The sequence below is a fragment of the Chenopodium quinoa genome, unplaced genomic scaffold, assembly GCF_001683475.1.
Source record: "Chenopodium quinoa cultivar QQ74 unplaced genomic scaffold, ASM168347v1, whole genome shotgun sequence".
In the NCBI taxonomy this organism is placed as follows: domain Eukaryota; kingdom Viridiplantae; phylum Streptophyta; class Magnoliopsida; order Caryophyllales; family Amaranthaceae; genus Chenopodium; species Chenopodium quinoa.
The window spans coordinates 3,980,968-4,053,056 of NW_018744239.1; the positions used below are offsets into that span (position 1 = coordinate 3,980,968).

At 36.2% G+C, this 72,089-nt stretch overlaps 1 protein-coding gene across 3 annotated transcripts; it reads right to left on the bottom strand.

The window, feature by feature from the left end:
- Positions 1-21,703: 21,703 nt before the first annotated feature.
- On the bottom strand, positions 21,704-26,146 carry LOC110694216 (putative lipid phosphate phosphatase 3, chloroplastic). 3 transcript variants are annotated; one of them, XM_021871399.1, is made up of 9 exons: positions 24,668-25,820; positions 24,354-24,581; positions 24,144-24,231; positions 23,937-24,046; positions 23,716-23,806; positions 23,337-23,525; positions 23,168-23,227; positions 22,825-22,992; positions 21,704-22,661 (listed from the first exon to the last, which is right to left on the bottom strand). In XM_021871399.1, exons 1-8 carry the CDS (start codon positions 24,677-24,679, stop codon positions 22,868-22,870), a joined length of 903 nt encoding a protein of 300 aa, XP_021727091.1. In that variant the 5' UTR covers positions 24,680-25,820; the 3' UTR covers positions 21,704-22,661; positions 22,825-22,867. The 3 variants fall into 3 exon arrangements, with proteins under 3 accessions (XP_021727091.1, XP_021727092.1, XP_021727090.1); XM_021871400.1 differs by lacking the exons at positions 21,704-22,661; positions 24,668-25,820 and adding an exon at positions 25,951-26,146 and having other exon boundaries at positions 22,683-22,992; XM_021871398.1 differs by lacking the exon at positions 21,704-22,661 and having other exon boundaries at positions 22,683-22,992; positions 24,668-25,819.
- Between the last annotated feature and the right edge of the window lie 45,943 nt (positions 26,147-72,089).

The following is a 72,089-nucleotide window of genomic DNA, read 5'->3' on the forward strand; positions in this document are numbered from 1 at the left end:
CAGGTACGCACATAGTCTGAATTATTTATTAGAGTTTGTCATCAACTCAGTAGAACCTTGACAAGACTACTATTGATGGCCTAATTTTCAACGAAAGAGTATGATGTTTAACAATTCGAAAAAGAAATATTTCATTTGACGGAAATAAATAAATAGATAAATGAAAATTACCTCATCTTTTTGCAAGTGAGATGAAGGGTATGTACTCGCCCAGTCGCCTTCCACAAGTCTATGTCATCGTTGATATCAATTTCATAAAGCAATTTTGCAGTGTAGTCACTCATAGAATTCCTAAGATTTTGAATTAAAATCAATAAGGCACTTAAACTACAGTGACATTGCTCTAAAGGCAAATAGATAAAAAAATTTATCTTTCCCCACTCCATGATACCTAACAACATTGGAGTGTTGGTCTAGTAAGATTCTGGATTTCGGTCTCTGCTGCAAGTTTACAATAATCTCGCAAAAACCTTTTTATAGCTACAGGGCGAAAATTTAATAGAAACCCTTAAACACCACCGTTCCATTATATTGCTTCCCTTTGCAATCAGCTCATCTGAAATCCATATCTTTCCCCACTCCGTGATACCAAATGATTATTCATTTCTTCTGAATTTAATCAATTCAGCCACTGATATATTCCACCAAACATTATAAAAAGGCCAAAAATAGAAAATAACATCTAAAAAAGACCTCGATTTTGATAATAACACCACAAAAAAAAAAGTTTTATTATAACACCACCAAAAATCCCAAAAATTTGGTTTCACCATCCACTAACGGATTTTTGGATGGAAACCGTTAGTGGGACCCACTAGGGACACGTGCTAGTTGTTTATTGGTTTAAAAAAAAAGAAATTTTTTTTAAAAAAGAACATCCCCTAAACCCTAACCCAGCCACCAGCCCCACCACCGACGACCGTGACTCCACCACCTAAGAACCCCACTGCCGGCGGAATCACCGGCCATCACCCCCACCGACATTAGCCCCCCGTAAATCCCCTTCCCTCTCCCCGAAAATCCACCCCCACCCACCACAGCCCCCCCCCCCGGCGCGAAAACCACCTAGCCCCTTCGCCCCCTCACCGAAAACCACCTCTGGAATTACCCCTCACCTTCAAACCGGCCGAAATCGACCTTAGAAGCCCCAGATCTATCGATTTCGCGGTGGAGGCGAATGGAATTGGTTGTTTTTGCCGGTTTGTGGTGGTGGTTTCCACTGATTGGTGGGATCTGCGGGGGGCTGATGTCGGTGGGGGTGATGGCCGGTGATTTTTCCGGTGAAAGAAGGGGTTCTGGCAGTAGTGGGGGTCTCCAGCGGTGGAGTGACGGCCGCCGATGGTAGGGGTGGTGGCTGGGTTAGGGTTTAGGGTTTTTTTTTTTTTTTTTTTTTTTAATTTTACTTTTTATTTTAATTTATCTTTTTTTTAAGCCAATACTTTATTGACACGTGTCCCTAGTGGGTCCCACTAACGGTTTCCATCCAAAAATCCGTTAGTGGGTGGTGAAACCAAATTTTTGGGGTTTTTGGTGGTGTTATAATAAAAACTTTTTTTTTTTTTTTTTGTTTGTGGTGTTATTATCAAAATCGTATCTTTTTTCTGGTGTTATTTTCTAATTTGGCCTTATAAAAAAAATGTAGAATATGCTACAAATGAATAAGCTATCCTAGTAATGAAGATCTCGTCTTCACGCACATCTCCAATTAGAATAAGTTTCTGCCAGTATCAATACCATATATATACGTAATTGGTTAAATTATAAATAATTTGAATATAATTTTTTTTTTCATGTTAATTGAATTGTAATCCCCACCGTGAAAGTATAATTTTATTTTATTATAATTATGCGAATATTTTATAATTGTATAATTTATTTTAATATAATTTAAGCAAAGATTTTACACACATTTTATAAAAGTTCCTGAATGAGAAAACTTATTTGGTTTTACTATCTTTTAAATAGACTAACTAATTGCTTAAAAAAAATTGAACTGCTGCTCGCTGTTACGTTGCCTTGTAAACCATCATCCTCCTAATTCATTATACGAATTATATATAGATGAAATTCCTTATATCAAAAGATAATATTTTATACTTAATTAATTTAAACTTTTAAATCTCATTTGCCAATTTCGGTTATGTAGCATTTGAATTGTTTAATTCTATAAGAAATTACAAATCTCTTATTTAATTGCCTATAACTAAAATTTATTGGTGCGGTAAGAAATTTTAATCCTATGTGGCGCTCTAAAATATTGGGAAAAAGAATCCCCATATATATATATATATATATATATATATATATATATATATATATATATAGGTGAGGGATCCGGTGAGAATAGGTTCTATGTGAGAAAACATACTTGTACGAGAAATAATCTAAAATTTAGAACACGTGAGTAAAAATTTAGAACAAATGAATAAAAATTTACAACATATGATTAAAACTTCAGAACACATGATTTAAATTAGAACACGTGAGTAATAATTTAGAACATCTACGCGAGTAATAATTTAGAACATCTGATTTTGGATTTATAACGTGCGATTAAAAATTTAAAAAGCCTGATTTAAAATTTAGAAATTTTGAATAAAATTTGGAACATTTGATTTAAGATTTAGAACATGTGAATAAAAATTAAGAACACCAGATTTTAAATTTAAAACATATGAGTAACATTTAGAACATGGGAGTAAAAGTTTGGAACATACGACTAATAATTAAGAACATATGATTAAAAATCTTAGAACACAATTTAAAATTTAAAACATATAAGTTAAAATTTAGAACAAATAATTTAAGATTTTGAACATGTGAGTAATAGTTTAAAACATTTGATTTCACTCTTTAGGATTTAGAACACGTGATTTAAAATTTAGAACATTTGATTTATAATTTAGAACATACGAGTAAAAATTTAGAACATGAGAGTGTTCTCACATATGAAAGATTTCTTACACATAGGAGGTGTTTTCCCGAGAGCTTTCCAATAAATATATATATATATATATATATATATGTATATAATAGAGTAGATTATGATTATGAACTATTAAAGATTCAAGATTTATAAACTAAATAAATTTTCAGATTATGTATAGTATGAATTTTGTTAATTAAGTAACAAAAATAAAAGTTTATTATGTCTCTTTATGCTTTAGTAACCTTCTATTACAATGCTACAAGTAGAGGTGTCCACCGTGCGAGTCGTGCGAGCTGGGTTAGGGTTAGGTGGGTCGCGGGTTGGGGTTTCATGACACACGGCACGACACACGTAGGGTAGGGTGGGCCGGGTCGTGGGTTGGGTCGGAGAAGTTGGACACACCAGGGTTAGGTTCGTGGGTTAGACGAGTCGTGGGTGGGTCGAGCTGGGTTTGTGGGTTAGACGGATCGTGGGTGGGTCGAGCTGGGTTTGTGGGTTAGACGGGTCATGGGTGGGTCGAGCTAGGTTCGTGGGTTAGACGGGTCAAGGTGGGTTAGTGAGTTAGGGTGGGTCGAAGGGTGGGTTAGTGGGTTAGGGTCGGGTGGGTTTGTGGGTTAGGTGGGTTAGGGTCGGGTGGGTTAGTGGGTTAGGGTCGGGTGGGTTTGTGGGTTAGGTGGGTTAGGGTCGGGTGGGTTTGTGGGTTAGGGTCAGGTGGGTTCGTGGGTTAGGGTCGGGTGGGTTGTGTGGTGTTTTAATTTTTACAAAATTAACAATTTGATGGCTTGCTCTTAATTAAGATGCCTACGTATCCTTATATTATAAAATAAGGAATCAAAGCCAGCGTAGTTCTTATATTGTACTTCTTTTGAAATTTGGGGGGGGGGGGCTTGGACCTATCTTTAGAAAACTAAAATTTAATTTTGCAATTAAATTGTAATTTTCGAAAAATAAGTTGCCTACGTATCCCGAAAGAATCATAGCCCACGTAGTTCTTAGCGTACCTGATTTAGACTTTTCTAGCCACCCATGTTTGTTGCATCATCATCCCCGGAAGCTGCATCATCCGTTGACGACTCCAATATCATCACAGGATCATCTTCATCGTCTTCGTCTTCCTTTAAACCTTGAGTTCTTCTTTCAGCTTGATCCCAATCTTTCTTACAAACACAAATTTGAATGCTTTCCGGAGTTAAGCGAGATCTTTTTTCATCTAACACTCTTCTACCTGCACTAAAAGCAGACTCGGAAGCAACAGATGAAGCGGGAACTGCAAGTATATCTTTTGCAATTCTCGCCAATATAGGAAAACTTTTTTTATGTTCTTGCCACCATTTTATAATTTGAAAGTTGTTGTTGGTCTCATGTTGATATGACAAATAATCATTAATAGCAAGTGTTGAAGAAGATGATGATGAGAATGATGTAGATGCTTTGTGTTTTTTTTCATAACTTTATCAAGAAAACCAAATCTAGAATCGGAAGTGCTAGTAGTAGTTGGTGTTGCCAAATCAAAACCATAAATAGATGCATAATGATCATAAAGGTCTCCCAAAACAGATTTGCATTTGTTAATATATTCACTAACATCATAATCGATACTTAAACTTGTATAATAAAATTCTAAAAGATTTTCCAAACCTTCAGCTTTGACACCGGGGTCAAGAATAGCAGCAATTCCATAAATGATTGGAAATTCACTAAAATAAGTATGCCACTTACGTTTCATGCTATCAAGAACGGGACGAAGTCCATCAATCTTCATATGCTCTTCGATGGTGTGAACAACTTTAACACACTCAATTATGACTAAATGAACGTTAGGCTCATAAATATAAGAGAAAATATGAGTTGCACTATCAAAAGCATTTAAAACATCACGAACAAAAGAAGCATTAGTCCAATGACTTTCGGTTATTAACTCAGTAGGATCAACACGAGTCTCATTGTAAAGTTGGGTCAAAATATCACGATACTTTATAGCATCACTCAACAACTTGAAAGTAGAATTCCAACGGGTAGGGGTATCAATAGACCATTGTCTTTTCTTAAGACCTCTCTCTTTACACATAGCTATGTACTTTCTTCTAACTGACTGAGTAATCCTAATCCATTTTATAACTGTTCTAATTGGGTTTAGCAATGGTTGCAACTCAGCGAGACCCTCTTGAACAGACAAATTCAAAATATGAGCACAACATCTAACATGCAAGAGACTACCACCCAACAACAAATTCAACTCGGAGTCATTTTTCAAATAGTCAATACACTTTGTGTTTGCAGTTGCATTATCAAGAGACAAAGAAAAAACTTTATTATTCAAGTGAAATTCTTTTAAACAATCCAAAATACGAACTTTGATGTTAAAACCGGTATGCCTTTCTTCCATAGCTTGAAAACATAGTATACGTTTTTGAATAAACCAATCACCATCCACCCAATGAGCAGTAATGCAAAGAAAAGGTTCGCCAAAACTAGAAGTCCATGTATCACTTGTAAAACTAACACGACCATCAAAAGTACGAAATAATTCAATCAAACCACTCCTATACTTATAATAAGAAGTTTGTGTATAACGTCTTAGGGTATTTCGGGGGACACGAGTAAATGCAGGTTGTAATGCAACTTTATTAAAATGCTCAACGTTTGCATTTTCATCGTAACTAAAAGGGTATTCATTAGCAATAACTAAAGTACTCATTTCATCAATCATTCTATCTTTATTATAAATGAAAGGTGTACCTCCGCCGGGTTGGTTCATGTATCCACCCAATTGTGTTTGGACGCCACCCCCCGAAGGACGGGGGCCATTTTCGAACAAGTCGTGTTTATTTTGCAAATGCCGACTCAAGGTTCCGGTTCCATCTCCCGTTTTCCAATTATATGACTTGACATTTGCACCTAGCGCCTTGCAAACTAGGCATGTACACGTGAACCTCTTTGGTTGACCAGGTTGCCATCCCGGGGGTGTGACCTCAACTCGTTCAAAATGTTTCCACACCCAAGAAAAATGTGCTCGACCTCTACTTTCACCGCCACCACCTTTCATAAATCAAATTATTAAAATTAATTTTTAAATGCTATTCATGAAAATAAGCTTTTAAATTTTAAATATTTTAATTATACTTATTTAAACGCATTTTTCATGGTAATTAACTAATTGTAAATCATAGAAAATTGGAAACTAAACTAACTTTATAATCATTAATAATAGTTTTTTTAAATATTCATAACAATAAAAATTTAATTAGAAATTACCTTGAGATGAAGGTTGAGATGTTGGTTGCGATGGAGGTGGCATAGTTGAACTTGATGATTGGTGGGACTCGTGGGAGAAATGTTGTGGTGGAGACGTTTGAATATTTTGCCTATCTCCTAAACCATAATCTCCATATTCATTGACAAATTGGTTTAAATTTTCCGTATTAATTTCATACGAAAAATTTGCACCACCACTCCTTTGGCTACCACTTCGACCACCACTTTGACTCCTTCCCATTCCTCCTCTTGAGCTCATTTTTTTTTTGTATGATTACTAATTATAATATGGAGAAGAACTTTTTTTTTTTAGAATCTTAAGAATACTAATAATAATATTAAGGAGATTTTTTTTAACAAAAATATAACTCTATATAACACTTGAGAATTTGAGAACAATAAGAATTTTTAAGTAAGAGAGAAAGAAAGCTTGAATTTGTGTGGAAATTTGAGTGAAATGGAATTGGTATTTATAGGAAAAATAGAATGGATGATCATACACTTAAAAAACTAGCCGTTAGATACAAAAAACTAGCCGTTAGATACAAAAAACTAGCCGTTTTTTTTTTAAAATGGATGTTAGGCCGTGCGGGCCGTGCGGGTCGTGCGAATTGTGCGGGCTGTGCGGGCCGTGCGGGTTGTGCGGGCCGTGCGGGTTGTGCCGACCGTGCGGGTTGGGTGGGTCATGCGTGCGGGTTGGGTGGGTCATGCGTGCGGGTTAGGTGGGTTGGCTCGTGCGGGTTGGGTGGGTCATTCGTGCGGGTGGGCCGTGCGGGCTGGGTTGTGCCAGGTGGGTCGGGTTAGGTGGGTTCACGGGCTAGGTGTGTCGAATTAAATGAGTCAAAACGGGTTGTGCGATTTGGGTCGAATCAAACGGGTTAAACTGAGCTGGGTTGAAATGGGTTGTGTCGAAAATTTTGGACCCACGACACAACCCGGATTAAATCCGAGCTGTGCCGGGATGTGCCGGATTGAAACCGGGTCGGACCCACGTGACCCACCAGCCGTGCGAGTTAGGGTGGGCTGGGTCCAACCCGGCCCACTGGCCACCTCTAGCTACAAGTATGAAATTCATAATTTTCAAAAGGCTTTGATGAAACTAATTTTCATCTTTTGTTAGTAAGTAAACATGCTGAAATTTTATAAACTAAGGTGTATTTTGGTGAATTATCGATTGAAATCATAGTTCTACTTTTAAATTATATAAGCTTAAGCAATTGGGAGAGGAGCTGTCAATTCGGTTAAACAGGTCGGGTTTAGGTCGGGTAAGTGTACGTCGGGTCAGGTCATTTCGGGTTAATGTCGTAACCTGTACGGGTCGGGTTTGGGTTGGGTCATCCTTGAGTCGGGTAACGTCGGGTCATACATCTTATCGGGTTTGGGTCGGGTTTAGGTCGGGTTAATAACAGGTCGGGTTATATTCGGGTCGGGTGAATAATATGTCGGGTTTAATTCGGGTTTTCACGGGTTAAAACGGGTTAGGGTCATTCTCGGGCTCGAGTCGGGTTTGGTTCAAGTCAATAATTTGCGGGTTATGATCAGGTCAGGTCATTCTCGGGTTTGAGTCGGGTTCGGTTCAAGTTAATAATTTGTGGGTTATAATTAGGTCGGGTCATTTCCAAGTTGGGTCATTCTCGGGTTCAAGTCGGGTTCGGTCCAAGTCAATTATTTGCGGGACAATTAGGTCGGGTCATTTACAAGTCGGGTCATGTTCGGGTTCAAGTCGGGTTTGGTTCAAGTAAAAAATTTGCAGGTTATAATCAGGTCGGATCATTTCTAAGTCAGGTCATGTTCGGGTTCGGGTCTCAAATATTGAGTTAATTTGGGTATCGTGTTGATTTTAGGTCGGGTCATATCAGGATCGGGTACATTTTTTGGGTCGGTTTGTTAACAGTTCATGTAATGACATTCACGTTTAATCATTATCAATTACTTCATTTATTGTAAGAGAAATAATTTCAGATAAGTTTAAATTCGAGGTAATAAGTTTAGATAAGATCTACAGAATGAGTTCATATTAATTCCAATAAGATAGGTTTAGTTTAGATTTTTAGAAGATAAGTTCAAACCCTATTTTAATCTGTTCACATTGATTCCACTCATTTTAGGGATAACAATTTAAGATAAGTTCATGTTCGAGATGACATGTTTAGATAAAATACAATAAGTTCATATAAATTCGGATAAAATAGGTTTAGTTTAGATAAGTTAAAATACAATAATTTTTTTTTTTCTAAACTTATTATTTTATTTGAAATTATCTAAACTTGTTTATTTTTTATAAGTTCATATTCGAGTTCACTTTTTTTTAATGGCTTTTATTTTTTAAACATTTAAATGGCATTATTCAAAACATTTAAATAAGATTAAATAGGCAAATGAATAATAAAATTAGAAAATTAAAAGACCAATAAAAGCCTTTTAACAGCTCTAGTTCGGATCACCACTTTCTCGAGTCCAGACAAGTCAAGTCATGATAGGGTACATGTAAATTATTTGGGTCAGATTATCATCGGGTCATTGTCATTTACTCATGCTCGCATTCAATCATTATCACGCTCAATTCAATCATAATATGAAATTATTATTTTTTTTAACTTTTTTTTATTTGATTTTTTTTAATTATAAAATATAAGATAAAACAAACAAGCCTAAGGTCGAATAGTATTTGTAAACCGTAATTGACTACATTAATGCACATGCACCTACAAAGTAGTAGTATTCGTAAACCATAATTGCTTAATTGAAATATAGAATGAACTTGCACCTAAAAAGTAGTAGTATTCGTAAATCGTAATTACTAAAATTAAATAAAGAATGCACATACATCCAAAAAGTAGTGGTATTCATAAATTTTTATAGGTTTTTTTTAGACATATAATTGTAATACATTTGATAATAGAGAATTTTATTGAAAATATTTGAATAAGCTTACATAGGAAAATAACTCATAGAGTTAGGGAAAAAAAAAAGATATGATGTAATCCTAGATTGCTAGTTAATTTCGGGTCAATAACAAGTCGGGTTGATTTTGGGTCGGGTTAGTGACAGATCGGGTTGACTTTTAGGTCGAGTTAGTAATAGGTCGGGTTAAATTCGGGTCGGGTTAGTAATAGGTTGGGTTAAATTTGAGTCGGGTTAGGAATAGGTCGGGTTGAATTTAGGTCGGGTTAAATTCGGGTTTTGATGGGTTAAAACGGGTTTAGGTCAATTTCGGTTCAGGTCGGGTTCGGTTCAAGTCCATATTTTACGGGTTATATTCGGGTTGGGTCATCTCCAGGTCGGTTCATGTTCGGGTTCGGGTCTCAAATACTCGGGTTAACTCGGGCCTAGGGTTGGTTTCAGGTTGGGTCATATCGGGTTCAGGTCATCATTTTTCCGGGTTTAGATGGTTCGGTTAATAATCGGGTTAGAGTCTGTGTTTCGGGTCGGGACATCTTTTCTAATTGGGAGGCTTTAAAGTGTTGTTATAATGATTTTTGAAGCTTCTAAAGTCTTCTAGTATTGCTGTAAATTTTGTGGCCTGCGTATTGATTGAATTCTGTTATTTGGCTTAGGGGGAGATTCTGTAGAAGGTGAATTTTAGTGGAAAAGTGGCCACTCGCTCCGTTTATTCAAGATACATACAATTTTTGGAAACCCTTGATTTTAGGAGTATGTTTAATGAATTCTAAGAACCTAGTTTCATGTATAGGGAACTACTTGGTTGTGGATTGTTTGGCTATGAATTGAATAATTCATATGCTTGTGTTTGAGAAACATGTTTTGGTACATGGAAAATGTTGTTAGTTCTCTAGTTAATTAATTATTGCATGATTGATTAGAGGATTTGGAATTTGATGATTTAAGTGGAATTAATTTATTAATTATTCCACGAGTTAATTTTATTATTACTCTTTCATGACTTGAAGTGTGATTGAGTAAAGGGATTGATTAAAGTCTTATATGACGAGGTTAGTTGACTTTGTTTAACAAGTGGTTGTCATTCTAAATAAGGAATTATTGATTTGAATAAGTGTTTGATGATCACTCTTAATTAACTAAGATAAAAATGGATTGGTTGTGGACGATTGTATATTGTAAAGTTGTGGTGTTTTGTTTGATGAGTTGGAATTAATTAAATCTGTAGATCACGTAATGTGAAAGATGGATAAGCAATAAAGCTCTGGATTGTGCACGTTTGGAGTATTGACATATAGAGGTTGGGGTTTCATGGGGTATTATCCGTGTGTGGCCTTTTCTAGAGGTCGTGTGATCTACGAGTCTCTATTTATTTGCAATGTTTTATTAAAAAGGGATTAGTTAAGATCTCATCTATGTATGGTGACGGAGTCGCACCTGTTTACCATATGGATTATTGTGTTTTGATGCATTCTGATGAGGATGCATAGGGATTTTATCTATTATGTTTTGATGGGGGAGACAACCTTGTATATTGCTTAATCCAAGAAATTTATTAAATGAACTAAGAGTCGAGTTAAAACATATGAGTCTTGTGTTAATGTTAGAAGTTCGTGTCTACTAGATGATTAAGTAACAATTTTCTTGTGTCTGTGATTAGTAGCATGCTAGGATCTTTATATTTTCTTAATTTGCTTGTTGTTTGTATGTACTCTACTAGATGATTAGTAACAATTTACTTGTGTGTGTTTCTTTGGTCATGACCTTCTCCTTTTAATGACCTTGTGATGATCCAATTTTTACACTTGTAATATTAGAAGTAGACTTTTCACGGGTATTGCATAAGTGTGGACATTTTTTATGTGACGAGATTGAGTGGAGAATCGATTCACTTTCATAGTTGTTTGTTTTACTTGAACAACAAGACTTTACTAAACTTTCTTTTGATTAACTGTTTTAATCAAACAGTATTGAGTTTTGAATAAGGGTCTTAAATGGTTCCAACTTATAAGAATTTATTTGGGATTTGTTTGGTTTGAACTTTATTTGAAATAACTTGGTTTTCCGCTGCAAATTCTAATAAAAGCCTTAACGTTTGAACACGTGGCGGTAACACTTTAATAATTCTTTTACATTTATTTAAAGTATTCTTCCAAGTAAAAGAAATTGGGGTGTTACATGAATTCACTAATAAAATAATGTGATTTGGAAAGCGCTGATGAAGAATGTGGTGGAGTTGGTAGAGGAAGCAACGGTTAGGCACCGATCGGGAATGACGGACTGCAATTCACCGGCGGTGAGGAGAGAGTAAAGAGGGTATAATCCTCAACTAATGTGCACCTGAAGAAGCAAGCCGAGTGAGCAAGAAAGATAACTTCGCACTAGACTATCTAGCGGAGCGAACACTATCACCAACCCCACCAATGCCGCCATGCCGGCAACATGTATTCGGATATCATTGCGAAATACGAGAATCCAAGTCTCCTAATCGTTGCAGAGAAAGGAAAGATTTTATCGCTTAATGAGTTTCAAAACTGAAGAGATGCTCCATGAGAATAAGATGAAGACAAAGAAAATAAAGTTGACAAGACCAAGACGAAGATGTAGACCGCCATTAAAGCTCAGGAGCTTGAGCTTTGAATTTCATTTATATTACAATTCTACTCCGTCATTTTCCCTTTTTTTTATGGAATTATTGTTGGGTTTTACGGTGTGCGAACATCGCGCGGAACTAAAACCCGCCCAAGGACCACATGCATAAATTAAAGCGAGTAAACTAAAACATGCATATAATTAATAAAACAATAGACACATAAGAGAGAGAGAGAGAGGAGGGAAAAGACGTTTATACCCTTGAAGCGTGTTTTCCACCTAGCAAGAACACCAACCCAGGAATGGAGTAAGAGCTTCAAATGCGACTCCTCCAACGAGGTCCACCCACGCGCCCAAACTTGGCTGGGATTAGTGGCTAGACTAATACCCGAACACTACTACAAGAGGTTTACGTACTCTAAGGGTTTTCTCACGTTTTATGTGGAGATGCCCTTTTTGAGTTCAACTCTTGCAATTAATTCCCAAGGCAAGCTTGGGTATTTATAGGAGAGGCATCTTCCATCCCATTGAAATCTTTCAATGTGGGACTTTGCAAAGTTGAGAAAAGCTAGCATTTAATTTAATTCTAAATTAAATTAAAAGCAAGGAACAAATAATCAAACAACAAGTGGCAAGCACATGTGAGGGTTTAGGTGAGGACCACATGGCCTCCTTGTTCCCCAAGCCACCAAACCTCCAATCATACACGGCCGGCTGACCCAATGCCTTGAGCACCAAGGTCGGCTTTTACGGGCTGTCTTGTGCTCTCAGCTGGGCTGGTCTTGCGCGGCCCATCGTAGCACAGTAGGCCTCGCACACTTGCGGGCCGCTGCTGCTGGGTGCTCCTGCTACAATCGCAAGCTCGGGCTGCTACTACTTGCTAGCCGCAGCATACGCAAGCAAGGCATGGCTAGCAAGGCTAGCTGCTGCGCCTTTGCTTGCGATGCTTGCGCGCCACGCACTCGGCCAACAGGCCCCAGCCAGCCCACATATGTGGCTTGCTAGGCTTGCGGCTAGTGCTAGGCTTGCGACAGCATCAAGCTAGCCTAGCCCTCGCACGGCTAGGCCGATGCGAGGCTAGGACTATATGCTTTGACTTATTTATTGTTGTTTAAATTATTTGCACGTCTCGTCGGTTCCCGAAATCGACTTGACGTTTCGACGTTCGGCTTTGACGCTCTAAGCTCGGAATCCGACATTGGAGTACGTATCCTCTTGTTTGACGTATTAAGACCTTTGGCTTAATTCGTCGCCTTAGTTCGGTTGCACGCTTAGGTGTGACCCGTTGGGTTCAGTTACAGGAAAGTTGTGAGATTAATATAAATTAATCTCACTGATCGGAGATGGCCTCTAACCCAACTTTCCGATCACTTGACTTCACAAAATAATTAACTTCGTAATTGATTCTAAACCCTCTATCGGAATAACAAAGTTATTCGAAGGACGCCACTCCTTCCAATTATTTTCCTTACTCTTGGAAAAAAGGTCAAAACTTTCTTCTTTTCATTTTTTTTTCATACTCAAAAAATAATTGGGTGGGTTGCTGATCCTATGACGTGGCAAGCTGAGTTGGCTTTTTTGTTCTCAATCGTATAACTATATAGTCACGTTATCATCATTAAAACTAAAAAAGAGAAAAAAAAAAATTACCCAAACATGTCTTCCACTTTGATTAATTGCATCAACAACTTGTAAAAAACTAAAATAAAAATCAACCGTAAAACCTATCAAAATAAAATTCATATACTTCCATGGCCACGTCACATCATTTGTTTGGTCTACAAAAAGATTGACTCTTTCTAGTCGAGCAAATAGTCATGTCAATAATCTAATTTCAAACAATTAACTGATCATACACAGAGGATTAATAGAAATCTAATTTTACAAGTCTACTTGATAAATTTAAAGTATAAACAATATAAAATTATTTATTAAAAAAAAGCGAAATTATGATCAAAATACCAGAAAAGAAATTTGAGAAATATAGAAGAAGAACCAAACCTTATGATTGTGTATTGCTACTTTGCTAGTGACCGTCGATAATAGAGAACAGAATACGGCAACCTGAAATTTTCAAATGTTGTTATATGAACAATATGATGGATGATCGAGCGCTTACGGGATATTAAATAAGAGAACTAAATGTGAAAATATTATAGTAATTTAATTATTAATCACACCAATTGACACATGATTTGAGAGTGAGGGATAGCTCATATGGTAAGAGCTTTCCCCTCGGTTCCAGGTGATCCTGGGATCGATTCTCATCCCCGCCCTAAGTGGCTCATATGAACCAAAAAAAAATTGACACGTTATTTTATCATGCATTTCAAATTTAATACTATTTAATGTAATATATTAATGCCTTATTTAACGTCCCGGGACACTTTTTAGCAAGATTCTTGATTAAATAGTGAGTAATTTACTAATTTATTATTGAAGTTATTAAAAAAAAAAAATTATTCCTGAACGGCGTAGTTGTTAACTTGCTTGTTACTCAACATGCTCTCTCCTATGTTGCGCAATGCTCATTGGTGATGTTCATTATGCTCTACAAATATACTTCTCGTCTCCTTTGTCCCTATTTTTTTTATCACATTTGACTTTTTGCAGTCTTTAAGACGCGTTGTAAAACATATATAAATCCATTTTCATACGAGTAAAAATTATAAAAACTTGATTGTAATGTATAAAATATACAATGAGACGAAACTAACAAGACTCCACATGACTATATTATCTATTATTGATTAGGGAAAATTTATGGTCAAATAAAGTTTTTGAAGTTTGACTCAGTTATTTGCAATGGGGCAAAAAAAATGGAGACAGATGGAGTATATATACGAAGTATATTTTAAGGTTATTTTAAAAAAAAAATTTATTCTTAAAGAATTGAAGCCACTTTTGTTTTTCTTGCCTCCAAGGTATGTTCGTTGACCATTGACTTGGGGTGTTATATATGTAACTGATTTTTTTTTTATATCTTAATTAATTTGTAATTATCTAAATATAACTGAAGTTGTTACTAATGTTGTGTATAGTCTTCAATGGTGTGAAGCTAATAAGAGCATGCTCATCTCCAATGGTTTAATAGTTTACTAAGCTAGTAGCTCTTAAGAGTATGTGTTGTGAAATATGTTCGTAGGGAGTGTAATAAAGTTGCCCATGAGTTAGCTCTGTGCTTACCATGGGGAACTAGTAATTGTATTTGGCATTTGAATTTTCCCTGTTGTATTGTTCCGATTTTGAGTTTTGAATTCCATATGAATTAAAAGCTAGGTGCCTTTTCGGCCTTGTTTTCCGAAGAAAAAAATATGTAGAAGAGTTAAGTACATGGGTAGTATAAAGCAAACCGAATGCAAAACGATGAAATGTCTGAATTGACTGTCTTACTCTCGTCACCTTATGTATGATTATGATTTTGCGTAGTGTATAGCTTATATAGTTTGCAACTCATTTTCATGACGAAATCCTTTTGCTTTGACATAAAACAAAACTCCAGATCAAGATTTGGTGACACTAACCAAATTTTTTCCAACTTTTATTTTCTGATAATGTTGTCATCTTCACAACATCAGGTGATGTCAAATGTGTGAGAATGTAGGACAAAATCTCATCTAATTTTAGTGGAGCTAAACAATCCAAGATTAAGAAAAAAAAAGGGAATATCCCCGTCAAAAAACAATGAAAATTGTATAATACACCAGGGTGCACCATGCTCATAGTGCACCTGGTGATGTGGCATAACTAATTAGCATTAAATTAGTGAAAAATTAAAAAAAAAATTAGTGGAAAATACTAAAAAAAAATCTGGGCGAAATTATGGGGAATTATTCCCTTTAAACTGCTTTTAGTTTTAAATTATTATCCTTAATGGACATTTTCCATTTTAAAAACATTTTTAAAACATTTTTGGGTTTCAATAATACAAATTCTTTTTTGAATTATCATATATCATTATTTTTTATTGTCGTATGTTCTTTGAGTTTGATCAGTGTGTTCTTCGGGTATGAATTATATGTTATTTGCATTATATTTTATGCTCTTTTAACATATGTATGTTATTTTGAATTTTAAAATTTAATTTGAAAATGAAATCTTCATTTTTTCTTAGTTAAAAATATTTTAGAGAGAGAAAACTTAAATATTATGGAAAGTTAATTTTTGGAGAGAGAAAAAACAACTTTGGGGAAATGATATCTTTGGTATAGTTTTTTTTTCCGTTAATGTGTAATTTTTCATAAAATTTTAATAAAGTTTTTATCACGTTTTTTTGTAATGTCTTTATGTTCTTTAATAAAGCATGTTCTTTTTCAAAAATCTACATGTTCTTTTTCAAACAGCTAAATGTTCTTTCCGCCTTTTTTTTTATTTAACCAGGTGCACCATGTGCATGGTGCACCCGGGTGCACAGATCATGCAATGCATTGAAAAAACAAAAAAGAATTTCACCACCCAATTTCTAGTAGCTATCCTTGAATGTATTATCAAACTATTCAACGCCAGTTAAAAACTCCTTCTACCCCAAAATTTACACATTAACTTACGTGTTAAGTTTTAGAAAAACTATACGGAGTATGGTTAGAAATTAGAATTACGGGTATTATAGTAGTGGAGTTTGCAGGAAACTAAAATATTACTTTCTCCATATCTATTAGGGCTGTGCAAAACTATCCGAAAAACCGAAAACCCGAAAAACCGAACTGTAACCGAACCGAAAAATTGTGTACCCGAACCGTTTAAAGAAAACGGGTCGGGTAACCGAACCGATAAGAATTTAACGGTTCGGGTAACGGGTACCCGTTAACACTGTTTCGGGTGCCCGAATGTCCCGAAAATATTTTTTTTCGAAATCTCAAATGAAAAATGTCAGTTTTTTTTAGAAAAAAAGAAACAGAAAATAAAGAACAAAAAAGTGAAAACCCTAAACTTCGTTCTTTTCTCATTTCTCAGTCATTCACTTCACTCAGCCTCCATCCCCCTCTCTCTCCTCCTCTTCTCTAATGTCTCTGCCTCTGGTTCTCTAATCTCCATTCTCCATTCTCCATTCACTCCTTCATCTCCTCCATTGAAGCGGCTCTGAGCTTTCACTCCTTCATCTCCTCCATTGAAGCGGCTCTGAGCTTTCACTCCTTCATCTCCTCCATTGAAGCGACTCTGAGCTTTCACTCCTTCATCTCCTAATGTCCTCAGGTAATTAACTAATTATCCCTTTGCCAGATCTAATTATTTGCAATGAATTGATTAAATTCAATTAAATTTAAACTCTTGTTTTAATTTCACAGATCGCAGATTCAATTTAGGGCTCTGCGTACTTCGACTTCTCCATTGAAGCGGCTTCTGAGCTATACGCCTATACTCCTTCATCTCCTCCATTGAAGCGTACTTCGACTTCTCCATTGAAGCGGCTCTGAGCTTTCACTCCTTCATCTCCTACATTGAAGCGGCTCTGAGCTTTCACTCCTTCATCTCCTCCATTGAAGCGTACTTCGGCTCTCCATTGAAGCGACTTTTGAGCTTTCACTGTTGAGGTAATTTACATTTTATAGTATCTGACTATCTGTGGTTTTTTCGGATTTGTAATTGTTTTTTTTCCTGATTTTTTATTGTGGTACTATTATTTTTTTTTTTTTGTTTTTTTTTGGGAGGAATGGTACTTATTATGGTTTTCAGAATTGAGGTTTTTTTTTATTATTTTTTGTCAAGTTGTGTCTGTTAGATTTAGATGAGTGAGTAAGGTGAGATTTCTGTTTTTGATGTGGAAATAAGGTTGTTGAGAAAAAACAAGGATTCAGAGTGATGTTGCTAAGCATCTATAGTTGTTGTGTACTAATGTTGTTGAGCATCTATAGTGTTGTGTGATGGCTTCCTGTGTGTTGAGCATCTATAGAGTTGTACATGATAATCATGTAGTCCAATATGATTTATTGTAACATGAGTTAATTACAAGCATTTTAAGAAAACGTTTTAAGATTTATTGTAGTCCAATATGATAATCATGTAGTCCAATATGATTTATCTAGTTGCTTCTACTCAGGTTAATCTGTCAATGTATGGTTTAACAGAATTGAGTAATATTCGTCAGCTGGAATTTGGTTTAACAGTAACTTGTGTGGCTGTGTACATCATCTTTTGGACTCATTTTCAGTAATACTTGCCTAAGGTACTGCAAGGCTCACAGAGTGATTATATGGTGTAGTTGTACCAATAGTTTTTTTTTTTATTTCACTTGCTTGTCTGAGATTTTATGATTGTGTATTTGTGTGACGTGGAAAAGTTTTTGTCCTGTTTGTTTCTAATAGACATATGTCCTAGATGTTCACCCTTTCAACCCTCATATAGCTATGACTCATTCTTGTTATTTGTGTATACATGATTGAACTTATTTGTTTTTTTTTTCATTTGTAGGAGTGTATGGAATCTGGAAGTAGTGGGGATATGGAAGACTCATCGACTACAAGTCAAGCTCCTCCAATTCCAAGTCCTCCTCCCGAGCCTTGGGAGTATGACCCTTGTCCAATGACGGAAAATAATGACCCCTTTGACCAGCAAAATCAATCAAACCAACCTTCTGAACCTGCTGATGCTGCTGCCCCCTTAAGTGAAACTTCAAAAAAATCTAGAAAAAGGCGCTTTCCTCATTGGGAGCATTTTATAAAGAAGGATGGAGAAAACAAGGCTGAATGTATCTATTGTCATACATTCATTAGTTGTGCATCACTTCAAGGTACCTCCGGCATGAAGAACCACATAAAGCGGTGTAAGGAATACCCCCCAAACATTGATCAAAATCAGCAACTATTGTCCCTTAGTCAACAAACTCTTGATGGGAATCTCGTGGATAAAAAAAAGGTAGACTTGAGCTGTGGAAATTCAATCAAGAAGATAGTAGGAGAGCTCTGGCAAAGATGGTGATCATGGATGAAATGTCTTTTAGAATGGTGGAGCATGAAGGTTTTCGCAACTTTATGAAGGTAACGCAACCCTTTTTCATTATTCCTTCTCGATGGACAGTGACTAGAGATTGTTTTAGTATTTATTTGGATGAGAAAAATAGTTTGAAAAGTTTTTTTAGTAAGTGCACTTCACGTATAAGTCTCACCACTGATACTTGGACTTCTTGCCAAAATATGAATTACATGTGTTTAACTGCTCACTTTATTGACCAAAATTGGAAATTGCATAAAAAAATAATTAACTTTTGTATAATTGCTGGTCATTCTGGTGAAACAATTGGTAAATCTGTCCAAAAGTGTCTACTTGAATGGGGTATTTCTAGAGTAATGAATGTCACTGTAGATAATGCAAGTTCAAATGATGTTGGCATTCAATATTTGAAAAGAAGGTTTGAAAGTTGGAAGACATTAGTTTTGGGTGGTCGGTTTTTACACATGAGATGTTGTGCTCACATATTAAGTTTAACCGTTAAAGAAGGATTGAAAGAAAGTGATGTGTCAATAAAAAGAATTCGTTGTGCTGTTAGGTATGTAAGATCATCGGGTGCTAGATTGCAAAAGTTCATGAGTTGTGTTAAACAAGAAAAGTTGGAGTCAAAACGTTTTCTTTGTTTAGATGTGGATACTAGGTGGAATTCCACTTTTTTAATGCTGGAAGGTGCTTTGGCATATCGTAGGGCTTTTGATTTGCTTGAATGTTCAGATGGTGGTAAATTTAGGTATGAGTTACTTAAGACAGGCGGGGTGCCTGAACCTAGTGATTGGGATTGTGTTGCCTCTTTTCTTCCTTTACTTAAAATATTCTATGATGCTACTCTACGAGTTTCCGGCTCGTTGTATATCACCTCTAATGTGAATTTACAAGAACTTGTTGGGATTAGTGTGTTAATCAAGAAAAAAATGTTGAGTAATGATGCGGGGGTGAGTTTAATGGCTAGTGGAATGAAGAAAAAGCATGACAAGTATTGGGAAAATGTTGATAATGTGAATCTCTTGTTGTATATTGCTGTCATTCTTGATCCTAGGCGGAAAATGGGATATACTAAATGGGCAATTAATCAACAATATGATTCTGAAAAAGCTAAGTACTTGTGTGATAAAGTGATGCAAACTCTGAATGACATGTATGAACTTTATATTTCTGAAAACCCTCCAAATAAGTCCAAAGAAGATATGGATTCTGATGTAGATGTTGCGGAATTAGAGTTTGAAAGGCAGGTGGGTTCATGTGCTGGAGTACAAGGGAAAAATGAGTTGGCCAAATATTTAGAAGATGATAGAGAAGTTAATCCCGCCGGAAAAAGCTTTGATTGTTTGGGGTGGTGGAAAAAATATGGTGAAAGGTATCCAACAATAGCTCTCATGGCTAGAGATGTACTTGCCATTCCCGTATCAACAGTCGCTTCCGAATCAGCTTTTAGCACCGGTGGTCGAGTGCTTGATTCATTTCGCAGCTCACTCTCAACTAAGATGGTTGAAACCTTGATTTGTGCACAAGATTGGTTACGTACATCTCAAGGTCCTCTTATACCTGAGGAGAGACTTGAAGATATGGAAAAAATTGAATCAGGTAACATTTAAATATTTTCTCTTTTTTTTTAATCTCATTATCTTGTTAATTATTCATTAACTTTTTTTTTTTAATTTTTTTTTTTGAAGAAATGTTACCTCTTGGTGAGGAACACTCTCTCTTTGTTGATGATGATTAATTGATTAGAGGCAGCAACTTATAATCATGAAGGTTGGTGGTGATTGTATTGAAGGCCGGAAGTCATCGAAGGCTTGGAGTATTTTATGAAATATGATTACTATGGACTGTTTTTGTTTTAAAACTATAAACTATGGACTTTTTTTTTGTTATGTATTGGTTTATTATTGTTAACTATGGACTTTTTTTTTTTTTAAAGAAACAATATGTTTGTATCAAGTATTTGTTCATTTGTAATCGGGTTGAGTGCTGTGTTATATGTGTATTCAGGTTTAAATATAAGCCTATTAGGCTGTTATTTGTTACAAAAAAAATCATAGTACTAATAACAATAATTAATACTAGAAAAACAGGTGGAAGTTTGGACAAAAATATTATTAAGCAGGTGGGTACAAGGAGGAGTTCAGGCAGCCAAGTAGGAGAGGTGAGGATGCAGCAGCCTCAAGGACAGGGACTGGTAGGTTGCCAAAGCGGAAGACAGCGATAGTTGTAATTATTTTTGTTATTTGTGTATTTAAGTTCAATTGTTATAGTTCAAAAAATAGGAAGTAAAAAAAAAACTAGTAAAAACTAAAAAGCATCTAAAAACGAATTGCAAAGCAGGTTTTAAATAAATAAAAAGACCCAAAAAAAAAATCAGCTTATTGGTTCGGTTCGGATATTTGGTTCGGGTACCCGTATTTTCGGGTATCCGAATTTACGGATACCCAAACCTTATCGGAACGGTTTCGGGAATCGGTTTTAGCCTTAACGGTTATCGGGTACCCGAACCAATAACGTTATCGGAACGGGTACCCGTCCCATGCTCTCCCCTAATATCTATTGTATCAATTGACTCTTTACATTATTTTTATACTCATACTAACATTGACCATATTTTTACCATTAATGTATATTAATAAATTTTATTATTTTAAATGGGGTTGAGTACTTTAATCTCAATATATATTTTCAAAGTAAATTTTTTTTAATCTTTATAATTGGCATTTTAATGATCAAAGTAGTGTATTGACAAACGTCTATAGTCAATTAATGCAAATATTAAGAAACGGAGAAAGTATGAAAAAGTGATGATTAGTTAAATAGTTTATTTAAAAACATAAGATACGAGAGGAATAAAAAGTAGAGACCATGAGAAGAGAATATATAATTTAAAATATAAGGACATGTTCTATTTACCTTATTTTCACTTATTTTAGGTGTAATAAGTTACATTCAGTAAAGGATAAAATAAGCTCTGATAAGAGTTATCCAACTACAAACTAAAACTAAAATAATTTTTAATAAGGTATAATAAGTTCAAATAAAATAAGTTTAAATAAGTGATAATCAGGTGAATAAAACACACCCGAGTGGGACCAAATGTGAATTATGTTTTAAATTGAAGTATACTTTTTACAAATCTAATCAGGTGATGAAAATATATTATTCTTGAAATTTTTTACAAAATTTAATTTACTTTTTTCATATAATCCAGTACTCTTGTTCAAAAAAAAAAAAAAAAGAAAAAAAGTATAATCTAGTAGTACTCTAATCAAATAAGATTTTCTTATAAGGTTCCAAAAAAAAAAAAAAAAAAAAAATTGAATTCTTAAAATTTATCTTAATAGTCAATAGATACAAAGAACATAAGATAAGTGATTAGAGTGAAGCTTGAGTTCCAAAAAAATAGATACAAAGAACATAAGATAAGTGATTAAAGTGAAGCTTGAATTCCAAAAAAATTGCCACATTTCATAATGTAGTACAGTAGTAAATTTAAATAATAGCACTAATTAAATCATCTAAATTGAGTTGTGACATTAATTAACAGTGTCCAAGTCAGTTTTTGATTGACCAAGGTTAAGATATATAAAGTGAGTAAAGGCTTCTTATTTTGTCTATCTGGGACAATAATTTCTCAAGTTATATTGAAGCAAACTAAACTCGGATCTTTTAGCAATGATAAAGGAATAACTCCAACATGTTTTTTTTTTTTTTTTTTAATTAAGATTTTCAATATAGCAATGCTTAAATCAAGCGATATGACGATACAAAAAGATAGAAATGGTTCAACAAATGGTTCAACAATCTCTCTCTCTCTCTTTTTTTTTTTTTTTTTTTTTTTTTTATCCTTATATAAAACTCGTTTCATATTCTTATTTATGACAATTGCAACACCTAATTCCAGAGTCAGAATGAGAGTGAGGGAAAGCTCAAGTGGTTAGAGCTTCCCTCTCGATTCCAAGAGATGTTGGGATCGATTCTCAATTTCTCATCACCTGTCTTTGTGGCTCTCTAAACACCCAAAAAAAAAATTCCAGAGTCTGGATCGAGGGTACTGCAAGAAGGCAAACCAGTATTCAGTAGTATGTAGAAAATGAATTTCTACGGTCAAATGATATCCACATATCACCCTTAAAGAAGTTCTAACATTCTACAAATGTCAAGAATATCAATGCAATTAATGAAAGATTACAAAGAATATAGGAGGGAGAATTTACAAGTAACAGGTATAGATCATTTGACAGCAAAAAAGAAAAAATATCATCCAATAGTGATTTCGTGATCCTGTCGTTGATGTACCAATGCCAGATTCATTCCGTTTGTAGTAGAACTGCCTGCTTGACTCTCTTCTTCAACTGCTCTAAAATATGAGTAAGGTCCCCAACCTGGTGTCAACAAATCCACAGAGACTGAGTCAGCTCAAAAGTTTTATCACAACTAAATTATAGTAAACAGAAAGTGTAATGCTACTGATGTCGTAAGTGGTGACGATTAAGTTTATAGAGAATATTTCAATAGGATGCATAGCAAGTCAGCCAGAGGATTCAAAAGTGACGTTACCCTTGGTGCTATGTGGTGGAGGGAAGAATTGGAGATAGCAAACGAAAGAAATGAAAAGGCCTGCAAAGAAGGTAGAAAATTGACATTATGTTGATAGAACACAAAGATGTAATATGTCACATGCGCCCTCAAAGATTCTACTTTCAATATAACTCTAACGATAACGAACCTAGTAAACCTCCTGCAAAGACATCTTGCCAATGGTGCCAGTAATCATCAACTCGAGATACACCTACAAGGGCTGCCATAAGGAGAGGGAGGAACACAACACATAATTTGCCTGCATGCCCCTTTTGATCAAATACTTGGATTTTCGCTGACAAATAAAACGATAAAAATCCAAGTCCTGCAAAAGACCCTGTATTGAATTCCAACAAATACCTTGTAAGATACAGAAAGGCATAACAAAACAAACCAAAAATTAAGATAAAAATTTGTTGTAGCAATATCAGCCAGGTTACGAAAGTAATTGACAAATAATGGTATCATTTTTAATCAAGTACAAGATTTGAATATAGAGTAGTAACTCAGGGATCGGAGTTTCTTACATGAGGTATGACCACTGGGAAAACTCTTGTGCCCCTCCTTTATCACAGCAGGATCGCCATTGCATATTACATCACCCAAGGGATCATATAACTGCAGGAAATCAGGAAATGGGCAGCACAATGCAAATCAGAGTTCAATTGCACAACTGAGACTTATTTTTTTCAGAATTTCACAATGATTTGTGAGGTTACACAGAAAATAAAAGGATAAAGTTTCATACATCCTGGCCATCAGGAAAGCAGCGCCAATAGAAGTCAGGTCTAGGTCGGCCAACTCCATCTTTAATAGCATCTGTAATGACGCCGGTAATGAGCACTGAATACAACAGGCCTGCATATTGTAGGAGAAATTGTAAGTTGAGCCTCCATAGAACTTGAATTTTCTTTAACAAGAAAATAGAAAGGAGTATAAGATATCAGGACTATACCTAGAACCGCATGATGTAAATCATGGACATCTCTTCTCCTAAAGTAGCGGATATTGAAAATAATTATAGGCAGCAAAACCGCATAAATCTGCCAAATACATGCAATATTATACCTGAACAACCCTTATGGTTTTGTTGCATGTTCCTTTGCTAACATGATGCAAGATAGCAATATATAACAGAGTTTATAACAATTATATAGAGACTTACAGGAACTGCCCATACTGGAACTGTATTTGATTTCAAAGGATACTTAAGATCTGTCATCATATCCTTTCCAACAAAGCGATAAAATGGACTTATGACATTCAAAATGATTTCAATGACCACCAAAAGTATCAGTATTAACCAATCATGGAGGTGTGTTCTTGCTATTGTGGCACCATGAGATTTAATCGAGTATGCTCGAACCTGATCACCAATTGTCATTCTCCCCTCCTGAACAATACAATAGCCATGTTACAACTCACAATGGCTGACAGAATTCACCTTCTTAGTCAGATAAGCATACATGAATTTTTAACCTGATTTGACATTCCAATTTCTGTTAGAAAGTAGCATCAACGAACCACTAACAGAATTTCAAGCACTAAAGCTTTGCTACAGCATAATTAATCACCTTTCAATGAAGAACTTACATGTTTTCAATGATTTATGTACCTCACAGATCTATCATAGAGCAATTACAACTTAAAGTAGCTTTTACATTACACATTTTGCAAGTTAGTACCTTTAACTTTTCCCTGAAAATGTGATTACCTTTAATTATACTAATGACTATAATAATATTGATCACCGTTCTGCACATAATTGATAAATGTAGCAAAATTTAATACTTATCACCCTTAATTGATGCAACATGATGCACCAAACTAAGCCATATAAGAAAAATTAAAACTTTCTGTTTAGAAACTACATTCCTAAAAACTTCTAAGTCAAGCATAAATTCTTTCCGTGACATTACCATAAAGCAAAGAAACATATGATAGCTACATTTCACATTACCAACACAATTTGAACATTCTATAATTTACGATCCCCTCGAAGTTTAAGGCAACCAATCAATGACAGGTGAGGAGTTAATTATAATCTCTAAACATACCCAAGAGAGTGTATTCCTCTCCAATGCTCGATTGAAGTCATCTCTACCATCTCTCAATTACTATGTACTCCCTCCGCCCCATTAAAATTGGTCCACTCTTAATTTGCTCAATAGGACATTCATGTTTGGTAGACGAAAAATCTAAGTGGGACGGATGGAGTAATAAACGGACACTTGTAAGCAATATCCGATAATAAGAGCAGAAATTTTGAACAAAAAGGTAAGCAATACCCAATGAACATCAAAACAAGCCAGCAAAATGACAAACCGAAAAAGCCCCCCAAAAAATCAGGTCTAGATGTCAATATGTCATCACATAAAACTGTACCAAAGTTTAAAAAGTACAGTATACTTTCATACATTAACAAATAAAAAAAATGTCAAACTTTTAATTTGTCAATCATCATACCAAAAGTCCCTCATTTTTTGTGGGTCTTCAACATTGATTTACTCCTATCCAAATTAATAGTCACATTTGCAATCTAATTTGAAATAGTAACGCGACAACTAAATCAGGAACAGAAAAAAACTAAAATCTATCATTAAAGTCCACTAGATTGATAAAAAAAAAAAAAAAAAAATCCAATAATATAGAATCATTGACTTGTATGAATAACAGATTTCTAAGTTTGGTTTACCGTCGAAATTAAGAAATAATGATGAATATAATGCAAAAAAAATATATATATAATGAAGAAGAAAAACCTGATAAATGTAGATGATGAGTGATGGTGGAGGATAGAATAGAGTTAGTTAATTGTGTGGAAAAAGGAGAGAGAAAAAGAGAGAGGAAGGATGAAAATGGTGACAGAAATAGCGCGTATGACTCTGGCCTTGGATTTCTCTAATGTTGTTATTTGCGAACTGCTCCGTGTATTTCATCGATTTTGGGTTGAAAATTATAATGTTGAATAGACAACGGTCAAATTGTTGTGACATTCTATTATTATTATTATTATTTATTTATTTATTTTTTTCCTCAAAAAAGACAAAGTCATACAACATACAAAAAATTAGTGGGAAGCCGAAAAACAATTTGGACCCCCACTCCTCTAATTATAGCAAATCTTGTTCCAGTGAAGATATGAGCAGTATCACGTGCCTCCCCCAATGTCTTGAGTCTTCGAGAACTTCTGGATCCGCTTCAACAATGCAACCACCTCCTTCTCTAATTCCCCAAGTATAGAGAAAGAGAAAGGAAGGAAGCCATATCCAATTATTCGACAACTGGATTTGTACTTGACCCGCTTCCGATGAGTTGCATCAGCCACAACCCGTCCAAGAACAAAGTCAGATAACCTAGACCGAGCCAAAGGAGAAGACCCTGTCAAGTCAACACAGACATCGTGACCACGATCCCAAGAATAAAGTAACACATCTGCAGGTCTGAGGGCCCCGTTGTTCCCTCCAGACAACCCAATGTAAACCTTCTTTTCTAGCTGAAATCCCAGATCGATAACAAACATCAACAAGGGTATCCCGCACAACATTATGCCGATGTTTAATACTGACTATACCAGCACACGACATCGTGTGATCACCGAAAAAATCCCTAGTAAAAACCCTTGAACAAGCAGAGCACGACGTCGAGACAGAGAACAATGGAACACCCAAGCGGTAGCACAACACACATCGGTAAGTCTTTGCGTTCATCGTCTGACCCAACCTCAAAATAGGAATCGCCCGAAGTCCAGTAGAGGTGTGATCTCCCTGCTACGATTTCCACAATGCAGATTGACGAGGAGATAAAGAGAAGGTGGATTCTATAGAATCGGTAACCTTTGTGAAATATATATCTACCAATTTCTTCATGAGTTTAGGGGCAGCGACCTCACTAGGATTACTCAAAATGTCAGACTCCACTGTTCTATTGAACAAGCTTAACGCATCCTCAAAGGCTCGACCAAGGCCAACAACGCCAGCATGCCATAGAAGCTTTGTCTACAACCCAGCAGACTGTAATCGTGAAGCAAGAAAAGCATAATGGCAAACATCACCTACGAAATAAACACCAAGCCTGCCATACACAAAAGGCAAGGTGGCAAGCCGCCACTGCCAATTGCCAAACCCAGGCCCTGAAGCAGCAACGATACGCTCCAAGGAAGATCGAAGAGCCTCGTCGAATATGCGCTGAGCCACCTCAAAAGTACTAGGGGCACAAGTACGCAAAGCAAAGTAGAGTTTAGAAACTCCGGCACAAGCCCTAAGCAACAACAACTTGCACCGAGGATCATCAAGCTTAGCAACCTTATCCATAAGCGCAATGGTCTTGGTCACCCTCTTCATCACAAGATCACCTCCAAAACCGAAATCGGAACTAGCGGGACCACCAAGCAACTTAACACCACGCAATGGTCGAGCAATATTAGGTGGAAAGACACCCACAAGCCTACTTCGAGGGTCTTCTGTAGGCCAGAAAACTTCAGTTTTTTTCACGTTAAGATGTAATCCAATTCGAGGTCCTTCCTCCATAATCAACCGTTGAACCTTCCTCATCACCAACGTGTTACCAATAACAGTGTCGTCATCCAAATACCAAACCTGAAGTATTATCTATGATTATGGTTCATGCTATTAAATAATGGAGTAACAACTACCAAATATGAAGCATTCTTTTTTTTTTTTTTGTTTTTTTTTTAAATAATGCATATACTTTCCATTATTGTAACTAGTATTATTTTTTTTAGGAATTTGTAACTAGTATTATACCATGTGATGCATAGAATAATTTATTTGTCTAAATATATGTTTTTTTATTAAAGAATTGTACAATTTTGTATTTAGATTGTTCTTATTATTATTTTTTTGTGTTTTTTTTAATCGGAAACATGTGTAGATATAAATTGCATTTTTTTAGTAATTAGTTAAAATGAAATACTACGTATGTAAATGTAATGTAGTATATTCTTATCAGGAAAAAATGCATCATATCATATGTAACATTTAGAAATACATATTGCATCAAGCAAAAAAAAAATGAATTACTATTTGACGACAAAATATTACTCATACTGACAGTGTCAATGACCATTTTACCCTTATTTTCAATTTTTATTACTTCCCCATCCATAATCACCTTCAAGCCACAAATTTAGACCACCGCACAACATCTGTAATACCCCATATTTTTATACGTATATTAATTTAAATTATTATTTTATGACGTATTTAAATAATTTGAAATAAATTAATTATGGTATTTAATATTTAAAAAGGTGTATTTTAATTAAAAACCCATTTATTATTCATTTATATGGTTTGGAAATATACTATTTTTATATTTGTAAACTTTGGGGCATATTTAATTTATAAAAGAATTTCAAAGTCAAAGGAACTTTAAATAAAGTCAAATGACTACTTTGAGTGGAAGTGAGAATCATTAAGGGTAAAAAGGGAAAGTTAAGTTAAGAGGGTTTGTGAGAGGGAGTATAAATACCCACCTAAGAGCAAATCTAGACTTTTTCCAAAGTGAAGAATAACTAAAGATAAACTCTCTATCTCCTCTTATATTTCTCTTTCCCTTATTTTTTCCCCTCCCCCTTACAAACACTCACATACACACCACCACCATGGGTGGCCGGCCACCACCACCACTTCCCACCGGCCGGCCTCCGCCACCAGTAACACCCTGCAGCAACAGCCGCCGCTGTGGACGGCGACAGTAGCTCCTCCCCCATGCGTGTGTGCGTGCGTCGGTGTATAAAAAAAAACTTCTTGTTTTAAAATTAATTTAGCTTTGATTAATTATTATTTTGAGTGTTGTGTGATGATTTTATAATGTCTTTAATGATGATTAATGTACATAATTTTCAGATTTGGTTTTTATATGAAAAAGCCCCAAATTGATAAACCCTAGGTTTCTAAATTGATGTTTATTGAAGGAAATTAATTGTGGTTGATTAATACTATTGAAATTAATGTTTTAAAACTAAATTACAGCAAGTTCAAGGGTTTTTATATTGTTGGATATGGATAGGTTTTAATGTCTCTTGGTATTTGTGGGTTGTAGGAGACTTACAAGTGAGTGATTTTGTGTAACCGTGGCGATTTTGAGTAACCGTGGCGATTTTGAGATTGTATTCGAGGTACGTACGTGTACTCGATATTTATTAAGCGTGTAAAAGCATGCTAGGATTTATTTATTCGATTTTGAATTAGTATCATGCTAGAAATTTATTGGAATTGGTGAATTGAATTGGATTGATTGGATTGGAATGGTTTTGGTGTAATATTTGTGAAGCATGATTGGTTGAAATAGTTTATTTATTGGAATTGGTGATATTAGAATATTTTTATTGAACCATTCTTTTATTATTGGCATGTTTAAAGGCTTATTTAATTAAACTAAATGTTTAAATTAATTTGGTTTGGAATATAAAAAAAGAGAATTTTATTATGGTTCATATAAATTTCATTGATGTTATAAGAATGGGAATTGAGCTAGTAAGTGTCTTAGTATACAAGAATAAAATGAAATGCGGTGCCTAAGTGCACTTAAGGTGTTCTAAACACCGAGGGATAGGATTTGCGATACTTTATGCGCTTAAGGTGTCTCATCACCGACGTAGTTTATTAAAAAGGATTCAACATTTAATTAAATGTGATCATTAAATATTCAAGAATGGAATTGGAATGTTTGAATACTTGAATGATTTATGTTGATTGATTGTGTTGTGGATTGAGAGTTATCACCAAGCCTAAAATATGTAAACAACGTAAAGTGGAAGAGATTGGGCACCAAAATTCTTGGAACGTATATACCTCGAGTATGAACATATGGGGGGTGTTATGTGACTATATATTTGATCATAACTTATACTGGGAGTACATGACGCTGTGTTTTCCTATTATTATGCGCAGGACATCCGTCACTTACAAGTGACATTTATGTCTACCCGGTTAGCTCCCGGAGTAGTTTACCTCAATTTATTTGGGGCAGGGATTTGGTGGGAAACTCGTTCAATGCGTAGTCAAATAAATAAGCAAATTCATTATCTAATGTTTGAATTGTATGTTTTGTGCTTGTAACCAAGTGCAGTAAGGTAAGTGTTGTGATGCTAGGATGTAAGCATGTTAGTGTGATTCATTTACACTTATGTACTCAGCATTGCTGATTGTGTGTTTGCATGTTTGTTTGGCCTTGTCTTTATCTTAGCCCTACGACGACCCATTTCTAATGGCGAGTAGTGGGGAAAAAGTAAAGAGAAGCTTTTCAGGTGATAAACCATATTCATGATGGGCATGAGTGAAGAGCGAATCTTGTTTAGTTTCCATAAGAATATGATATGTTTTAATTACTTTAATTATTATATATTTTCTTGTGAGACTAACACAATGTTTTAAATATTCGATTTGGGTTAGAAAGGGCCTACAATGGTTCCAAGTTGTAGGTTGACTTCGTTTGACTTTGGTTTGAATTTACTTTCGTTTGGTTTGACTTTTAAAGTTAGTTTGTTTTGAGTAGTTTTTGAAATGAGTCTTCTGCTGTGTGTCTTTGATATTTGCCTTAGCCGTTATCACAGTAACGGTAATGTATTAGAATTTCCTATTTCGTATTTTAAAAAGGGCAAAACGGGTATTTTAAAGGGAAGGAATTTCTAGGGTGTTACAACATCCCTAGACTACCACCACGAGTAATACCCCGGTTGCTGCCACCACCAATACTACCGCCACCACACCACCACCACCTTTGCCACCACGCCGTGATAAGTGACTTTTATGTCACTTTTAGGGGTGTTTTAAGAGTTGTTTTTCGGCTTATTTTCCAATAATTCTTCTCGTTTTAACCATTATTTCTCTAATATTCCCTTAGTTCGTTTAGTTGTGTTTTAGTTTTAGTTTCTCATAGTTTTTGGTTGTTTCTAGTTTGATTTTGTAATTTATTTTATATTTCTTCTTTTCTAATTTTGTTAGTTTTAGTTTTTAGTTTTAATAATTATTTCCTCACTTTTCTCCCCTCATGTTTTACTCTTATTTAAGTTTTGATTTCATTATTCCTTTTAGTTTTATTTTATTTTAGTTTGTTTTAATATTTTATTTTCGTCCCAATAATCCCTCATATTTAATGTTGTGTGTAGGTGCATGATGAGAGTTTGAAGCTCGGATTTGTGGAGTTCGAGTTACCAAAGGGACTATGAGGTTTATGAGTTTTCATAAAACTCATTGGCGACTCTCTATTGGTTTCTAATAAAAAAAGATAAAGATCGACTCAATTCTAATTCAAAATCCCCCAAATAGTCAGGAATATAGGCATAGAGGAAATGGGATCCCCAACGACGGGCTACCCTCATCACAGGCCGCACAAGGCATGGCACGGACGCTCACTTGGCATCCTTTATGAAAGAGGGTGCACAACCCATTTTTGCTCGGTTGCGCAGCCTTTGTGCGCGGGCGCAAACTTGTCACGCGGGCGCGCCTCATGCCCTGTTCACCTTATTTCACTCAGCCTTTATAAATATTGAATGCGATATTTATACGAGATACTTTAGATCTTTTAACCTAGTTTTAGCTTAGATATATAGGGCTTAGTTAAGAGCTTCTCTATCTAGATTAGTGTAGCTTTGTAGAGAGAATGTAAGAGATTTAAATGGTTGATTTTGGTTGTTGAAGATTCAAGAACATCACTTGTATTGGAGCCTACCATCATCAATCAATGAGTAATTTCTTACCTTCTCTTCTCTATTTTGTTTATTGTTTTTTTTTTTTAATTATTGTTTTAGTTGTTGGTATTGCTTGTTAATCATGTTAATGCTTTTTAATTTGTTGATTGACCTTGTTTTTGGCATGATTAGTGAGTAGTTCCCTAACTAAGGGGATGGTGGTCGTGTAGTTGGATTTTGAGCATGTTTTAGGGTTTGTAATTGTTTTGTTTGTGATTAAAATGCTTTGTTTTCCATGTTCTACCTATTACCTCTTTTGAGTGGCCAATCAATTGTTGTAGTTGGGTGGATTGAACTAGATTTTGACGATAGTCTAGTCTAAGAATGTCCATTAAATGATTTTCTTGAATTGCACCTTTATTCATGTGAGCTTATGATGACAGTAAGTTTGCGCTTGAGTTGAAAATTCAATTAGCTATGATAGGTAGCTAAATTGTGCTTTGAGTCATTGAACATGAGTTGCTTAGTTCACGCCTTAATTCAATTTCTATGCCTTGATTATGCTTGAGCTATTTGTTACACCTCAACCATTTCCCTCAGTGATTTACTTCTTGATTACAATTTGTTTCCATTTCTTGTTTTGGTCCCTTTAGATTTTAGATTATATATTCCCTATCCCGGACTAGCTTAGTTGTTGATAGCATTTGGTAGTGCTTAGTTGTTCTCCGTGTTCAACCCCTTTACTTGCCTTATACTTGTATTAGGTTTGTTTAGGAGATAAATTTTATTTTATTTTGGGTGAATAGTAATGACATATTTCTATCTTTCATCAAGTCCACCTTAGATTGTTGCTAAATTCCAGCAACCATCGCCAATAAACAACCTTGATTATCCTATTAATTTGCTATAGCGTATTTTGTAAAATTATTTGATTTATAGAAATAATTGGATATCAGTGCAAACGTCAATGAAGTATTAGCATATTTGCTTTAAATATTACATTATTTATTTTTAAACATTAACAGGCTATTACATTAAAAAACAATTATATAATGTTTTTATAGAGTAAAAAAAATAGTAGGTCAAAATAGGTCGAGTTTAGGTCACCCCGTTTAATGGCAGGTTGGGTTCAAGTTCAATTTTTTAACTTGTTTATGTAAACTGGTTGGGTTCATGTTAGGGGTGTTGACCCATTTAAGTAAACAGGTCAACCTTAACCCGACTAAACCTATCCTAATTGTCACCCCTACCAATTTCCCAAAGTATATTGAATAACCAAAATAAATTGGGAGTTGGTTCAGTCTGAGTCGGAGGCCAAACATTGAATTCAAATTGGATTCAAATTTTGGAGTCAGATGTTGGAGTCAGATTCAAAGTTAGATTTAGCCTCCGACTTCTTAGATTGTAAGGTTGGAGTCAGATTTAGCATAATCCTCTCCAATTCTAACCCATAGCTATCCCTATGTGGAAGGTTGTGTAGACACCTACTTTTGGCCTCTTGTCCCGACAGGAAGTGCGATGATGTTACAAAAACTCTTTCTTCATGCTAGATCAAACTTGTAGTGTTTATGGACTCTAAAATGCATTATGAAGTAAGTTAAAACTTGTATTTGAGACCAAATTATCTTAGAGCCTAGTCCAATTTCTAATTAGGCCTAAAACGTGTTCATGCATGTTTAATCTTGATTAATAACGGACCTAAATGCGTCAAATGCAATGATTGGATCAAATGGATCTTACATAGTTGAAAAATCCGAGCAAACCAGATAAACCAACTATCCAAATATCCATTCAAAACCTACACCGCTAGATAGCCCTTTTAAAGAGCTTTCCAGCGGTATATTATAAGCCCAATTCCAAGTTAAAACGAAGAAGTTATCATTAAAATACTAAACCGGGCCCTAAACCGACACCCTTGCACTCAAAAGGCCATATCTTTTGTTCCATAACAGATTTTAACCTAATTCTAATGGAATTGGAAAGTAGACATTCAGAGTTTTCCAATGATATCTTATATTTCATAATCCGACTTTGAAATCAAAAGTTATGGAAGTTTTAAAAACGCGTTTTCGTATAAGGCAAACCGCACCGCGCGAATTCACAAAGTTGCGTGCACCTGCCGCGCGCAAGTCAAAGATTTGCGCTTGGCACTCCAGCGCAACTCTGAGAGTTGCGCGCGCCACTTGATGCCGTGACTCTAAAACCCTAAACCTAGATTCCTACGCCTAAAAAATAGGGGTCTTTGTTAGCCCTAATCACAACAGAAATATCAGAATTAAAACCCTAGCATTGTGAAATTCCTAATCTCTCAATTCCTTTTACTATCATACTACTTTTCTCCTCTCTTCCCAAATACTCTCTAACCATAATTGATTGCATTGAAGCCTTGGAGGTACGAAGAAGAAGGAATGTTCATAAACATAAAAAACAAAGATTTAGCAAACAAAGGTGAATAGTTAGTTTCCTGAGCACTTAGATAAATCACTTTTCTTTTCTTGTTTAAACAACTTTTAATTAATTAATTAGTGTTGTTTGAATCACCTTAAATAAACTTTAATTAATTAATTTCACATAGTATTCTTGCGTTAATCAAGACTAGAATTTTGAATAATTAATTGATTGTTTTATCACCTAAACCAAGGCGAATATTGTTTATTTCTTGCTCTTTTCACGAATTTGAATAATGAAGAATAACGACATTCATTGCAATGTAATATTTTTGTGATTAATGCTTGTAAATAAAATCAACTTAACTTAGTTTTAGGTATCACGTTGCTTATATTGTTTGGTGATGAAATTGTGAAAAAGGAAGAGCTAGTAAAGGCCGCACTTGGGCTAGAATAGCGATTCCCTCCTAAAGGGAACGTTATTTTAGTACCCTCGCTCCCGAACTTATTTCTGGTACAGGTAGACCAATTTGGGCATGAGTAAACTTATGATTCATGCTAAATATCCCCTGAACTCTACTTGGGAGAAAGGCATGAACAAGGTTTATGAGTTTTCCTAAAACTTATTGGCGACTCCTTATTAGTTTTTTACAAAAAAGCGTAATGATAGAATCAATTCTAATTCAAGGTCCCCCAAATAGTCAGGAATTCAAATCCTAATACACCTTCAAAATTGTAAAGTCCTAGGCTTTTAAAGGGCCATGGGCATAGAGGAAGTGAGATCCCCAATGACGGGCTACCCTCCTCACAGGTTGTGATCTAGTATTGGTGGATGTTCAATCGAAGCCCATGTGCAGAGTAGAGTAGCAATGCTTGGGGCTTAATATCTCCTTATATTCATAGCTAATTGTAACGTGGAATTCACTTTCAAAAGTATTATTATGTGATTCCTATGTGGTATGCATGTTGATCTTAATAAGGTGCGAACTAATATGATTCGTGAGATTCCGTAATATATTATCTAGATCCCTACATTGTTTCCTCTTCCGTTTCTTGTAACTGCTTCTGTTTGTCTGTTTCCCCCAAATTAGTGAATAATCTGGCCTTGGAATTTGGCTCTTGTTTGATTCTGCTACTGTTTCATCTAGAGTAATTTTTATTTTGTTGTATGTTTATGGATAGTGAACTATGTTGAACTAAATTTCATAGAGCATGATGGTTAATTGTACTAGTGGTTGAAACTACTTGTTCTGAATTGTTAACAATAACTTGATGCACAATTCTATTTATGAATGCCTTTTATTAATGAGGGCAAAAGAGGGAAGAAAGTTTAAGTTTATGAAGGTTAAGTATAGTAGTTTGTGTTTGTCCTTTTCTACCCATTTATTCTTAGAGTCCAAAAAAAATTCAAAAAAAGTTATTTTACGGGGAAGAGAGTTTCATTGTTTTTGCTGTGTTATTGTTTCCCTTCATGGAAATCAATTGAGTCATAAGAAACAGTTGAAGCAGTTAAATGTTTTCTATTTTTATTTTAGTCATATTTTCTTTCTTGCACTTTTTCTCTTTCAACTAATTCGTTTAACTGTTTGGTTTTTGAGTAAATTTTTTTACTAAAGATGTCCCATTATTAGAAAGCCTAAAATGAAAGTGTTGGTCCCTATGCCTTGCTTTGAGTTTTCATATATTGTCGTTTTAGTAAACTAACGTGTTATTTGCAGATAATTTCAAATGTTTGTCATCATAAAAAAGGAGGAATTTGTTAGGTTCCTTGATTTTGAAGTGATGACAAATAGCTTAGCTGGTTGCTACCTATTTTGGTATTATCGATTCCTTGGTTTTGAAGTGATGATAAATAGCTTAGTTGGTTGCTACCTATTTTGGTATTATCAACATTTTCCCATGTGCAATAATATATAGCTAGTCTAGTTACTTACAAAAAGATATCCGTCTAAAATGAATGTTCAAGAAAAGAATAAATTCAATGTGTTGATCAAATGAAGCTTCAACACCTAAAGAACATAGAGAACTCTTAAATAAGACTTTTATTTTATTTTAATCTTTTTGTTGTAATTATGTGCATGAACATTTAAATAGATTTGTGAAAGGCTTCTTATTAAGTAGTAAAAGTATTGTAGGGATCAGGAACAATTGAACTGGTACCTATGACACAACTAGTTCAAAAATTAAAATTGAAAAGATTATTTACAAACTTGAACATTAGTAGGTAAATGTTATGTATTTCTAAAAGCTAAGGAATATTTTCTAACTAGGAGAAATAGTGTTTATATCATAATAGTATATAAGATGTTTCCCTTTATGCGAGTTATGTATTAAGGAAAGTATCTTCACCTAAGATATGATCTTCTAGGTCACGAAATGATTTATCTCCCAAGCATTATAAAAGATAAAGACATGTCTAGGTTTTGAGAGATCATTCAAAAAGCTCAAAAAAACTCATGAGAAATAGTTTGTTAGTTGTTAGATATGCATACACCTTATGACAATTTGTATTATCTCTATTACAACTCTTTAGTTTAACAATCGTCTGAGAGAATTGGGAGAAAGTGCTATTAAGGCATTTTTAAGTGTTGTGATTGAATCACTAAGGAGTAAGTGATTGAGTAACATTTGTGAGTTCAAGTGCGAGTGACAACTTGAGTTAGGTATGGGGATTGTACCTTTTAGCTAGTGTTAGGTGAACAATCATTGTAATTTCTCTTGTTTTTCTGATATTATTAATAAGAGTAATTAGGGTATGGAAAACATAGGCTCTGGGTTGAGTTGAGCCTCGGTAAATTTTTGTGTTATTGTTTTTATTCACGTTGTTTCCATTTTCGTTGTGCAAGTTCTAGCATCTATTTGTTCCCTTATATATAATTAATTCAAGAATATGTTATAAGTTCAAGAATCTCTCTCGTACTCAATTCAATCTCCCTTCTTGAGTACTTACCATTTGCACTTGCAATCCAATCTTTGATGAATATATATCTTCTGGGATCAGAGTTAAAAAAATATTCGGAATTGTCGTTAAAAAAATTATGGGCCAAAAATAAAATAATAAGGCTAGAATGGAATAAGAGAAGGATAATTAAAAGGTTTTGGGTTTAAAATAAAAGGACTAATGGTTAGAAAAAAAAGGGTTAGAGTAACAATAAAATCTCAACCAATTCATCTATCCGACAAGAAACTTGATCCAAAAGGCAATAAGGGATTGTTCACCATCAAGTTTTAATTGAGGAGACACGTTTAGGTGTTTATACATAGTCGCACATTGATGTCGAGCGTGACTTATAAAGTCATTTGTGGTTGCTAATAGCAAAAAATTCAATTTAACTTAAGTGCTTCGGCCATTCTTTTGAACTAAATTAAGGTAGTTGGTACACATGTTCGTTCAGGGTTTGGTTGAATTTTAAGGCTTACAAGGAATGTTTAACACTTCGGGTTGTTTTCTTGGAGTCTATGTAAATTTTAGGCGACAATCCAATTAGGAAGTGAAATTCTAATCTCATCAATTTCTATTCAGGTTATGGAGCCAAATATAGGTGTCTACAAAACAAAAGTAAAAAGTGGAAGGAAAGTGGTAGAATAAATTATTTCATTTATACGAACAGTAAACATTTATAATGTGGTAGCTAAAAACTTGTGAGCCTAAATATTGTGTTAACATTCGAATATACTTTTGATATTTGTTTATTATTGTCACATACTAATATCGAATTCTTAATTCCCTTTTAGCCAACTTAAGTTGTATACTAAAGTTGTGCACTTGTTACATGCTTTATTACACCTTTTCAATTCATATTCTTATAACTTAAATAAATTTAAGACTTAGGCTTTTAGGAAGCTCTTGACAATTTTCACACTTGGTTCTAAAACTTGGGTCTCCCATGTGTTAAACCAACTCTTGGATCCATCCATCAATGCTTGAAGAGAATAAGTGCCGTCTAAAATAGTGATATTCCAACCTTTTGATTTTAAAAAGTTTATCTTTTCCGCCTGTCTCCTTGCTAGTTCACATGTATTTTCTTTTATAGCTTTCACAGCTTCCTCATACATACGCCTTTGAACTTCATCACCCTCTAACACATTAGTTTCACTAGCATACCTTTTAAAATACTCTTCAAATTCTTGAACACCAATTGCCTTCGCCAACCCTTTGTATGGTTGATGCATACCCTTTCTCTCTGATCGGTGAAACTCAGCCAACTCATTAAGCATCCCTTTTTCAAGCATGTCATCGACTCGCTAATCTATATATTTGTTTAATATAGGTGGTGAAACATAGACCCAAAGAAAGCAACAATCGTAATTTAACTCAAAACATCCTTGGGAGGATTTAGATAATACGTCTATATTTGGGTTAAATTGTTTTGTTAAAAGGGAATAGACAAATGAGTTTGACCCACCTACAACTGTAGGAAGGTTTCCACGATTATTAATTTCAGAGATCAACAACGAATCCCATGAACGATATTGAGCAGTGCTTATCTCGTCAGGACTCGAAGAATCGATGGTTCCTAATAAATGGTGAGGAACACCGAGTTGCTCCTCTAATGATATTTTATTAGAGGTAATGTCAAGGCCTTTGTAGACTTGAATTTTGTCAGAATTGATGATTTCAGAAGGGAATTTGGAGGCAATTTCGATAGAAAGTCGGGATTTTCCAGATGTAGTGGGGCCTAATATCACCACCACCTTATCTCTAGCTATCGGAAATTTCATGGTGTTTAGGATAGGGTGGGGTTGAGATGTTTGGAAAATGGTGATATAGTAAGGTAGGTAGGGTGGGTTTTTTTTTGATGTTTTTTATTTTTTATTTTTTTTATTTTTTATCATAGGGTATAATAGCTATGTTTTTATAGTGTAACTGTACATGTTTATTTCAATTAGAGGTGGGTGAGGTTAAAATATCTTATGATTCTCAAATCCTTTGGATAAGGTTGTATGATTCTCAAACCTTCTAAATAAGGTAAATAGGTTTTATGATTTACATCTTAAATCATCTAAATAAGGTGGATATCATTTTTTCATTTAAGGGCGAAGTTAAAATTAATTATCTTATAATTCTCAAATCCATTGGATAAGGTAGTATGATTCTCAAACCTTCTAAATAAGGTAAATAGGTTTTATGATTCACATCTCAAATCCTCTAAATAAGGTGGATATCTTTATTTCATTTAAGTGGAACAATAATGCACCATACACCATTATTGGCACATTTCTTACCCTAAGGGGACTAGCCTAACAATTAGAGGTTACTTAAAGGAACTTTATATTACACTCAATTATATTCATCCAAATAACTCCATCCACTAACGTGGCGAGAGATACCTGATTGACTTACATGAGAGTGCCTAGACGACATTGATCACTCCTTCATGAGTTTGTATCCATTTGACATGAAGGAATTGTCACTACTAATAAAAAGGTCGGCAATTTCACCAAATGCCACTGAGTTTTTTAAAAATTAACCAAATGCCATGAAGTTTTTACAAATTCACAAAATGCCACTGAGCTTTTAAAAATAAATTCACCAAATGCCCTTAATAACTAAGGGCTGTTAACTCCGTTAGTCATTAGAATTAATAATGACACGTGCCATGATATGATTGGTTCATTTTAATCATTTATTTTAATTAATAGAAATAACAATTTTTTTTTTCTCATAACGAAAATTGTCCAGGTAAGGTTTTGAGAGTCATTTGACCCTTTATGGCCACAAATTAAGCTCGGAATTGGAAAAAAAAACGTAAATGCTCTATTTTGTGTGTCGAGAAATATCTTGATTTGCGCGTCGTTATTTTTTAACCATGGAAATTGCTTGGATAAGGTTTTGGGGGTCAAATTGACCCTTTATGGCTCTAACTTAAGCTAATAACTGGAAAAAAAAAAAAAAACGTAAATGCCCCGTTTTACAATTTTTTCAGTAAAAAAAATAACGATCTTAACACGCAAAATGGGCATTTACATTTTTTTTGCCAATTTTGAGCTTAATTTGGACCGACAAAAGATTCAAGTAACACCAATAACCTTACCCGAACAATTTTCATAGTAAAAAATTAACAAGACGCAAATCGAGATTATCTTGACACACAAAATGGGGCATTTACGTTATTTATTGCCGATTTCGAGCTTAATTTGGATCCTTAAAGGATCAAAATTACCCAAAAAAGTTACCCGAGCAATTTTTGTGACACGTGTCATATCATTAAAATAAATGATTAGAAGTAACCAATCATATCATGACACGTGTCATGATTATTCCTAATGAATATTGGAGTTAGTGGTCGTAAGTCATTCTTAAGGGCATTTGGTGAATTTGTGAAAATTTCATGGCAAGTGGTGAATTTTTAAAAAGCTCAATGGCATTTGGTAAAATTTCTGAAAAGGTTTTATAGAACAGTTGGAATAGACTTTATAAAACGCCTTAGGACCGTATTTCTACTAAGCGATGTATAAAGTATATAGAGCTAGTGGAAGAGGCATTCTTTATTCTAAGCCATATAGAACGTTTATTAAACAAATTCATTCTCTATTCCCTTAATAAAATATCAAAATATAAAAGGAAAAGACAACGATCATCTCACTATACTGCTTTGTTTTCCTTTACAAAAGAGAACGCTTTTGTAACCCAAGCATGCTTTGTTCTTTACTTTAAAAAAAAAATTGCTCGGTGTCTAACCTTCTAATTGTAAATAGAAAAACTAAATATTATGTAAAACTGAAAGGATAAGTTGAGATACGAATTGTATAATGTGAGGAGTGTAGCCCGTCGTGAGGATCTTGTTTCCTCTATGCCCTAGGCCCTTTAAAAGCCTGGGACTTAACATTTGTTAAAGTGTAGTAGGATTTGAATTCCTGATTGTTAGGGAGACCTTGAATTTAAGGGGAGTCAAACAATCACTTTTTTTTTAATAAACTAGAGAGTCGCCAATGAGTTTTTATTAAACTCATTAACCTCGTTCATACCTTTTCCCCAAGTAGAATTCAAGAGATCTTCAATATGAATCATAAGTTTACTCATGCCCACATTGGTCTATCAAACCAGAAATGAATTTAGGAGTGAGGGTATAATTAATTGTTATTTTGAGAATTGAAGACCTAGCCTTAATATAGCCTCTACTAGATCTTCCTTTTTCACAATTTCATCACCAAATTATATGCAACGTGATACCTAAAATATAAGTTAGTTGATTTTATTTAAAAGAAAGAAAAAAAAGTCTACATTGCGACGAATGTTGTTGTTTATTTATTTATTTTTTTTAATTTTTATTCCAAGTTCGTGAAACAAATAATAAATAAACAATATTCGCCTTGTCTTAGGTGATAAAACAACAATTCGATTATTCCAATTCTAGTATTTAATTAACGCAAGATAATATGTGAAATTAATTAATTAGGGTTTATTGAAAGTGATAAAACAACACTAATTAATTGATTATAGTTTATTTAAACAAAAGAAAAGAGGTGATTAATTAATCTAAGTGCTTGGGAATTTACCAATTTCCCTTGCTAGATCGCCATTTAGAATGCAAATGGACTTCTTCATGTCAAGAAAGCTCCACCGTATGAATTAACAAGGCTATGTGGACAAGAGGGTTTAAGAGTTAAAGAATAAAGTATAAAGTTACTAGCTGATTTCTTTTGCCTTTATATGTGTTCAAAGCTCGAATATCATATTATCCTATATTTATATGGAAGGGTTAGGTTTAGGTTTTCGGATGTGTCGCAGCTTTAGGGGGCGCCAGCAACTTGGGAAGTTTCGCGCGGTTGCTGCGCGCAAGTCTGAAGGTTACGCACAGCGTTGGTGTGTGATTTTCTTTCTTTCGCGTGATATTATGGTAAGATTCGATTTAGTACTATAGGAAATCTTATATCTTTGACGAGCGCATCTTATAAAGTTAAGATGACATTCTCCGCGCAACTCGTAAGGTTGCGTGCAACGTTCGCACGCGACACTATTAGTTACACACGGAATCTTCAGCGACAGCTTTAATTTTTAACCTACGTGCCCTAATTCTGTGAAAGAATTAGGTTTAGCCCACGTCTAAGCATGGATTAAGCCTAATTTCTTATTGGGTTTAGTATTTTAAGCTTTGTTTTAATTTGTTTAGGTTTAACAAATATGATTACGGGTTTAACCAATTAGTAATCCATTAGCATTCCTTTGATTCAACATCAAAAGATGATGTTTTATATCGTCATTGCACATTCGATTGGGACGGAAGACCAAAAGTAGATGTTTACATTTAGCCCCCACTTTTATCTAGTCTAGTGTAGACGAAGATCAACGTAGTCAAGGAAGTAAATCCGAGACTCATTATGTGAAGTTGTTTAAATTAAAGATAAATAATCTCTCTGTAGTGTTGAGGATGCCAAAACTATCCTCGGTTCGCTAAATGTTCAAGACAAGTAGCTACTAAGATTTGGATGTTAACCTTAGTACGTTAAAGAGTCTAGGTTGACCCTTCGCAAGTGTAGAACATGTTTAGAAGTAAAGATGTTTCTAGTGAAGTCATTTTACAAAAAGATACTGACAGACTCAAGTTGTATCACCTAATCAAATGTAATTCCTAAATCCTCTAACTAAAGCAGATAGGGAAGTAGGGTCGAATCCACAGGGAAACAACTTTCTTTTATTCCTAATAAACTAATATACTCTAAATATTAAGTAACCAATTGTGATTTTATATGAATTATACTAACGCGATTAAAAATTATAAGAATATTAATAAACCAAAGCCTAGGGTATAGGTTCACCAATAAAAAATACTTCGAGATGATAAACAACTGTAGACACCTGATTGTGTCTCCCCAAATACCAAACCCAGTGATGAGTACCTTTCACATTTTGATTGATGAGTTCGACAAAGAGTTGAAGGGTCGCGAAAAGTTTCCTTAAGCCTTGACCATATTTCTTACCTTACCCAAAGTGTTTTTAATTCAAAACATTCATTTTGTGTCTTAAAAACCCAAAATCCCTCATTTCGTGCCCAAATTATAAAAACGTCCAAAACTGATTATTTTGGTCCATTTTCCCAGTCCCATTATTGTTTGGATGGATAGTGGTTGAAAAGAGATTTCCAACGATATATTATAAGCCCAAATCCGACTTAAAACGAATTAGTTATGGCCAAAATACTAAACCGAGCATAGGTCCACTTTTAATACGATCTAATGATTATATGGAGTCCAAATATTTTATTTAGGCCCCAATCCTAATCCTAAATTAGTTAAGATCCTCTAGAATCCTCTAGAAGGTTCTAATCTATCCTTTCCGAAAAGATAAGATCAAAGAAGTTCGAGATTGAATAAAACTTCTCATATGATAATCCTTATGCTATTCAAATTCAAAGACATTCGAATATATTTCGCATAGAAAACCCATCAAAAACCAAACTCCGCACAAACTTTGATATCTTTTAGAACCATCGCACAGCGACAGGTTCAACTTGTCGCGTCAGCTCTGTCGTGATGCAACAGGACCTGTTTGTGCGACAGGTTCAAATTCTCATGTTCTTAGCCTTAGCCTTAGCCTAAACGGTCCTTTGATAAATCCCAATCATCCACCATACTTCCTTTACGTGATTCGAATACTCCAACCATACTTGACATTTTCTTTGACCTCGATGTGAAAGGTTGATATTTTTGAGGGTTTGGTCCCAAATCTATATTTCAATTCTTAATTTAATTAGTTCATTATTTACTTTATTGATTTCACTTTCTTGAAGTTTACTACTAAGGTGTGTATTTTTTATAGTAAGAAGGTCGAGACATCAAAGTAAGTAATTCAACTATTTAATTAATCTTTTGAAATCATGTTTAAGATAACGCTTTGATTATTAGCATCATGTTTAGGATGGCGTGTTGATTTTGTTGTTAGTAACATGCTATGGTTGTTATTAATCTGTTTAGTATCACTCCTAGGATCTTGCGACTAGTGGATGATGATTGCGATGTTTTTATGATGATGATTGCGATTTTTATGATTGGTATTGTTAGATTAATCATATGTTGCTTGATTATCTATGGTTTATTGTTATTTCTTGATCACACCCGGCCCCTTTTTGCAGATTTAAAGGGAATTTGTACTTGAAATCAAATTCAGTTTTATTCCGATTGGAATTTTGATCTTTTCTGATCACTTCGACTCTCTCTTTTTTTTTCTTATAAATAGAGGTCGTTTTCCCTGTTTTCAAATCAGCTAGAACCATCAATCGTAAGCTATAACCACCTAGCTCCAATCATCATCAAATACCTATGTTATTAGCCTTAGCCAAACCACATCCTTGATACTTTCCCAAATCATTCACTATACCTCATTCACGAGATTCAAAAACTCTAAACCATCCTCGATGTTTCCTTTGACCACGACGTGAAAGGTTGATAGATCTGAGGTTTTGGTCCAAATCTATAGTTTAATTCATATTTGATTTATTTACTTTATTAATTTAACTTTGTTGAAGTTTACTAATGTGTGTATTGTTTTAATAGCGAGAAGGTTGAGGCATCAAAGTGAGCAATTCAATTAATTATTCTTCTTAATTATTCCTTTGATTTTGAAGAAAAAATCATGTCTACAATGTTAATTTGATTTCTACTATCATGCTTTCGATACTTATTATGATTTCTAGTATCATGTTTAGGGTACACTTTGATTTGGTTATTAGTGACATGCTAGGATTTGTTATTAATTCGTTTAGTATCGTGCCTAGGATCTTACTATTAACGATGTTTTGATGATGTTGATATGATGATGATGGTTGTATTAATCATATGTTGCTTGATTATTCATGATTTATTGCTATTGCTTGATCACGCCCTTTCTTGCAGGTTTAAAGGGAATTTGTACTTGAAATCACACGTAATAAGATAATTAATAATTGGATTTAGGTTTAATATGATTTAAATTCAAGTGATCACCAATATTAGATTTGATTGTGCATTAATAATCAACCAACGTAGATTAAATAGGTTTAGGATTAATTTGATGTATGTATGTTGATCAAAAAGCGCGCATGAATATCAATAAGAACCAAGTAGAGGCATATTTAGGGCGGGTTTGACCTCTTTAAGGTTAAGTTAGCGTCGGCATGTCTAAAAACATGACCCACATGTAGGGTGGAGGTGAAAAATTCCCTACAGTTTTTGGCGACTCCACTTGGGATGATTTCAAAATTAATTCCTAATTTGTTTAGCAATAGAATGAGTGGATGAGACTTGAAAGATTCTTGATATTCATGTGCATAATTTTGATTAACATTGTGGCATAAGCTTAAAAAGGTACACATTGGAAAGACCATACGTAATGCGTCAAAACATAGGAAATACACGTAGTAAATGCCAGAAATATTTTTCACAACTAAAATAAGAAAGACGCTGCGAAAAATTAGAAAAAATATTGAAGATCGAGACTGCCGTAGAACGTTAGAACTATCGCGTGGCAACAACAATCAATGCCGGACGATAGCCTTATTGCATCGCGATAGGGTTGTCGTCGTACGACGGTCTTTGCTGTCCAGTTATAATTTTTGTCAATTCTGCGCCAGTTCTCTGTCTTCGTGTCTGGCTCGATTCTTGTATTGTTTCGACGATTTTACTTCCTAATTAAGTTTTTTCGACCTTTCTAAACCCATATGTGTTTTACATGTGGTTTTAGCCCTTAGAGTTCACGCTCCGTCCACCCTATTAAATGCTCCGTGCAAAAAAGGGTGCATTCGAGTTTGTTGGGGTCTCATCTATCGCGCCAACCCTTCTAAGGTAAGGATTCCGTGTAATGCATCCGGAAGATTAACCATGAACCCTCTTGGACACCAAAATCCTTGACCTTAGAGAACTTAGAGCTATGGTTAGGTGGAAAACTCAGTGCATCATGTTATGACTACTTGACTACTTGTGCATAGTTTGTTTGTGAATAAATAACCCTTTTGTTGACTTGTTTCTTGTACATATGTCTAAATATACTAACCCAAGGACTAAAAGGACTTTGCTTAATTAATTTGGTTAATTAAAATGAACCCATAAAGTATGAATATGCTCGACCTAGAAGACTTTAGACTCAAACCTTCGAAGGAACAACTGAAAATAGGTCACTGTGATGCTTCTAATTTGGTGTGTCACCTTTGATTTGTGGCGCATGGCGATGGTAACTAAGCATGTCGCTTCGCGATTGAACCATCATCACGCAAAAGTCCCCATCGCCACGCGATGGTTCAGTCTTTCTTTCCGAGTCGTCGCATCGAGTTCCGCTATCACGATTAACCAATTTAACGTCCATATATGGTCTTTACCTACTCTTGTTTGAGTTTATCAACATGTCTAGTCATATGGTCATTACACGAGCCATGTAAATATCACTTCCACTCACAAATCTTTGCACACACATTGTACATGCAATGTCTTCTTTTCCACCATTACCATGCTTAGAGTTTTGCACGCGTTGTTTTTCTGTCATTTTTTTAGGGGAGTAAGTCGGATAGTATCCTCCCAACATAAACTATGTGTTTCGAAAAACTTAATTTTTCTACTTGATTCCCACAAAATATGCACCCATTTTTTTCTTTTTCAACCCTATAAAATACGAGTCAATTAGATTCAAGTCATAAAAGAGTCCATTGTTTGATTTTAGCGTTTGGTCGAGGAAAGAAGGATATATAGTTTGAGATAACTCCTACATACAAGAGATCTTCTTCAAAAACACGGTTCGAAGGAAGAAGAAACCAATGGCAGCCTTTAAGGAAGACGTTGAAAACCTCCAAAAAACCATGGAGAGTTTTGTCGAGCTTGCCAAGGGACTCACCACTCGAATGGAGAAAGTCAAAGTTTGTGATAAACAAGTTCCACTTGAGATAATCAAACGCATCCAAGAGAGCCTAAGTCAAGTCTCCAATGACTATAAGTACCTCGATTTGAGCTCTAAGGGAATCTCAGTGGACAAGGAACTTCTTCTGCACAAGTTCTCGGCCAATAACATTCCCAAGTTCAAAGCCACTCACAATCCTTACTTCCATCTAAAGGCTTTTAAGACAATCATGGAAATCAAGGGGATTGATAAGAAAATCTTCCCCTATCTTTTCTCTCTTTCCTTGGAACCAGTATGCCAATAGTGGTATTGTAGACACCTGATAGTGTCTCCAAAAAAACCAAACCCAGTGATGAGTACCTTTCATGTCTTTGATTAATGAGTTCGGCGAAGAGTAGAAAAGTCTCGTGAAGTTCCCTTAAGCCTTGACTGTATTCCTAACTTTACCTATAATGTTTTAAACCCAAAATCATTCATTTCATTTCTTTAAACCCAAAATCGTTCATTTCGTGTCCCTAAAATCATTCATTTCGTGTTTAAAACATAAAAATTTCCAAACCAGATTATTTTGGTCCATAATATCCGGTCCAATTATTATTTTGTTAGATGGGGTTTGAAAAGAGCTTTCTAATGATATATTATAAGCCCAAATCTGACTTAAAACTAATAACTTATGGCCAAAATACTAAATTAAGCCCGAACAGAGCCTAGGTCCACCTTACCTACGACCCAATGATCATGTGAAGGTCCAAATACCATATTCCTAATCCTTAATCAATTAGGATTCTTTAGGAACTTCTAGAATCCTCTAGAAGGTTCTAATTTATCCTTTCTAAAAGGATAAGATCAAAAGAGTTCAAAGTCGAATAAAACTTCTCTTTTTGATAATCCTTGTTCTAATCAAATTCAAATACATTCGGGTATAATTTGCATAGAAAACCCATCAAAAACCAAACTTCTAATGAGATAGATTATCTTTTAGAGCCATCACGCCACGTCAGGATGACAAGTGCACTTTAGGGCGCGCTTTAGAGCATATTTTAGGTTGATTTTGGATGTATTTGGGGCCGCTTTGGCCGATTATTACCTTGTTATGCTTACGTTCCCCATATTACGTGCTTCACGGGTTTTCGGTTTGTTTTTGATGTGTTTTCAGGTAATATCAACCGAGTTTAATCGGATCCCGAGCCCTTGATGCGTAACCGAGCTAGCCTTGACCGGAGTCCGAGGAGTTAAGGAAGTTCAAGTGCCGTGCATTGATTACATAGCACAGGCAGCACGACCGTGTTACCATAGGCACACCCGTGCTGGCCTATAAGCAAGCAACCCCAGGCAAGGCAGCACGGCCGTGCAAGCCAATAGCACGGCTGTGTCAGTATCCACGCACCCGCACGGCCGTGCAGGCCATTAGCACGGCCGTGCCAGATGTTGCCCGTGCCCGTGTCAGCTTCAGTATGAGCCCCGTGCTAGAGCATATTCAGCACGGCCGTGTCATTTTTAGCACGGCCGTGCCAAGAAGCTGCACGACCGTGCCATATATAGCACGGCCGTGCCAATTTGAAGAAGAAATCCGGTTTACTTACTGACAAGCTAGCACGGCCGTGCCAAATACAGCACGGCCGTGCTGATCCAGGGTTAACTGCGCGCTTGACTTCTCCGAATTAGAAGACGTACATAAGGCCCGACTTTAAGAGGATTCTAAAGACAGTCTTAGAGATAGTTTTGAGAGCCTTTGCAGAGAGTTATTGGAGAACGTTCTTAGTTTTAAATATTCATTAGTTTTCTTAGAGATTATTCTAGCGATTTTAGTTTTCTTGGATTGATTTGAAGCAAGATTTGTGAAGATTCTTTGTATTATTCATTGACGACGGATATCAAAGTTCTGAACTTTTCCATTGATTCGCATCAATACAATTGGTATTATTCATTCTTGTTTATTAATCAAGCTTTATTATTCCTTAATCAGAATTCATGTTTATATCTATTATGCTTTTGGAATTCATTATTGCTTTGATTATGAATATGTGTGAGTAGTCTCCTAGCTAGGGTTTCGGGATGAAACCCGGCCTAGGTAATCTATGTAATTGAGGATTGATTTTGATAAACGGATTGTGATTAAATTGATTATATGCGATTGCATGTTAATTCATTATAATAGGAGTAGCTAACCTAGAATCTTGAATTTGATTGCATGATATTCTTGATTTGAACAAGAGATTGTGAATTGAGTATTTCATTATTGAATGTGGTTTGATTATGTATCGAGTAATGTTAAGTGCATGAGAAATCCAAGCTTAGTATTGCCCGTTGTCTTCCTATCACATGATATTGATCAGACTTATAGTCTTTGCATATCCCGTTTGTCTCTGTGATATCCGTCGTCAATGAATAATACAAAGAATCTTCACAAATCTTGCTTCAAATCAATCCAAGAAAACTAAAATCGCTAGAATAATCTCTAAGAAAACTAATGAATATCTAAAACTAAGAACGTTCTCCAATAACTCTCTACGTGCATCGGGATGAGAATAACTCACCCCGGTACTTGTCCTTTCAACTAATGAACTCGGGCACCATTCAAATGTCGGCGGCCCAAGTTAATGCCGCCTTTGGGTGGACATCCGACCTGAAATATGGTCCTAAGGATGGCCACTCAAAACACTACAACTCCGAGTTGTTTTGGCGGCAAATCACGGGGAAAATGGATAGAGATCCCCGTAGGGATAAGTCGACTTCCATCGTCAATCCCGCCTTTCGGTTGTCCCACAGGACCTTCTCCTCTACTATCTTTGCTAGAGGAGATAGTTCGGGTGTAGTCTCCATTAGGGAATTACAGTTTATTTGGCACCTCACCCGTGGGGACGGGCGTCTAGACATGGGAGCGTGGTTACTAGACCACCTCGACGGTGTAGCCCGGGGTAGGGGTGATATTACTATCGGTGGCATGATCACCATTCTTGCGCAATATAATGGGATTGATTTTTCTGAATTGCAGGCTATCCCAGGCAATACGAGGCTTGATATGCGCACCCTGAGAGCCATGCAGTGGCTTGAAGGGACATCCCAGCCGGATTGCTATTTGTGGCTCGTAGCAGGCAAGCCATACGCCTACTTGCCCGATCCGGAGAGGACGGTGGTTTACAACAAAGACAATTGGATCTTCGACCCCGACTTCGCCTGGCTCGAGGACGGAGGCAAGGAGTATGTAGACCGCAATCCCCAGCCTCACCAGGGGGATGAGCAGGCCCACGGGGGCCAAGGAGGTGACGATGCTGCTGCTGATGATGATGACGAGGAGGGTGGCCCGGATGCGGCCCAGCAGATCCCGGCGTAAGACTTCGCCTGGCTCCGCCAAGGAATGGAAGATTTGAAGCTCGAGGTAGCGGATTTGCGCCGGTCGAACGAGGATATGACCTCCGCCTTCAGAGACCTGAAGAGGAGTGTTGATGATATGGCCTCCCGTTTCCCTTATGGCCCGGGCGGGCCTAGCTCGTGATCCCTTTCCCTTTCCCTTTAGTTACCTCCCTCTCCTTACTATTGTAAGTCCTTGATGTATAAACATTGAGGACAATGTTTGATTCTAGCTTGGGGGGGGGGTCTTACTTGTATTCATAAAAAAAAAAAAAAAAAAAAAAAAAAAAAAAAAGATTTACTGCTTTCCTAGACTAACCTTAACTTGTTTGCTAGTATGTCTTTCCTTTTTGCAGATTGGGAACATTCGAGACGCGGCATGAGTTTGAAGAACGATGCTATGGCCGTTAATTGGAGCTCACGGGAAGCAAATTTGGTGAGATCTTTTTTTTTTGTGTGCTTAGGATAGTTTAGTTTAGGAAGAAGTTGAATGGTTCGAGGATGTTTGATCGGTTCTAAAGAACCTGTGATCATTGATGTTGATATCAATTGATCACTTGTTTGTCGATTGGGATTATTATGTGATTTTCATGCCTCTTTATGAGCCATTTAGCTTGTTTAGATTACTTAGTTGTTTATATATGTGTGCAATATAGGAAAAGCTTCTGTTATGAGAATGTGTAGTCTAGTTTATATGATTTGCCTCATAGTCTTTTCCTATATTTTTGGATCGTGATAAACTTGTCTAATTGCATAAACTTTTGGAATAATGCTCATATTTGGATTCGAAACGTGAATGAATGTGTGTGGAATATCTATTTCTACTTAAGCCAGTGATGAATACACAGTTTGAGTCTATTGTTGATCAATGTAGACGAGTCTAGGCGAAGGTAGTTGGTTAGAACACTTTTGTCATGTGAAACTCTATGCCTTTGGGCTGTCGTAAGATGGAGTCGCTTCCCGGTTGTGGATTTGACCCCCTTGATTGGTAGTTGCTTTATTTGTTAGATCCCGTGATGTTTATTTGTTCTAGCCTTCATCATTCTTGTTGAGTGGCATATTTGGATCCTTGATTACGCATTTTTCGATCTTTGTGTTGACTAGTAGCTCCCGAGACCGACTTGACACTTTTAAGGGAGGAAGAGGGCACCTTTTTCATTTTTCTTATTTTGTTCCTTTTGTTTTGTTACAAATTGATTTTCTTTTTACATCATCTTACTTGCTAACCATGTTGAGCTTTAATTCCATTCTTGGTTACCCATGTTACAAACCCGATGGCCAATGTTTTACCAACCCTTAGTTGTGAAGCGTTTACCTCGCAAGGTTTGTTTGAGCTTATTGTTTACTAATCAAGAAATAAAGTTTGATAGTTGGTTTGAGCAGGTGTGAAAGTGAGCCTAATTGTAAATATGTAATGTGAAAGTCATTTTGCCATCAATAAAAAAAAAAGAAAAAAAAGAAGAGAAAAGCCGTCCGAATTGTGAAAAAGGCAAGGACACATAAATAAAGTTTTGAAGTTTGAAAGAGGTCATTTGAGTGTGTATTATATGGATAATTTGGGATGTGTAAGAATGTTAATCAATGAGATTGTGGAAAGTGAATTACATCTTTTGACCCCACTTTTTTAAATTGTTTTCACCTACCTTACCCATTGCCAATACATTACAACCCTTTTAAGACCCTTAGACTTTAGAGGTGTTCAGTTCTCAAACGGTGGAGGGAGATACCTTTCAACCCTATGGAAAGATTATGCGTAATCGAGATGTCGGGATACCTTTGTTATTTCCTCAAAACATCACTTCTTCCGGTTCCTTCGAGGAATCACGAGGGGCCAATTAGGGTGGTGATTTGAAGCAAAAGGGGAGGACGTGGCCGGTTTGGTCGGGTTTAGAGGGAAGCATGATTTCTTTGTTCTCTATGCTTGGTTTAGGTCTTGTTCGCATTTGATCAACGATATCTTGGATTGTGTGTCTCGTTGCTTGTTTGAGTGAGTTTTCCTTCCGTGCATGGTTGTTCTAAGTAGGATCCATTGATTTCATTCTGTGCTTAATTTGATTTGTTCGCAATGGCATAGTTTATTTGATCTTGTGTGTGTTTCCCTTGGTTTTTGCTCGAGGACTAGCAAAAGTGTAGCTTGGGGGGTTTTGACAAGTGCACATTAGGGCGCGCTTTAGAGCATATTTTAGGATGATTTTGGATGTATTTGGGGCCGCTTTGGCCGATTATTACCTTGTTATGCTTACGTTCCCCATATTACGTGCTTCACGGGTTTTCGGTTTGTTTTTGATGTGTTTTCAGGTAATATCAACCGAGTTTAATCGGATCCCGAGCCCTTGATGCGTAACCGAGCTAGCCTTGACCGGAGTCCGAGGAGTTAAGGAAGTTCAAGTGCCGTGCATTGATTACATAGCACAGGCAGCACGGCCGTGTTACCATAGGCACACCCGTGCTGGCCTATAAGCAAGCAACCCCAGGCAAGGCAGCACGGCCGTGCAAGCCAATAGCACGGCTGTGTCAGTATCCACGCACCCGCACGGCCGTGCAGGCCATTAGCACGGCCGTGCCAGATGTTGCCTGTGCCCGTGTCAGCTTTAGTATGAGCCCCGTGCTAGAGCATATTCAGCACGGCCGTGTCATTTTTAGCACTGCCGTGCCAGGAAGCTGCACGGCCGTGCCATATATAGCACGGCCGTGCCAATTTGAAGAAGAAATCCGGTTTACTTACTGACAAGCTAGCACGGCCGTGCCAAATACAGCACGACCGTGCTGATCCAGGGTTAACTGCGCGCTTGACTTCTCCGAATTAGAAGACGTATATAAGGCCCAACTTTAAGAGGATTCTAAAGACAGTTTTAGAGATAGTTTTGAGAGCCTTTGTAGAGAGTTATTGGAGAACGTTCTTAGTTTTAGATATTCATTAGTTTTCTTAGAGATTATTCTAGCGATTTTAGTTTTCTTGGATTGATTTGAAGCAAGATTTGTGAAGATTCTTTGTATTATTCATTGACGACGGATATCAAAGTTCTGAACTTTTCCATTGATTCGCATCAATACAATTGGTATTATTCATTCTTGTTTATTAATCAAGCTTTATTATTCCTTAATCAGAATTCATGTTTATATCTATTATGCTTTTGGAATTCATTATTGCTTTGATTATGAATATGTGTGAGTAGTCTCCTAGCTAGGGTTTCGGGATGAAACCCGGCCTAGGTAATCTATGTAATTGAGGATTGATTTTGATAAACGGATTGTGATTAAATTGATTATATGCGATTGCATGTTAATTCATTATAATAGGAGTAGCTAACCTAGAATCTTGAATTTATTCCGATTGGAATTCTGATCTTTTCTGATCACTTCAAATCTTTTTTTTTTCTTATAAATAGAGGTTGTTTTCCCTGTTTTCAAATCAGCTAGAACCATCAATCGTAAGCTATAACCACCTAGCTCCAATCATCATCAAATACCTATGTTATTAGCCTTAGCCTAACCACATCCTTGATACTTTCCCAAATCATCCACAATACCTCATTCACGAGATTCGAATACTCTAAACTATCCTCGATGTTTCCTTCGACCACGACGTGAAAGGTTGATAGTTCTGAGGTTTTGGTCCAAATCTATAGTTTAATTCATATTTGATTTATTTACTTTATTAATTTAACTTTGTTGAAGTTTACTAATTAACTTGTGTATTGTTTAGATAGCGAGAAGGTTGAGGCATCAAAGTGAGCAATTCAATTAATTATTCTTCTTAATTATTCCTTTGATTTTGAAGAAAAAATCATGTCTACAATGTTAATTTGATTTCTACTATCATGCTTTCGATACTTATTATGATTTCTAGTATCATGTTTAGGTTACTCTTTGATTTGGTTATTAGTGACATGTTAGGATTTGTTATTAATCCGTTTAGTATCGTGCCTAGGATCTTACTATTAACGATGTTTTGATGATGTTGATATGATGATGATTGTTGTATTAATCAGATGTTGCTTGATTATTTAAGATTTATTGCTATTGCTTGATCACACCCTTTCTTGCAGGTTTAAAGAGAATTTGTACTTGATATCACCGTAATAAGATAATTAATAATTGAATTTAGGTTTAATATGATTTAAATTCAAGTGATCACCAATATTAGATTTGATTGTGCATTAATAATCAACCGACGTAGATTAAACAGGTTTAGGATTAATTTGATGTATGTATGTTGATCAAAAAGCGCGCATGAATATAAGTAAGAACCAAGTAGAGGCATATTTAGGGCGGGTTTGACCTCTTTAAGGTTAAGTTCTTACCATCATCCCCGAACATCCAGTCATGGTTCCAGACCACTATGGAGTTAGCGATCTCCGTGATCGTGAATGGAGTGTAACCTTCACACTCGTGAACGGTTTACAAGTTCCGAAAACTTGTTGGCGACTCTTTTATCTTTAGCTTCTTTTCCTTGGAACGCCTCCATGCCTAAAAGGATGACCCGTAGTAGGGATTAAGGAGTTGAAAATATCCCTACAGTTTTTGGTGACTCTACTGGGGAGGATTTCTTGATTGATTCCTAAAATTATTTTAGCAATTGATTTAGAATAAGTTGATGAGACTTGAAAGATTATATATATTCATGTGCGTAATTTTGATTAACGTTGTGGCATAAGCATAAAAATGTTCGCATTGGAAAGACCATCCGTAATGTGTAAAAAAACATAGGACATACACATAGAAAAGGCCAGAAATGTTTTTCACAACTAAAATTTAAAAGATGCTACGAAAAAATATTGAAAATTGAAACTACCACAGAGCGTCAGAACCATCACGAGGCGTCAGTGATCAACGTCATCGCAACAATACATTTGCCAAACGTGTGACCCTGCCGTTTTGCGATTCGATCTAGCGATTTTGCGCCAGAATTCTGTCTTTGTGTTTTTCCCGATTCTAGTCCTGTCTCGACGATTTTACTTCCTGAATAATTTTTTTCGACCTTTCTGTGTTCTACATGTGTTTTAGCCCTTTGTAATTACCCTAATAAACGCTCCGTGTAACAATGGGTGCATCCAAGTTTATTAAATTCACCAAACCATGGAATTGAGTTTAACTCCCGGGGTCCCATCAACCGCGCTAACACTTCTAAGGTAAGGCTTCCGTGCAATGCATCTGGACTCTTAACCATGAACCCTCTTGGACACCATAATCCTTGACCTTAGAGAACTAGAGCCACGGTTAGGTGGCAAACTCATTACATCATATCGTGACTACTTGACTACTTGTGCGTATCTTGCTTGTGCATACCTTGTTTGTGATTAAACTAACCCTTTGTTTTAACTTGATTCTTATATAAACTAACCTTTGTCTTATAATTTGATTCTCGTACATATGACTTGTATATACTAACCCAAAGGACTAAAGACTTTGCTTAATTAAATTGGTTATTAATTAATATGAACCCATAACGTCTAAATATCCTCGACGTAAGAGACTTTTAGGCTTAAACCTTCAAAAGAGTCGCTGAAACATATTGCACTGACATTCTAGTTATTGGCGCGTCACTTCAATTTGTGACGTACGACACTGGTATCCAGCGCGCCGCGACAGCCTTGTCGCTCCGCGTTGATGTCAGCGCCACGTGATACTTTCATTGCCACGCAATGGTTCAACCGTTTCTTTCCGAGTCTTCGCATCGAGTCTCACTATCATGATTAACCAATTTAATGTCAATATATTGGTCTTTTCCTGGTCTTGTTTGAGTTTAACCACATGTCTAGTCACATGGTCATGACACGAGTCTTGTAAATAGCAATTCCACTCACGAGTCTTTGCAGACACTTTGGACATACTTTCTTCACACCATGGCCATGTCTTAGGTCCATGCATGAGTCATCCTTTCCGTCATCCGAGTTGAGGGTCCTTCCTATTCCCGGAATTTCCATATCTTTCCACAAATACACCCTTTACTTCTACATCACCTTTCATACATTACATACCTTAGACTTTCCTTCTTAGACACTTTCCACATTCACATACTTTGCTCTTTCATGATTTCCACATACATATCATTCCCCTCATACACTATGATCTTTCCTTATCTATGCATGTTGAATTGAGTTCTAGTCAAGTAATTGACAATAAATGTCCATGGTTTCAGTGTTTGGTCAAGGAAAGAAGGATGATTAGTTCAAGACAACTCCTACATATAAGAGATCTTCTTTAGGACCATGGGTCGAAGGAAGAAGAAACCAATGGCAGCCAGCCAGCCAAGCAGGAAGATGTTGCCAAACTTCAAAAGACTATGGAGGATCTTGCCAAGCTAGTCAAAGGACTCACCATTCAAATAGAGAAAGTTGAATATCCTAATGAACAAGTTCCACTTGAGACAACCAAACGCATTGAAGAGACACTAAGCCAAGTTTCCAATGATTATAAGTATTTTGACACTAATACCAAGGGAATCTCACTAAATAAGGAACTTCTTCCGCACAAGTTCTCTACCACTGACATTCCTGGGTATAATTTCCATTTGGTTTCTCATCCTTGCAGACATACTTCCTGGGTATAATTACCATAATTTGAAAATAAAAACAAGTTCTACTCATATAGGCATTTAATTCACTCAATAACATAAGAAAAATTCAATAAAATATATAACTTCATTCCATTAATAATTAAATCAAAAGTACAACTTTGCCGCAATTATTGAAAACAATAAACATAGCATAACTCAATCATTCAAGCAGCACTCTCAGAATAGTCATCCTCATTGGGAGTCAGGATCATCTTGCTTAGTCTTTCCCTTATCACTTGGGTCAGTCATGAAAGTTGGGTTATATTCACTGTAACTTGGAGTATGGCCCGAACTTGAATTTGGGCTGTAATTTGGGCTTTTGTGTAGACTAGCACAACCACAATTTGGCTTTGAAGAAGCATTGGGCTTTTGTTGAACTTTTGGTTAAGATGGAAGGTATTCTGGACTTGGTGGCTTTTGAATAACTTCTTGGGTACGAGTTTTGGGCCTTTTTGCAACATGGAAATGGACTTTTGGGCTTGGACGCGTTGGAGGTTCATAGCTTGGAGTATGTGAAGGAAAAGGGTAATTCTTGCTCCTCCCAAGAGGTGGTATGGACTCATCACTGGAGGACTCAAATTCATGGCGACGTTTTCGGTATGAAAAAGGTAGTTGAGAATTTAAGTAGTACATTTGTTCATCTTCTCTCAAGGTAGCATTCTTTGAGAGTTTGGGAAATCTCATCACTTTCCTCCCAGGCTCATATTCACGTTTAACATAATCCAAGTCTCTTTTGAAGATAAACATGGTTGCTAACCACTTTCCTTCATGATGGTGTACTTCGTTCCACATTCCATTATCCTTGATTACATCCTTATACTTGTCAATGAGAGGTTTATATTTGAGAAATCTAGGCAAATGGGCTATGGCCAAGAAAATCATCCAAGGTGGTTGGGTCAACACCTCTAATCCATATCGTTCATAGAGGGTTAAGGCCAAAGTAACTATGCCAGTCACAAACTCACTAACATTGACTCCATCATCTTTCAAATAATGCAAGTTAAAGTATTTATTTCTCATTTCATCAATTTTTCCATCTGTTTCACGTACACATGCAAAACAATAAATTCAATGCCAATTCACATATGCAATTCAATTCAAAAATCCATTTGCATAAGCAATTCATAACTTAATCAACCAAGTATAACTCAAGATTACCCAACCATGGGAAATAACTCAAAAATTTCGGACCTATGACCATAGATTAAGGTGTTTTAACACCAACTTTAATGCACATATAATCACACAACTTGTGCTTTCAAATAGTTTCAATTTTTTTGTTTTCGAAAATAATAATAATGTACTTGAATCATGATATTAGATGGTCGTGCACGCGTCTCCAAGGTAAGTTACCTATAGCGTCAAGGAGAGCCTTGCCTAGACAGAGAGACATACTCGAGAATCATTTTCTCAATTATCTTTCCACAAATAAGTAAATAGTTTTTTTTATATATAAAATAAAGCTTTTGACTTTCACACACAAATGCGAAACTCTATTCTATATGCCCTCTTAAGTTTACCCACAATTTTTATTTTTCCTAATTTTAATCTTTTTGGGACCTTGAAAACTGATACCACTTTGTAACACCCCCAAATCTCCGTCTACGGAAATACTAGTATAGTACGTATAATTATACCGTAGAGATAGACTTAGGCGTATTACCGTCGCGTGATTACACATGGCTACTCTAACTTCTAATTAAAACCACAACTTCACAGCGGAAACTCAAACTCTTTCTCTATTAATACTTAATAATAGTAACAATGTTATGAGTACTCAAATAATGGAAACAAAGAGCAACATTCCTAGATCTAGGTGAAGAACATCCTGGGACTCCCAAATGCTCATTTATTGACTCCACCTGAAAATAGTCAACACTGCTTACCATTAAGGTAAACAGGGCGAAAAAAAAGAAATAGGAAATACGAATTAGCAAAATATGCTAAGTACGATAAGTGCAAGATAAGTAAATTCAATTTATTAGCAAACGTGCTTTTGAAACCAATTCCAATAATTCCAAAACTCATGATTTTAAAATCAATTCTCAATATACTCGAATATAATTTCAATAACTCAATATATCAATAATAGTATTAAAATCAATTCTTTTCAAAAACCCAATTCCTTTCTAAGTGTGCAAAACCCCAAAGCTAGTATCTTTATGTTAAAAGGCTATCCTTGAGGAAAGACTAGGTCATACAAAGTCCATAGTCTTCAATGAACCCGCATAGTGGGATTAATATAATTTTCATGCTTATAAAGCTTTTATAAATAACTCAATAAATCCTCTTTACATTAATAATTCCAATCTTTATAATAAAACAATTCAAACTCGTTTTTATTTAATTCAACATGCTTTCAAACTCAAACCTTTTTAAAATATGATAATTATTTAATCATTCAAAACATGATACAAAGATCATTCCTTCAAACTTATATATTAAAACCAATTATTTAAACATACTTTATTTCATAAATCATAATTCAATTCATTTTAATTTAATCATCATTAAAATAATATAAAACATGCTCATTTAATCTAATCAATTTTGAAGGTATCTATCCACCTTAACGTGCCTTAATCCTTGCATAGAAACACACAAAAAGAACTTCAAGAACTCTTTTCAAACACACCCTACAAATAAATATAACCTTAATCAATATAAGGTTGACAAATAATCACAACAATTAAAATAAAACCCTCAACTATATGTACATGAACCTTATAAAATTATTTTTCATAAACTTGATTAATAAACTTATTTTTATTAATTGAAAATACTCATTATAATTTTCATAAAACCCCCATAATAATGATAATATAATTAATTAAGAGATAAGAAGAAGAAGAGGTTGAAAACCATGGAAGAGGAGTAGAAGAGGTGGCGGCAAGGGGGGCAGCCACCCGGCAAGTGGCTAGGGGACGTGGCTGGCATCCGTGGCTGGCCGAGGAAGGTGGCAGCCGGCGTGGAGGTGGTGTTTGGGGGTGGGGACCGTGCAAGAACAAGAGAAAGAGAGGAGAGAATTAGAGAGAGATTAAGAGAGAAATTAGAGAGTTTTGGTGTGAATTTTTAGCTATGATTCAAGGGGTATTTATAGGCTAGCTCATGCAAAAATTATGGTAGGAAAATATAGGAAGAATTATGGTAATTTTGGTTTAAGGAATTACTTGGAAAGGTGAGCTAAAGAATTAAGGAAAAGTTTAGTTTTATGGTGATTAAGGAATAATTAATTATGGAAAGTATGTTGTCATGAAAATTAATTTGGTAAATGGCTTTGCTTGGGGAATAATCAAGAATGATTTAAGGTAGGAAAATAAGATGATCAAATATTTAGGAGATGGAAAATAAGAATTAAGGAAAAGCAATAGAATTAAGGAAGATAATTAAAAATACAAACTACCAAAATAAATTGCTCAAAATCAATCCAAGGTGGCCAAATATTTTGAGCTTCCCATAGCTCAAATTTTCGGACCTCTTGTGTTGATTTTCAGAAGTTATTTTTCTAGATTTTAAGGATGAAAAAGGATTGTGTAAATAATCTATATTGTATAAAATAATTTATTAAGAAAATACCAATTATTTACTAAATAATTTAACTAAGAAAATCAGATTTTCCTCACTAGGAAAATCCGAAATTCATAGCTAGGCATTCGGAATTTTCGGATCTTTTAATAAATAATAAAATATAATTTTTTTTCTTAATTAACTTGCATCAGAACATGACAATCATGGGATTTCATACTTGTTAGCTTTAATTCTCCATTTAAGGATACAAATCTTTTCATGTTAGATGCGTACCCTGATGGAACCTTAATTCCATACAGACATGCATAAAACATCCGTTTTTCTACCCTTGACAATGTGTAGCAAGACGGAGGTAAATAGGCCTTACCTTTCTTGGCTTTTCCCTTATTTTTCTTCTTCGACGCATCCATGGCTTTTCCCTTTCCCTTGCTCTTCCCCTTTCCTTTTTTCGAACTCATTTCATTTTCATTTTCCTGTTCCTTTCCCTTACTAACCCTTTGCTGAACCCACAATTCTAGAAGCACCCCCATCTTTTTCAAATCGTCCCGTGCACCCTTTCCGTCCTTTGTCTAGCTTTGAATATTCATCAGCGTTCCCACAAGAGCATCACACACATTCTTCTCTATATGCATTACATCAAGACAGTGCCTAACGTCATGTTCTTTCCAGTACGGGAGCAACCAAAAGATTGATTCTTTTTTAAAGAGAGCAGTTGACTCTGCCGCTTTTTCAAATTTCCCAAAGACTGTTCGTACACCCTTTACTCGAGCGTAAACCTCCTCACCAGTCAACGGCCTAGGGGCAGTCCCCTCTTCCGCTGTCCCATCGAAAGCCTTTTTCTGCCTACGGTACGAGTGATCGCGCCTGAGCAACCTTCGGGTTCGCAAGTACACCTCTTTGTGAGAATGATCAAGGTGTCTGCTTGGCGTATCATCAATATAAATGGGGCATGCTTTTTTCCCTTTGTTCTTATACCCAGACAAGTTTCCATTCGCAGGAAAATCATTAACGGTCCACATAAGAGCTGCACGCAATGTGAACATCTCATTCTTATGAGCATCAAAAACAGAAACCCCTTCGTCCCACATCTTTCTCAAATCATCAACAAGGGGCGCAAGATAAACATCTATGTCGTTTCTAGGTTGCCTTGGCCCCAATATCAATAGAGAAAGCATTATGTATTTCTGTTTCATGCACAACCAAGGAGGCAAATTGTAGATCACTAACAATACCAGCCACGTGCTATGCTGGGTACTAAGAGTGCCAAATGGATTTATCTCGTCCGTGCACAAACCAAGCCTTAAATTTCTAACTTCATCACCAAATTCTCCAAACTTGATATCAAGGTTCTTCCATTGCGGGGAGTCGGCTGGATGCTTCAGCATTCTGTTTTTCTTTCTTCCCTCTGCATGTTACCTCAAGTTTTTAGCGTCTGTTGGTGTTGAGAATAGACGCTTAAACCTTGGAATAATGGGAAGATACCACAACACCTTAGCAGGCGGTCCCTTCGTACAAGCATTGCAACTCATGCGCTTGTAGCGCAACTTCTTACATCATGGACACTCCTCCAATTTTTCATATTCATTTCGATAAGGAATACAATCATTAGGACATGCATGTATCTTCTTATACTCTAAACCAAATGGACACATGAGCATCTTTGCGTAATAGTAAGACTAAGGAATTTCATTCCCGTCGGGCAACATCTCACTTAACGCGCTCAACAAAGAAGTAAAACTACTGTCCGTCCACCCATGCTTCGACTTAATGTTAAAAAGTGTTAGCACGGCTGATAGTTTAGAGTATTTTTTTCACCAAGGATACAAAGACTTTTTAGAAGCCTCCGATAATGACTCAAACATGTCACCTTCAAAACCACGCATCATCTCATCCACCCCTTCATCCTCGACCTCATCCACATGATCATCCTCAAATCTATCCTCAGCACCAGTATCAACAATATGTTCATCATTCTTGTATTCCTTTTCCACACGAATGTCATTGCTTCTATCATCATGCACATCATTCCCAATAACATCCCCACTGTACTCTCCTTTTTCACCGTGCCAAATCCACACATGGTATTTAACCCTAAACCCACGACAAACTACATGATCTTTAATGATATCAACACTATTGACCACCTTCACATTATTACAATCAATACAAGGACAATAGAGGCAATTGAAACCCATTCTGCGCTGATAAGATGAAAATCCCGCCCATTTATTTTGGCACCGGTTTTCAAGAACCGGTGCTAAAGGGGGGTGCCTAATTCAAATTTTCTACTAGTGGAGCGCTCCTACTTGAGGAGCGGGCGCTCATGACTGGGATTCCGGGTTACTTTTAACAGATTTCCCTATGTAATTCGAGGAGTATAAATACTACCCCTTTAGTTCATTTTTAGGGGGGTAAGCAGTAGAATAGTTTTCAGCAAACTTCCTCTTAGTTAGCACCTTAGTTCATTAAATTAGTTATGATTTAGTTTGGAAACTCTCAAATCTGATCATTGTAGAAGCAAACTTCAAGGTTCATTATCAGATTTTCAGCATTTATTTAACATTTGAAGCTTTAATAGTAACTTCTTTCACTTGTCTCTACTTATTTTATGATTTTATTTTGTTATTGCAAGTCACTTGAATCTCTCTTAATCTTGATAAATATTTGTTGCATGTTAGTTTTATCCATAGTGATTCACTTTTCCCCTAATTATTGAACTACTTAGAATCCCAACTTGGAACTTTGCATGTTACTCACAATGAATTGTGAGTAGTCTTCCTTACTAGGGGTTGGGTGAAACTCAACATAATGGTTAATTAAGTAAACTTGGGGGAAGTATTGATATCTGATTTGTGATTAATTTGATTGTATGAGATTGCTTGTCAGTTCTTCATGATAGGAGTAGCTACCCTTGAATTTGGAGCTTGATGGCATGTTATGCTTAGTTTGACATGGAAATGTAGATTAAATATGTCATTACTTATTGCAATTTGATTATGTATCTCCTATTTCTAAACTAATGAGGGATCTAAGTTTAGGAGTGTGAGTTGTTTTCCTAATTGCATGAGGTTAGTCTTACATATAGTCCTTGCTATCTCTTGTCTCTTTTACTCCCAATATGCCTAATTTCTATGGTTGAGTGGATCCCATTCCCTAGTGCTTTTAATTACTTGGTTTAGAAAAATAGTTTGATTGTCTACTTGACGAACCCCCAATGAACAAAAGTCTTCGAATTAGCTTGCGTATTAAGAACCTTTAGCGGTTATATCCCGTTCCTTGTGGACCGAACTCTTACTTATCATTTTGCTTGGTTTATAAGATGTTTTCTTATAAATGTGTTTGAATGAGTGTCGAATGTGCGACCGTTCTAACGCCCATCAAAATGGGGCTGTTGCCGGGGAGCGGTGTTGTTAATTTCTAATTGATTACTTGAGTCTAGTTCACCATTAAAGGAAAAATACAAAAAAGAGTTTGTTACTTTTTTCATGGCTACACTTGTAGCCTTGTTACTAATTGCAATTGTTGAGTGTGTATGCGCAGAACCCATAACAGGATTTTGGTACCTTACGATCCCAAGATTGAACAAACCTTTAGAAGGAGAAGGAGATGCGGCTCTAGGCCGTTAACTACTTCCCCAACTAAAGAGTTCAACTTCGAAGAACAACAAGACCAAATGGGTGATCCATAGCCACCACCTCAAAGACTTTTGAAGGAGTTGGGAACTCCGGGAGCTTATAGAGCTTCAAGTGGAATTGCTCCCCCAAACACCCCGGCCAATGATTTTGAGATTCGGCCCGCAATGATAAATTTAATTGAGAGAAGAAAATTTAGTGGAGCAAAGCACGAGAGCGCTAGCTCTTGCACACTTGAACGAGTTTGAGAAATATTGCAACACGATCAAGGTGAATGGGGTCACTCAAAAGTTTGTGAGACTAAAGCTATTTCCTTTCTCCCTAATAGGAAGGGCTCTTGAATGGCTTGAAAAGGAGGTGAGACACAATTCTTTGAGAATTTGGGATGAGGTCACCACGACTTTCTTAGGGAGATTTTACTCTCAAAAGAAAACGACCGAAGCAAGGGTGTTGATCTAAGGTTTCTGTCAAAGAGCTAGTGAAACCATATATGAGGCATGGGAGAGGTACAAAGAATATCAAAGAGAGTGTTCTCATCATAGCATTCCCACATACCAAGTTCTTCAAATTTTCTACGGAGGCTTTAGCCCCCAAGGGAAGAATATTTTAGATGCGGGAGCCGTTGGCCCGATTATTAACAAAACGGAGGAGCAAGTTATTAAAACCATAGAGGATGTGCTGAGACACCACATGGATTGGCAAGAAGGAGAGAGGGAGTTTTCGAACAAAGGAGGGAGTGTGGTTTACCCCGTTGATCACCTCATCAACGCCATCCAATAATTTGACATATCATATCGCCAACCTTGGCAAGGAGATGACATCAATCAAGGCAAAACTTGAGTCCTCTTCTTCACACCAAGAACATCCCTCCCAACCTAAGGGGGAGAGGTATGAGTTCTAATCCTTCTACTTCTACATCTAATAACATGCCATATGGGTGCTTATTTTGTGAAAATTATGGATCATATGATCATGACACCTCTTCTTACACTTATGATTCTCAACCCCAACCCTAATATGAGGATGGTAATGAACTTCAAAATGAACATGTCAATGCTTTGTCTTATGATAATAGACCTAGAAATGATAATCAAATATATCTAGCACCTAATCAAAGAGGGCAATGGGGAAATTCCTATAATCAAAGAGGAAATGATTATGATTACAATAACCAAAATTCATGGGGTAATAGGAACCAAAGGGACCAAAATCCCTAAGGTAACTACAACCAACAAGGTGGTTATGGTAACCATAACCATAATAACCAAGGGAATTATGGGAATCAAGGCCAATATCACCAAGGAGGGAACTCTAATAATAGGAACAATTGGAACAACAATAACAATAGAGGTTTTTCTAATCAAAATGCTTCCAATTCGAATGTGAGAGGAACTAGAGCTCCTCAAGATAACTACTATGCACAAGAACCTCCACATATATCTAATTTAGAAGAAATGATGGAAAGCTAAACTAAAATGTTCAACACTTTCATGGCCTCTAGTGATAAGAAATTTGGTGAAGTAATGACTCATAATAAAATGCTTGAAACACAAATTTCTCAAATTGTCCAAGGCTTTAAAGGAAGGGGCTAGCACTTTCAAAATTCCACCCCAAGGACTAGATCCCAAAAGACCCGTAAATGCTATATCAACTATGAGTGGGAAAGTGTTGGAAGAGAGTGTCCCTAAGAAAAACAATGAGAAAGTGAACATGAGTGAGCCTCCTCTTGAGAGTGATTTTGAGCATGAAGAAGAGAAATCCTTTGAGAATGAAAAAGAAAAAGAGAGTGAAAAAGGAAAAGAGAGTGAAAAAGAAAAAGAAGCCAAACAATTGCAAAGAATTCCATATCCCCATAAATTTGTGAGACAAAAATTAGATGTGCAATTTGGAAAATTTCTTGAAACATTGAAGCAAATTCACCTTTCAATCCCATTTACAGATGCTATCAAGCAAATGCCTAACTATGCTAGGTTTTTAAAAGATATTTTGAGTGGAAGGAGAAAGTGTGATTTGATGGAAATGGTGAATCTCACCTAGAATTGTAGTGCTATTATCATGAACAAGATGCCACCGAAGTTGAAAGATCCCGGTAACTTTCCATCCCTTGTGAAATATATAAAATGCAAATTGATAATGCTTTGTGTGACCTTGGGGCTAGTGTTAGCCTTATGCCATATTCATTATATCAAAGACTTGAGATAGGGGAACTTCTACCCACTAACATTACCCTACAATTGGCCGATCGATCCATAAAATTTCCAAAGGGTAAGGTAGAGGATGTTCCTCTAAGGGTGGGAAATTTTGTAATTTCGGTGGACTTTGCTGTATTAGAAATGGATGAAGATGTTAACATTCCAATAATTCTAGGAAGACCTTTTCTTGCTACTTCGGGTGCTTTAATTGATGTTAAAAATGCTAAAATTACACTAAAAGTAGGAGATGAGGTGATAGAATTTGACTTGAATAAGAGCATGAAATATCCAAGCTCAACTTTGGAAAATTGTATGATGATTGATGCTATTGATTCCATTGTAATTTCTATGCATGAGCACTTGCTCACTTCTAACGATGCCCTTGAGAATGTCTTATTGAACAAAGGAAAGATAGGGGAGTAAAGCAAGGAGATGGCATTGTATGAAGAAATATTTGAAAGAAGTACGGAAGGAAGCATTGAGCAAGTATGCATGGGAATCACGAGCCATGATGCATTGGAGATAGCTACAACAAGAGAAGGTAAGGGTGTTCCAATGGTAGAACTCAAACCTCTACCATCACACATAAGGTATGTGTTTTTAGGTCCCAAATCAACTTATCCGGTAATTGTTAATTCCCCTTTGAACGAGTGCCAAACTCAAATCTTATGTGGTGTATTGATAGACCACCAAGGTGCTTTAGGCTATACCATTGACAACCTCAAAGGTATTAGTCCCGCTTTATGTATGCACAACATAACACTTGAGGAGGGTGCTAAGCCTTCCATTGAAAGGCAAAGGAAACTTAATCCCCAAATAGGGGAGGTGGTGAAGAAAGAAATCATCAAACTCCTTGATGCGGGCATCATCTTACGCATTTCGAGTTCTAGATGGGTTTCCCCCGTTCATTTGGTCCCTAAAAAGGGAGGAATAACCCTAGTTGAAAATGCGAATGGTGAGCTCATTCCAACTAGAACGGTGTCTGGTTGGAGGATGTGCATAGATTATAGACGTTTAAATGCATCCACTAACAAGGATCATTTTCCCCTCCCTTTTATTGACCAAATGCTTGAAAGACTAACAAAGCACAAGTATTATTGTTTTCTTGATGGTTATTCGGGTTTCTTTCAAATCCCCATAAACCCGGATGACCAAGAGAAGACAACCTTTACTTGTCCATATGGTACTTTTGCATATAGGAGGATGCCGTTCGAACTTTGCAATGCACCGACAACCTTTCAAAGGTGCATGATGAGTATCTTTAGAGACATGCTTGAGGTTGAGATGGAAGTGTTCATGGATGATTTCTCAGTAAGAGGCCTCTCATTTGAAGATTGTTTGTCCAATTCGGGCAAATGTTTAGCAAGATGTGAGAAGGTTAACTTGGTCCTAAATTGGGAAAAAATCCACTTCATGGTTGAAGAAGGAATCATCTCGGTCACAAGATATCAAGAAAGGGAATTGAAGTGGATTAAGCAAAAGTTGAAGTGATTGAAAAATTGTCATCTCCGATCAATGTAAGAGGGGTGAGGTCCTTTTTGGGGCATGCCGGGTTTTATAGGAGATTTATCAAGGATTTCTCCCTTATTGCTAGACCTCTCAATGCTCTTCTTCAAAAGGAAGCCGACTTTAATTTTGATGAAAAGTGTCTTCATGCTTTCAACAAATTAAAGGAAGCTTTGATCACTTCTCCAATTGTGCGAGGGCCAAGATGGGATTTTCCATTTGAGCTCATGTGTGATGCTAGCGATGTTGCTATTGGAGGTGTATTGGGACAAAGAATAGAAAAAAGGCTTCATGTCATCTACTACATGTCTAAGACTTTGAATGAAGCACAACAGAACTACACCACAAGGGAGAAAAAGTTTCTTACCGTGGTACATGCTTTTGACAAGTTTTGGAACTACCTCATTGGTTCCAAAACTATTATCTACACCGATCATGCGGCTATTAGTTACCTTGTGTCAAAGAAAGAGTCCAAGCCTCGTCTTCTTCGTTGGGTCCTATCACTCCGACAATTTGATGTGAAATCCGTGACAAGAAAGGGTCCGAGAATATAGTTGCGGACCATCTCTACCGTTTAGAGAATGTGCAAGCAAGCGATGATGAAGTCCCCGGCCCATATGTGATGAATTGATAGATGATGTTCTTTATGTCTTGAATGAGAAAGAGCTTCCTTGGTTCGCCGACTTGGTGAATTACTTGGCATGTGGGGAGTTTCCTCCCGATTTCTCCAAGAATCAAAGGAAGAAACTTAAAATAGAGGCAAGCCATTATGCGTGGGATGACCCCATTCTCTACAAAAGAGGAGTAGATGGTTTGCTCAGAAAGGGTGTTCCGAATGAAGAAGTGCAAAGTGTGCTAAAGATGTGCCATTCCGATCCTTGTGGAGGCCACATGGGGACAAACAAAACAGCCTTGAAGATCTTGCAAAGCGGTTTGTGGTGGCCTCACATCTTTAAGGATGCTTGGGGGTTTGTGAAGACTTGTGACCGTTGTCAATGAACTGGCAACATATCCAAGCAAAATGAGATGCCTCAATAACCAATCCTTGAGATAGAGGTATTTGATGTATGGGGTATTGACTTTATGGGACCATTCCCTTATTCTCATTGGAATCAATACATCCTTGTGGTGGTCGACTATGTCTCAAAATGGGTTAAAGCCATTGCCTCACCATCTAATGACCACAAGGTAGTAATGAAATTGTTCAAGAAAGTCATATTTCCGAGATTTGGGATTCCTAGAGGGGTGGTAAGTGATAACGGCTCATACTTTGTGCATAATGTCTTTCAAAGGATGCTAAGAAAGCATGGAGTTCATCAAAGGTTCGCTCTTACCTACCATCCACAAACTAGTGGACAAGTGGAAGTGTTCAATCGTCAAATCAAGTTAATCCTTGAGAAGACGGTTGCAAGAAGTAGGAAGGATTGGTCGAAAAAACTTGATGATGCTCTTTAGGCATATAGAACGGCTTACAAGACCCCAATAGGCACAACTCCATATCGGCTTGCTTATGGAAAATCTTGTCTTCTTACAGTGGAGCTTGAACACAGAACTCAATAGGCCATTAAGAAGATTAATTTCGATTTGGCTAGTGCAGGAGAGCAAAGATGGCTATATCTACATGAGTTTGAAGAGCTTCGATTGGAAGCCTATGAGTGTGCTAGCAACTACAAGGCTCACTCAAAGGAATTGCATGATCGAAAAAATGAGAAGAAAACATTTCTTCTAGGCGAAAAGGTAATTCTCTACAACTTACGAATGAAATTGTTTCCCGGGAAACTTTTGTCAAGGTGTAGTGATCCTTTTATCGTCAAAGAAGTGTTCCCTCATGGAGCCGTGGAAATTTCAGATTTAGATGGATTGAGATCGTCTAAGGTTAATGTGAATTGCCTCAAGCTTTACTGTGAGGGTGCTCATGTTGGTTTGGTCGAGTTATTGCAATATAATATTAACTCTTGAGTGTGGAGGTCGTTAAGCTATTGACGTTAAAGAATCACTTTCGGGAGGCAACCCGAGTATTAAAAAAAAAGAAAAAGAAAAAAAAAGAGAGAAAATAGTGAGGATAAAAAAATGAATGAGTGAAATAATGGAGAAGACAGCAGGTTTAATCTGATTTTGCTAACATTTGGTTGAAGACATGTTCTTGTGGTTTTTGATGTAGGAATTTGAAGCAAAAAGAGTCGAAGAAAGCAAAACAGTAAACCTGTCATAGCCTGAAGCGGGCGGTCCTATCACTATGCACGCCCGCTACAAGCTCAAGTAAAAAATCAGAGTGCTTCAAGCCAGGCTAGAGCAGGCGCTCCTCGTGGAATGCACGGGCGCTCCACCCTGCTCCGTACAAATAAAAAACAACAGGTAGCATAAGGAGCGGGCACTCCAAACTACTTCAGCCAAAACAGATTCATCAGGTCTTGGAAGGAGCGAGTGCTCCAACACTACTGCACGCCCGCTCCATTATGGGTTCCAAAATGTCGTAGCTAAATTCATTTTTGGAGCAAGCGCTCCAAAATGAGTGCACACCCGCTCCTAGCTTCGAACCCGAAATTAGTCAGCACCTTTAACGGTTGGAGTGGGAGCCCCTAATACCTTTCACGCCCACTCCACATTCATCTGAGTAATATTTTGAGATTCATCAATCTCTTTTCATCTCTTTCTTTCATCCTTTACCACCCATTTCACCTCTTTCATTTTCGCTCTCCTCTTTTACCATCACTTTCTCACTCTAAAACCCTCACTTCTTCTACCTTCTCTCTTCAAAATCATCATCAATCCTCCAAAGTTTTCACTCAAAATTCACAAATTCATAATCTCCATCCAATTCTCTCTCTAAAAATCACAAATTTTGACCACAAAATTCTCCATTGAAGAACAAGGGACAAATGGTGAAAGCTTGAAGGAGGAGGAGAAAAATTCGAGTAGTCTTGGAAGAATTTAGAGTATTTTCATACTCTATTTGGTATAATTTTCTTCCTTACTTCACTTTCCCTCCTAAACCTAGGGGTTCTTCTTCAAACTTCTTAATTTTTGTTTATTTCATGAAGATTATGTAATTAGTTGCATGACTAGGTGAAATTAAACGATTATTATTGCTAATAAGAATTGTTTACGGCAAGTTTGTGAATGATTTTTATAGTTGAACTTGTGATTGAAAATTTAATAAACTTGGTGAATTTGTGAATGTGAATTATGTGAAATTAGTGAAGTTGATAGTGTTTGAGAAATTTTGTGTTGGGATATATTGTTTGGTTGTGTTGTTTTGTATATTGTGAAACAGGTACTTGGATTTTTAAGGGGGTTTGAAGTTAAGGGTATGTGTGGTGTTGTTGTATGTTGTTGAGTGATTTTTTTAAAACAAACCTTCCCTAAATTAAAAATGAAGAAATTCTTTGGAGGAAGTAAGAAGAAAAAGACAAGTGAAACTCAACCATCCCCACCTCCTTCACAACAAGAAAGCCCTAACCCACCACCAACACTAAAAGTCCATGACCGATTTAAAAAGGCTTTCAATGACCTCTCCAAACGAAAAATTATCCCAACCCGTTTTTATCATCAAGAATCAATGTAGCTATTAGGGGTCGATGAAGGAATAAGAAGAGTAGCCGAAAACTTCGGTTGGCTAAACTTCTTAAAGAATACGGAATAAACTTATGTTTCCCTAACTCTTGAATTCCTCTCATCGGTCACTATGAAGAGCATAAACCTAGAGGGTGAGCCATTAGAATGTGAGATAAAGTTTAGGATGTTCAATAAAAAGACCCTAACTTTAACGAGATTGAACGAATTTTTTGAATGGCCCACCCTTAACCAAATCTACAACCCCAATGGTACTTACTTCTCAAGCTATGAGGAGCAAGTTTGGTGGAACACCATTGCAGGTTATCCCAATTTTGCGACCAGGTCTAGCCATGCTAGCCACATTATCCACCCCGTCCTTCGAATCTTCATGAGACTCATGAGCTATGCTTATTTCTCTAAGCAAGACTTAGGGAAACTAACAAAAGAGGAGATCAAATGCCTCTTCATAGCTACAAGATTTGACGAAAATGTGGAAGGGAACGTGAACATGGGATACATGTTCATTAAGAGATGCATGGAAATAAGGGTAAATAGAGAGATGAGTGGTGAGATTAGATGTGGGGGGATGATTTCAATTATACGAGGAAATTTGGGTTTGGTGCTTTTCTAGACCAAATGACCCCGGTCCATGGTTCTAACTTGCTTGATATCAAGGGACTTTATGATATGAAGTTCCTTGTTGAAATTTTGGGCTGAGTTTGTCGCTTTAGTT

Bases quoted from the DNA above. Each gene is read 5' to 3' on its own strand.
- LOC110694216 (XM_021871399.1), bottom strand. The intron at 23,526-23,715 runs GTAAGAAACTCC...AATTCAATACAG, and splicing joins TCCCAGTGGTCATACCTCAT to GGTCTTTTGCAGGACTTGGA. The intron at 23,228-23,336 runs GTTCGTTATCGT...CCTTCTTTGCAG, and splicing joins CTTTGCAGGAGGTTTACTAG to GCCTTTTCATTTCTTTCGTT.